The sequence below is a fragment of the Polypterus senegalus genome, chromosome 11 (genome assembly GCF_016835505.1).
Source record: "Polypterus senegalus isolate Bchr_013 chromosome 11, ASM1683550v1, whole genome shotgun sequence".
NCBI lineage: Eukaryota > Metazoa > Chordata > Cladistia > Polypteriformes > Polypteridae > Polypterus > Polypterus senegalus.
This window is the reverse complement of record NC_053164.1, coordinates 134318718-134390806: the sequence shown is the minus strand read 5'-3', so window position 1 is coordinate 134390806 and position 72089 is coordinate 134318718.

The window sequence follows — 72089 nt, the reverse complement described above, 5'->3', positions numbered from 1 at the left end:
AACAATCATCTTACGTTATTTTTAAAATGTTTGCTTTTCTTTTTCATAGCTTCTTTAACACACTACTTCTCCGCTGCGAAGCGCGGGTATTCTGCTAGTCTATACTAATAAAAGGCAAAGCCCTCACTCACTCACTCACTCACTCACTCACTCACTCACTCACTCACTGACTGACTGACTCACTGACTGACTCATCACTAATTCTCCAACTTCCCGTGTAGGTAGAAGGCTGAAATTTGGCAGGCTCATTCCTTACAGCTTACTTACAAAAGTTGGGCAGGTTTCATTTAAAAATTCTACGCGTAATGGTCATAACTGGAACCTATTTTTTCGTCCATTTACTATAATAGACTTCTGCTCAATGCCCGTGGGAGGCGGAGTTACGTAATTTACTGCCTGCCCATATAAGGCCGTCTGTCAGCGGCAATCCAATAGAAACACTGCCGCTAAATATTCATGGGTGAAAGACTGTGCTTATGCAGAGGAAGATGAGATGGTCAGGGCAGTGTTTGGCACAAACTCAGTGAAACTGTGAGAGAAACTTTTAAGTGCCGGGTCTTAGCTAACATTAAATACAGCCGTGGATATCACACGAGATGGCACCTGCACAGCTGGGAAACTTCGATGCATGTACACCGAGCGGCTCACGTGAACTGACGCAGTGCACAGACAAAAAGCAACAGTTCCAAACAGTGCTGAACAAAAACCGAATTACACAATTGAGAAGGAAGCAAAAAAATATAAAGCGTCTGATACATACAAGCATATTCATAAGTGCAGCTACTGTGGAAACAAAGCACACGGTGGAAAAAGTCAATGTCCCGCTAAAGGAAGACAGTGTAAAAAAAACTTGTGCATGCAGTGTGTCACGTCTCAGATAAAGAGGAAGACGAGCTGTGTATTGATGCAGTAAGAAACAAATCGATGAATGAATCCTGTTATCTTTACAACGATTGACAAACACGGAATGTAACTTGAACATAACACATCCTACAAATACGAACCTGATTGAAAGAAATAATGATAATCAAATCCTTGATGACAGCAACACTCATGACAATAACAACACAATTACATTGTCAATCATGTTACGTTATTTTTAAAATGTTCCCTTTTCTTTTTCATAACTTCTTTAACACACTACTTCTCCGCTGCGAAACGCGGTTATATATATATATATATATATATACCACGATCTACATACTCTCAAATAGACAAGCCACACGCCGTGGCGCAATGGTAGAGGCTTTGCCTCTAGCTCCGAGGTTCAATTCCCGAGAGGGGATGCACTGAGTATGTACGCGCGCTTGCCGATTCATTTTACTTTCGCATCCCCTTGGTTTGAAATGTATGAAAAAATATGCGGTTAACACAGAATCATGTTACCTTATTTTTAAAATGTTTCCTTAGCACAAACACAGCTGAGAAGCTTCGATGCATGTACTCCATAATGCTTTAAAAAAAAATAACGCATTTAATCACACTTTCAATTCCAAGCAAAGGGGAACTTTTGTCAATGCATGATTTCCTGGTACATCAATGACATTAATGCACACATCAGAGCTACAAAAATGTTAGAGTCGGAATAAAGCGCGTTCCTAAGACTGATCGGAGGCAAATTTCATTTCAAAAGACTACTCGACGGAAGCCTTGATAAAAGCATGGTTTTGTGCACACTGAAAAGCAAGCAAAATTAGATGCATTACAGAAAGCGGACTTTGTGGCTCTTACTGGGGATCATTGGACTTCCGTGACCGTTAGTAATTCTAATTACATCTAATTACAAAATGTTCAATGATCACACTGTTTTAGCCTAATGTACAAAATAATTTTGGCTAAGGTTACTCAGAGTTTAAAGATGAAGCTGGTCAAATTACCTTTTATGTTTCTGACTTATTTTTTTAAGAAGAAAAACTGCACTTTATGTTGAAATTTTGGTTATTATTATTTAAAGACAATACCATTCTGAAAATGTACTTAAAATACTTAAAATACCACTTTATTTTTAAGTCTGCCCAATTTTAGCCAGGGATGATATTTTTGTTTCTGTTTTGAATTGAAATGCAGTTCAAAAGAATTTTTTTTTCAGAAATTAAAAGAGCTTGAGTTTACAATATTCATGTCCATGTCTATTATTTGATTCTGTCGCCCACTAAAACCCTTTTAAATTAAAAAAAACATTTGCGATTTGGGGCAAATTTTCATGTGTGATTACATACGATTAATCAAGATTAATTATTACACAGCCTCTAATTAATTAGATTAATTTTTTTAATCGAGTCCCACCCCTAATATATATATGTAGATTTGTATATATATATATGTGTATATACAGTATATATGTATATATGTATATGTATATATATGTTTATATGTGTGTGTGTGTATATATATGTGTATATATGTCTATATTTGTATATGTGTATATATATGTATATATGTATGTATATGTATATATATATATATATGATGTGTATATATATGTTTATATGTGTGTGTGTGTATATATATATATATATATGCCAGCAACACTCATGACAATGACAACACAATTACATTGTCAATCATGTTACGTTATTATTAAAATGTTTCCTTTTCTTTTTCATTACTTCTTTAACACACTACTTCTCCGCTGCGAAGTGCGGGTATTTTGCTAGTATTGCATATTTTTTGTCTTTTTAAACGGAATCTAAAAGAGCAATCAGAGTAGGCAATGTCAGATTTATTAGAGAACTTACAAACAAAACAAAATTATTGGGTAGGACTTTTGTAGCCATAACCTAAACAACAACAGATCAGTAGATTTAAAAATGACAAGGAGTCTAAAAATTAACGGTGCTGCAATCTTGAAACTGAAAGGAAAGACTAAAAGGTAGTTTTAACTGACTGTTGAATTCAGCCCAGCAAAATAACAAGGAAGCTAAAATATACAATGAGATAAATAAGAATGAGTGAAAATATGCTTAACAAGTTGTAAACTCTGATACTAATGGTGGAGAAATATGAATTAACAAGCACAGTAACTACAAAAAAGATGAGCTCAAATACACCATTGAAAAGGTATCTTTTCATACACAAATATGAATACCAATAGAGCTTCTTGGTCAAACCAAGTGAGGCAGCTAAATACTATTATTTACAAAGGTAAATTAGAATTCTCTAAAAGCAGCATAATTCGATTTTGCAGTTCTTTATAATTATCGTGAATTATATTATTTTCCTAAACGAAAAGGTTGGATTCTCCCTTTTTTCATTTTCTGATCTGCTTTATCAAAATAACATTGTGCTCATACCTCTATTTAATCTGATTATGTCATACTAAAAAGTTTTCTTCACCATTACCTAACCCTAACCTTGCTTTGTCAGAAGTGAATGTTGATCTAAATGAACTGGGTTCTACTGAGCAGAAACAAAAACCACAGTGCTGGAAAGAGGATGTGTAATAAGTAAAAAAGCATTTGCTACATAATATTAATGTTAAAAACTTAGTGGTGGCTGGTTGCCTAAATAATTAGAATGATTAGAAATGTAATCATTATTTTAATCAATACATGATTTAATTTTACAAATTAATACAAGTATATACTTATATGAAAATAATTTAATGTAACTAATTGGTTAATTAAATGTTGTTTTAAGCCTAGGAAAGTGAGGCTTTTGCCTCATCTCAGAGGAGACATCAAGATAGTTGCTAAGGATAAAATGAAGTAAATGAGTAACAAACACCCCTCTAGAAATCGGGAATAAACTAATGGGAAAGACCAAACACCCCACCTATGAAGTGGTGTTAAAATCAATAGAAGAGTAGGCAGGTCACTCCTATTTGCAAGGTTATATTCAGATCAATGGGAGAGTTGAAAGGAATCAGAAAATACTGCATATTATGCATATTAAGATTCAGATGACTTGGTGTATTGGATAACATAATGTAAGCAAAAACCATAAAAGCAGATGCATTGTTTTATTGATTGCTCACGCCATGTATGGAGATATTTGTGCATACCTGTGTACATATAAAGAATTGTTCTATATTTTCATCTGGTCTCTGAGAGTGATTTCTTTAAAAATAGAGGAAATTTTCTTCCATAGCAATAGTCATAACATGTCTATGCGACTCCTTTTTTAAAAAATAGCATACTTTCCCATGCCTATTCATGAATACACATTGCAGCCTGCAAGATGTCAACTGTCAAAATGACTATGCAATAGTGACAAACTTGCTATGGAATAACAGAGTTGGGCACTCACCTCTAATTAAAAGTTCCCTGCCACAAGTTAATGTGGACGGATCTCTGGGTACATGTCTCTTTAAGAAGTAATGAAATGTATGGCAGGTTTATACCTAAAACCATTTGGGATATTTGAACAATGACCCAAGGACTTAAGTCACAACATAACTTTTCATATTTTCCACATGACATACCATGAATAAGGAACCGTGGGAAAACATGTGGACTATGATGTGCACAGTATGAAAGGAAGCTTTCATTTTCAGGGAATTGTTAACCTAAAAAACTGAATGGTAGCTTCACCCAAATTTGTTATTTCTATTCACCATACAGTACCAGAGAAAATAACATAGATAAGCACATGAAATGGGGCAGCAGAAAAGATCACACACCCATGCTGCATCTATATTGTGTTAAGAAACTCTACATTCTACAGTTTTGGACCATTGTCAGTATTTCTGAAGTTTGCACACTAATATTTTCAGAATGTGCTTGCCTGTATATAGATTAGTGAAAAAATCCTGTTTTGTTTTCATTAACTGATATCAGTGATAATGTCTACCTTTCTGACCTGGTTGCTTCATTTTCCCTTGATTTTTTCCATCTTTCAAACATTTGTTGTGGTAGTGATGGTGGATTCTTTATTACGCTAATGTCATTGGTACCTGTCAAAAGTAACTGGAGTCTTTTCAAGACCCCAAGTTGGTACAATGTGCCTTAAACATTTTACCCTTGAATTTATGACCTTCCTGTTTTACACAAAAAAACGTTTGTTGATGAAATTTGACTCTTTGTATTTCCACATGATTGTACTGAGCTAGTTCCCCAAGCTGGTTGTTAATCTTCTGTTTTCTCTCTGGTTTAGGATACTTGATTAAGGAATTTAAGGTTTGGACTTCATTCAACAGATGGCATCTCACTCCATCTTTCTCTTCTCCTAGTTTACTGAAGTTTTATGAATTAGAGATTTCTATTTTTGACTTTTATTAAATTTGAAAACTTTTCTGAAAACATATTTTCAGTTTGCCATTATGGGTTATTGAGTATAGATTGATGGAAAAAAACAGCAAATTTATCTATTTAAAAAAAACTACAACACAGTAAAAGTGTACAGAAAGTGAAGAGGATGCTTTGCCCTATAGCCCTTTAATTTAAGATATAATACCTTACAGTGATCAGCCAAGCTATAGTCTTTCAGTAAATGGGAGAAAAAAATGTTGTCTCTCTGAATGTGGAACATTACCAAAGTGGGAACAAATAAGAAAAGTATCTGCATGTTCTGTTCAAAACATAAGAAAATATAAGGAAGGAATAAACAGATGAATTCAACTTTACCAGTTTCCTAGACCTAGCTACACAGGTTTAAATCATTGTGGACGACTGAATTACCACCAAACTTCTCACTTTGGCACTGGCCTCTTTCTCCTTTTGCTCAATGTCTGTTCCAACGTCACGACACATTATGTCACTGGCCTGAAGTGGCTTTAAACCAGTGGTTGGACAGGAGGTACAGGCCTCTGGCCATTCCTCCCAGATCTTGTCCTTAAATGGGCAAAACTGACCCCATTTCTTCTGCTAGAGACATTGTACTGCCACCTATGAGTCATTTTGCTTCATTCCACTGAATCACTGTCTAGTTTCTTCTCTCTTTCACTCCAAAAGGATAGTTTGGAACACCCGTATCATTTGTTGCATTTCTTTCATTTTTTTTCTATCTGCATTTTGGGGTGATATGGCATATTTTCATTCAGCGTTTAGTTTTCTGCTTCTTATAATGGTGCTACTGCCAATTTCACCATATTTCTTAGGGTATCCTACCCCAGTGATCCCTGCCTTCAAACAATGGTCTGTACATGACCTCTTTTTTGATTGGTGTATTGGTAAGGAATGTTGTTCTATCTGGCTTTACCTTTGACAATCTCTTTTTTCCAGGACACCTGTTCTATTCTTATTTAAAAGAGGTGCTACTAAGCATGGTTGGTTCCTATTTAAATTGACAAAACTGTGGACAACTTCATAGTTACATATTTAAATGCTGGCCAAGCCTATATGCCAGTAATTATAGTTAAAATAAAAGACTTCATTGAATGTTAGGAAGTTTTGAGTTTTTACCAGATTTTAATCCAACAGAGCATTTAATGGACATGCTGAAAAAATATTTGGACCACTGTTTCTGGCTGCATCAACAAAATCCTAAACTAAATTTCTTTGTTATGGAAGAATGATGCTGCAACATCCCACAGAAATTGTTGATTCTGTTCCATTAAATCAAAGAAGCAGTTCTGGTGGATTACTGCCACGTTGCCTGATTTTGGGTTTCCACTTTTGACTATTTGCTAAATTTTTACTTGAACATATCCTTTTTATAGTATTCATATATTTTCTGTGAAGTAGTGTGTGATTTTGTTTTAATCTGGTAATAGCCTTTTTTATGCTTTCTCAAAACTATTATGAAACCATCTCATACATGATCATAATTCAAAGAAGTGTGCCATTATAGAAACTACCTAATATATCAATCAATATTTTTTTACAATATAAAGTGATTTATGTCATATGAAATACATGGCCCATTTACACTCATAGCTTGGTCTAGATGTTTAAATGCTTAAATGTTTAAACTCCCCATCAAGCTTTGCACTTTGCATTTCATCTCTGTTTTCAGAACACAGGCTGTTATTCATGCTATGCTGAAAGGATGACTGAAGATGCTGAAATAGCACAATTGCTGATATTGAAAATATGATCTATGCACAAAACCTATTGAAATGTAAAAGGTTTAAAAGCAATTAATATTTGTAAGCTGGAGAACAGCCCGAAGTAATAGACAATATCTGTGGCCAATGTACAGTACTTAGTAACAGAATATTTTTAGTCACACATATAAAGTGTTAATTAAACATGACAAGTTTGTTTAACAGGCAGCTTTAGTTTTCTCACTTCTGCATTCAGCGAATAGTTAGGTGTTATGCCATTTAGGCATCTTCTGTGTTGACACATCGCTGCTTGTGCATTTACTGCTTATAATAGTGTTATCAAACAACATAACAGATGCTGAAGCCATAAATTCTAACTGAGGACATGTGCCCTTGAGACAAGACCTAACACTGGAGGAGAAAATGTCATCTTTACCTCAGGTAAAGCACTATAGTATTTCTCTGGCTTCTGCTATCAGGATGCCCTAATAAATCCAATATGTCAACGTATAATATAACAATTCCTAAGCCACTATGAAGGCAATGAGTATATTCAGTACTTACATTTAGCAACTGGGTCATTTTTGGGTTGTTAAAATGTAAAAACACAGTCATATCTATCTATTGCCAACATAATATTATATCCAATGACTCCTTAATTAAACAATACACTGATGAACAATGAACTTTCGAGGTTCTTTAAAAAAGAAATCAATGGCTTTGTGAGACATACAATGACCACATGGTACATGGCTGGAAGGACAGTGGAAGGCATCCATACTTGTGGTGATTATCTAAACACTTCTGTAAAAAATTATGCAACATGAAGCAACATTTTGCCAATCAAACAATGTTTAACTGGTGAAATATACATATAATTTAGTGCTTCATGGAGGTACTTAGGCTCTAATGTGATGTAGACTGGAAAAAGGGGAACAGTAAATGGATCATTCCTGACCAAAACGCTTTTACCCCCTTTTAGAATGTATATTAATTCCCAGGGTTGTTGTGCAAACAATAACTTGAATGGGGAGAAGCCAATGGAGGCTTCTGGAACCTCTTGGTATGCAAATAACATGTGGGGGGGTGGGGTAGTAGCTGATCCCAGGTCCTCCCAATTTCAGTGACCTCCTTGCACAGCACCTGTGTGGGTGTCTGATTGAACTGATTTACTAAACCATCAGTTTAAGGGTGATATACTGAGGTTTTTAAGTGCTTAATCTTTTTAAGATAGCTTTTTAAGTAGCTTGGCAACCTCCCAGAATGTCTCTGAGGTGAAAGGAATCTCTTGGTCCGTTAAGACTTCTTTACAGATGCCGTTATCTGCAAAGACCCTTACCAGTTCCTGTGCAATGTTTTTTGGAATTTACTACTCTCAGGGGGATAGACTCTGGGTATTATGTAGGATAATCAACCATTACTAATATATATTTATGGCTGTGAGCTGAGGGTTCAAGGGGTCCTACAATATAAACCCTATGTGCTTAAATGGGATATTGATGAGAGGGATCGGGACAAGAGGATCGTAGTCCTTCCATGGAATCTGCTGCAGCTGATATTTTGGCCAGGAAGCACAAAAATGGCTGACCTCCTCATTAATCCTAACCAAAGGAATCAAAGCTTAATCTACTCAAGCATCTTCTCAGCTCCCAATTGGGCGCCTAGAAGGTGGGCATGTGCTAACTCACAAACTGTTGCCCGTAACTTCACAGGAATAGCAGCAATGACCTCACTTCACCCTCATGCTTGGCTACACGATACAACTCATTATTAAGCGCAAAGTACAGATGGTTATTGAGAAAAAGGCATATAGTCTTTCAAGATCTCACAACATGGTCCTACTTTGCCATCTGTCAGGTTTGGGTCCAACTCAGGATAGAACATCAATTGAAAAAGGTCTTTTCAGATATGAGTTCAATATGGAACTGGCTAAGATGTTGGAGCTGCCAGTTTTCAGCCCTCTGAACAGGAAGAGGCGGGTCCAAGTGGAAGGACACAAGAAGTTATATGAGTGATGTCAAAGCTTTCAATCATCTGGTCTTCAGAGGAAGAAAGAGAGAAAGGCATTAAAGCACAGCACCAACCCCTAGTGAGGTGGTATGCCTAGATAGATAGATAGATAGATAGATCTTTATTGTCATTGTCACTTTTACAAAGGATCAACAAAATTGAAGGTGCAGTCGACTCAGTGTGAGGCATAAGAGTTAAAAAGACAAGAAGAGAGAAAATAATAACAAACTGAATAGTAATAAAAGTACTTTACAGAATATACAATATAATTAATAATTACAGTCACTAGAACTCTTCAGCTGTCTGCAGTGCACACATGCATGATACATCATCTGTGGGTTAGATTGTGAGCTTCTTTAATGTACCACTCTCTTTCTTGTGCACACTGCTTTCCTTTATTGAGTCTGGGTTGTGATATAACTGTGCTAGATTGAGTATTTACAGTACATCAATCATTAGGACCTCAAATCAATTATCACCTCAATTATTTTTTATTAAAGTTAAATGTAAAGCATGGGCTCAAGTCTGCTTATCCTGCTTAAATTACACATTGGATAGGAAAATAATTTTGCGAGGTGAAGGTTCGACTTAAAAGAGTGTTGTCAGGTAGAAACTAGATACAAACCTTCTTGCTGAACAAAATGTTAATAATTGGAACTACTGCATTTTGTAAGATGATCAGATGTCTATTAGACAACAGGTTAAAATGATTTGATGTGAAGGAGCTACTTCTGTATTTAAGGCTTTTATATTTATCCAACCATCAATCTTCTTCTTTCGGCTGATCCTGTTAGGGGTTGCCACAGCGGATCATCTTCTTCCATATCTTTCTGAACTCTGCATCTTGTTCTGTTACACCCATCACCAGCATGTCTTGGCTCACCACATCCATAAACCTTCTCTTAGGTGCCGCAGTAAGTGGCAGCCATTCCAGCAGCTCAGTGTATGACTTTATCTTTTTACCTTTTTTTTTCTATTTTTCTCTATTTCTTTATTTCATTGATCTTTTTGTGAATTTCACCTTGGGATCTATCTATCTATCTATCTATCTATCTATCTATCTATCTATCTATCTATCTATCTATCTATCTATCTATCTATCCTCTTTTCCTCTTACCTGGCAGCTCTATCCTTAACATCCTTCTTTCAATATTCTCAACATCTCTCCTCTGCACATGTCCAAACCAACGCAATCTCGACTCTCTGACTTTGTCTCCCAACCGTCCAACTTGAGTTGACCCTCTAATGTACTCATTTCTAATCCTATCCATCCTCGTCACACCCAGTGCAAATCTTAGCTTCTTTAACTCTGCTACCTCCAGCTGTGTCTCCTGCTTTCTGGTCAGTTCCACCGTCTCCATCCCATATAACATAGCTGGTCTCACTACCGTCCTGTAGACCTTCCCTTTCACTCTTGCTGATAACCGTCTGTCTCTTCTCCACTCTTCTCCACCCATTCCACTCTCCTCGCTTGTGAATACATTTCCATCTTTATCCTTTATCACCCTAACTTGATGCACAACTTTCCCAGCTCGGTTCCTTTGTCTAGCCAATTGGTACAGGTCCTTTTCTCCCTCCTTAGTGTCCAACCTCTCATACAATTCATCATATGCCTTTTCTCTAGCCTCCGCCACCTCTCTTTTTACTTTGCACCTTGTCTCCTTGTACTCTTGTCTACTTTCTGCATCTCTCTGACTATCCCACTTCTTTGCCATCCTCTTCCTCTTTATACTCTCCTGTACTTCCCCATTCCACCACCAGGTTTCCTTTTCCTTCTGTCCAGATGTCACACCAAACACCTTTCTTGCTGTCACCCTTACTACATTGGCTGTAGTTGCCCAATTGTCTGGTAACTCTTCACTGCCACCCAGTGCCTGTTTCACCTTCTCCCTAAAATCAACCTTGCAGTCTTCCCTTTTCAACTTCCACAATTTGATCCTTGGCTCTAGCCTCACTCTCTTCCTCTTCTTGATCTCCAACGTCATCCTACAGAGCACCATCCTATGCTACTTAACTATACTTTCTCCTGCCACCACTTTGCAGTCTTCAATCTCCTTCATATTGACTCTTCTACATAGGATATAATCTACCTGTGGGCATCTTCCTCCACTCTTGAACGTCACCATATGTTCCTCCTTCTTCTTAAAATATGTATTCACCTCAGCCATGTCCATGCTTTTGGCAAATTCCATTATCATCTGACCTTCATTCCTCTCCTTGACACCATATCTACCCATCACCTCCTCATCTCCTCTGTTCCCTTCACTAACATGTCCATTGAAATCCACTCCAATCACCACTTTCTGTCCCTTGGGTACACTGTTCATCACTTCATCCAACTCACTCCAAAAATCTTCTTTCTCATCCATCGCACACCCAACTTGCACTAACAACATTCATCATCACACCTCCAATTTCCAGCTTCATAATCATTACTCTGTCTGACACTCTTTTCACTTCCAAAACACTCTTGACATACTGTTCCTTTAGAATAATCCCAACCCCATTTCTCCTCCCATCCGCACCATGATAGAACAATTTGAATCAACCTTCGATCCACCTGGCTTTACTCCCCTTCCATTTAGTCTCTTGCACGCATGATATATCAACCTTCCTTCTTTCCATCATATCTGTTAACTGTCTCCCCTTACTAGTCATACTGCCAACATTTAAAGTTCCTACCTTCAGTTCCACTCTCTTTACCTTCCTCCTCTCCTAATGCCTCTGGACACGTTTCCCACCTCTTCTTCTCCATCTTCGGGCAACAGTAGCCCAGTTTCTGCCAGCATCCTGTACTGGTGACGGTCGTTGTTAACCCGGGGCTTGACCGATGCAGTATGGAAATTTGTATTGTTGTCCGCATATTGATTTGCCAAAATTTTACAACGGATGCCCTTCCTGATGCAACCCTCCCCATTTATCTGGGCTTGGGACTGGCACAAAGAAACACACTGGTTTGTGCATCCCCTGTGGCTGGGTTATCTATTCATCCATCAATGCACTTTCTAAATACACTTTAATGCCCAGAGGGGACTGGGCGGTCTCATGGTCTGGAATCCCTACAGATTTTATTTTTTTCTCCAGCCGTCTGGAGTTTTTTTCTGTCCCCTGGCCATTGGACCTTACTCTTATTCGATGTTAATTAATGTTGATTTATTTTGTTTTCTTATTGTGTCTTTTATTTTTCTATTCTTTATTATGTAAAGCACTTTGAGCTACTGTTTGTATGAAAATGTGCTATATAAATAAATGTTGTTGTTGTTGTTTATTAAATTGCAGGGTCATGTGTGAGAGTTTCAGATGTAATACATTCATTATAAGGGAACACTCATGTTCTCTACATGTAGAATACAATTATTACTTTAGCTGAGTTTGTTTCAGTAGAAAAGGGTCATTTCTAAAATGCCCATACACGGGCATTAATTTAGTTTTAGTCTAGTTGCTTTAGTGCTATATGTCACCATGACAAAGGAATTCTTTTCTTATAGTTGTACTCAGTACATGAAGCATATAATAAATATATCTTTCACAACGTATACTTCAAAAAATTAAAAAAAAAAAGATATCTAATGCAGTAATGAATAAAATGTATATTATTCAACAGTTCTTTAGTACTGACTTTGATGTTACTTAAACAGAAGGTCTGGAAATGGAGCACAGAAGAAACTGTATAAATTATAGGTATAAATTAGAGTAGAACTATATACTCAATTATATTCAGCTTGTAATTTAAAATCATTTAGAAATGTCAACTTGTCATAATTTAGGGAAAATGGCAGATCTGTCCTTAGTTAGAGAGTAGAAAATATTAAAGGTCTAACTATTCCCAACAGTTATCTTAATTTTTCATAAAGGCCATGCTTTTTAGATGCTGTCTCGGTCTCTAATTGGCTTAGGAAATCATGCATAAAAATATACACTATATCTCTTGTACAAAATTTTGGTAATGGTTTAGATCCAACTTAATTTTGATCTTTTTTACATTTGTATTAAAGTTATATGAAGGTCCTCAGTAATCTGCTTAACACTAGAATTACCAGAGCCTACAAATAAATTCATAGATCCAGCCCACCTTAAATCCGTTTGCACCTCTCCGTCAGTGTCTTTTGTCCTGTAAATGTGCAGATAAAGACAAGCAGCAAGCAGCCTACTAATCCATCCCCCCACAGCCACAGAATGTGCACAAATCATGCCTTGATTGATTATCTGGGAGTGAAGTGCTGGAGTTTTTGAGTGGAAATAATAGGTCATTATTTGGAACACATGCATTTCATGTGTATTCCGTTTCTACAATAATCTGTGTAAATACATTGTTAAAATAGAAACGTTTTTCATATTTTAGTAGTAAATGACAAAATGTTGGCATAAACTATATAATGTGTGAAGTCTGAAGTCCAAAGATCAAATAAACACTTTCACAAAAGGTTCAACAATAAGACAACAGTTTTTGTGGTGTAGCGGTAAGATTTGCTGACTCATGATCAAGAGTCCCCGGCTCGATCCTGACTTCTTCCTATATTTGCCGTTTTCAGTAGTGAGCTGCTCTTATTGTTAATATTATACAGTACACATATACATTTGGTTTGTGTCTGTAACAGACGGTGTACATTTGTCATAGTACTTGTGAAAGTTACCTTTTTATTTTCACTTTTATTCTCTCAGTCACGATCACGGTACATACTAACGCCCCCCCAATGTCCCCCCTACGCCCCACCCAGGGATCTGATGCTGTTACTTTTTATTTGAAACTGGGAATAACTGTAGATGTTAGTGGTGTTTTGAGGCAATGGAACTGGACATTCTCTGATCTGGAGGGATAAAAGCTGACACACAAACGCTGGTGAATCTGCCTTCTTCGTATCTCACCGTCACTTGATTTTTTTTATTCAGTTTTATTGAGTGTTCCTGCTTACGCTGAATTAGTATGCACCTTATGGTCTATGATATCAAAGACATACTGAAAAAAAAAAACAGAGACATAGGTATATATGATTTTTGGAATTAGTCATTTTCTGACCTGTATAGTGCATTTCGGAAAACATTGTGGAACGGATGCAACATTGTTCATATTATTCATATTCATTCACATAACATATCCATCCATCCATTTTCCAACCCTCTGAATCCAAACACAGGGGCACGGGGGTCTGCTGGAGCCAATCCTAGCCAACACAGGGCACAAGGCAGGAACCAATCCCAGGCAGGGTGCCAACCCACCGCAGTTCGCATAACATATTGCGCTTGTAATCAGTGACCGCATGTTTTTTTTTCCCCGAGGCTTCACACATTATATAGTTTATGCCAACATTTTGTCATTTACTACTAAAATATGAAAAATGTTTCTGTTTTAATAATGTGTTTACACAGATGATTGTAGAAACGAAACACTCATGAAATGCATGTGTTCCAAATAACGATCTATTATTTCCACTCTAAAACTCCAGCACTTGACTCCAGGTAATCAATCAAGGCATGAGCTGGGAGAACATTGTGCATGTTCTGTAGCTGTGGGGGGATGGAATAGTAGGCTGTTTGCTGCTTGTCTTGATTGGCACATTTACCGGACAAAAGGCACTGACGGAGAGGTGCAAACGGATTTAAGGTGGGCCAGATCTACGAGTTTTTTCGTAGGCGCTGGTAATTCTAGTGTTAACACCAGAAACAGCATTTTAGTTGTAGTAGATTTTTATGTAAAATCAATATATGTTCCAATGAGTGAACTATTTGCAGTTGAGGAGATGCATAGGGAAGAAACAGCCAAACAATCTCTTTTTCTCATGTAGTGAATTTCCTTTTGAATAAGAAATACAGTGATCCCTCGCTATATCGCGCTTCGACTTTCGCGGCTTTACTCCATTAAGGGTTTTAAATGTAAGCATATCTAAATATATATCACAGATTTTTCACTGGTTCCCGGATTTCTGCGGACAATGGGTTTTTTAATTTATGGTACATCCTTCCTCAGTTTGTTTGCCAAGTTCATTTCATACAAGGGACGCTATTGGCGGATGGCTGAGAAGCTACCCAATCAGAGAACGTATTATGTATTAATTAAAACTCCTCAATGATATATGCCATGCTTCCTGCGCAGTGCTTCGCACACTTCAAAGCTCTAACAGCCCGTATTGATTTTTGATTGTTTGCTTTTCTCTGCCTCTCTCACTCTTTCTGACATTCTCTGCTCCTGACGGAGGGGGTGTGAGCAGAGGGGCTGTTTGCACAGAGGCTGTTTACTTAGAAGATATGGACGCTCCTCTAAAAAATGCTGAAAAGACTACCTTCACATTAATCCCTTCATTGCAGTGGCTTAATTGAGGTGCTTCGTTTACTCAAAAGCCCAACAGCCCTATTGATTTTTGTTTACTTTTCTCTCTCTCTCTGACATTCTCTGCTCCTGACGGCACTCCTTTAAAGAGGAAGATATGTTTGCAATATTGTCAGTGTTTTTCCTTCTTGGTGAATGGGTCACGATTGTCCATGATCAGAAGAGGCTGTGATCCACCTGAGATGCTGGGGTTGTGAATCAAGCAACATTATAACAGCAGTGAGGAGGAGGAAGGGTTTCATCCGGATTTGGCCATGGCCTGCCTGTAATGCTGCCCACGGGTTCAGAAATGCCCTTTCATAATTCTTCATATTTATTTAGGTAAAAAGAGATTTTAACAATGAAACAGAAATTGTAGAAATATTCTAGAATGCTATTCTATCCATCCATTTTATTTTTTTTTGGGAGACCTTTATTGAATTTATTAAAAGCATATAATATTCCATAAAATCAAGTCAAACAATCAATCCATTTTCTAATCCCACTTATGCTGAACAGGGAACCTGGAGCCTATCCCAGCAAGCACTGGGTTTAATGTAGTCCACCCAGAGGAGACCCAAATGGACATGCAGACTCCATACAGGGAGCACCCAGGCCATGAGCCACAGTCTACACATTGCAAGGTGTACATTGCACTTATCTTTCAAAAGCAAACAAACAAGTTTTAATGTATTACATAGTTTTTAATTAACTTTTCAAAGCCAAATCCTAATTAAAAAATAAGATATGTCATTGAAATTGATACATGTTCATTTAATAGTTTTTTTTCCCACAATTGTAGCTTTAAAAGATGTGCCAGTCTTACTTGTATGTTTCCCACTGCTGGAGCTTTTGAATGCTTTTGGAATCATGTAGCAAAGAATTAACTGAAGTGAAGACAAACTTGAAACTTAATATGATAATTTTGTAAACACAAATTCATTACTAAAAAGCATTTTTTATATACTGTATGGCCAGGCAAAAATGTACAATTGGGTGATCAATTAAGTGATATTTTTATGAGATACAGTGATCCCTCGCTATATCGCAATTCGACTTTCGCGGCTTCACTCCATTGCGGATTTTTTATGTAAGCATATCTAAACATACAGTATATCACGGATTTTTCGCTGGTTCGTGGATTTCTGCGGACAATGGGTTTTTTAATTTATGGTACATGCTTCCTCAGTTTGTTTGCCAAGTTCATTTCATACAAGGGACGCTATTGGCGGATGGCTGAGAAGCTACCCAATCAGAGAACGTATTATGTATTAATTAAAACTCCTCAATGATATATGCTATGCTTCCTGCGCAGTGCTTCGCACACTTCAAAGCTCTAACAGCCCGTATTGATTTTTGATTGTTTGCTTTTCTCTGCCTCTCTCACTCTTTCTGACATTCTCTGCTCCTGACGGAGGGGGTGTGAGCAGAGGGGCTGTTTGCACAGAGGCTGTTTACTTAGAAGATATGGACGCTCCTCTAAAAAATGCTGAAAAGACTACCTTCACATTAATCCCTTCATTGCAGTGGCTTAATTGAGGTGCTTCGTTTACTCAAAAGCCCAACAGCCCTATTGATTTTTGTTTACTTTTCTCTCTCTCTCTGACATTCTCTGCTCCTGACGGCACTCCTTTAAAGAGGAAGATATGTTTGCATTCTTTTAATTGTGAGAAAGAACTGTCATTTCTGTCTTGTCATGGAGCACAGTTTAAACTTTTGACTAAAGGGTGTTATTTCATGTCTAGAGTTTTTTCGTAGGCTGTGGTAATTCTAGTGTTAAAATATATAAAAATAACCATACAAACATATGGTTTCTACCTCGCGGATTTTCACCTATCGCGGGGGGTTCTGGAACGCAACCCCTGCGATCGAGGAGGAATTACTATAATAGCAGTAGGATACAGTAAATATACAAAGCAATAAACTGTCCAGTTGGATAATTACAAATAATTACACATGTTCCTTTACAACATCTGCATTGCTGAAGTTATTTTTGAGACAGTAGACAATAGTTACAATCATTACAGCAACCATAACTTCAGGTTAAGAAAAGCAAGTGCAAAAACCAATAGTTCAAGCATCAAAAATATGAAAACATTTAAAATATGGTGGAAGCTGTCTAAATAGGAAAGTTGATTTCCCACATTACATAGTACAGTGGAAGTGTGGACAAAACAGGAACCAAGACAGCAGACTAAACAAACATGTGGTCGGACAATCACACAGACAAAACTTAGACAGGGCTACAGTTGACTAGTTGTATTGCAGGCAACTGTTTTTTTTTGTCAACCAATCCAGAAACAAGGTGACTGCTATTTGGTTGTCATTGACAGTTATAAATGCAAACAGAAGCAAAGTTTTCTGGTTTGGGGCAGCTAAACAATTAATAAGATAGCCATCTCATTCGCTGCCAGGGCACTAGCAGTAGGATATTCACAGTTCAGCCATCCATCTAGGAGAGTATACAGAGATGTGAAAGATTTTTCCTTAAGTGTATATACAATTGCAATAGCTGCTCAGGAAAATGCTATTTTTTCCAAAGGAATAGCTACTTTCCCAACTGAAATAAAAAAAAAAAAATCAGCAGCAAGAAATGTGTGCCCACTAGTCAGATTTATAATGCAACAACAATGACAACATTAATAGCATCCATGTCAGTAGTATGAGAACGCCCACCCAAGGGTTTCATATTAACAGAATCTCAAAGCACAAACTGAAGAAATAAACGAAAAAAAACAGAAAGCAACAAAAAGTTCAAAACAAACTAAACAAATCAAAGTATAGGCATGTTACAAAAATGCACCTAATCTTTATCTTAAAAAATCGCACTGGAAAAATGAAGCAGGTTTCCACTTAAATAGCCACTGCATTTATATTTAGCAAGGGAATTTGCTTGCAGTTTCCTCCTACCCCGTTTCACTTTTTCACAGTACTTCAGCTCGGATAAAATGATTAAAAGTCGAATCCAGCAAAAGGGTGTCTATAGGTCTTTATATGAAGGTGAGTGCTAGTGACACATTAAGAGACTTAAACTTTATACATGAACTTATATAAATTAAAACATTTTGTTTAGGCTCATTCTCTAGACAAATTGTGATACATAAGAGTCATATATACATACAGTATATTCAATAAAACACAGTAGGAAAAAAAATCCTGAAGTAGTTGACTGTTGTGACTGCTGTCTGCTAGAAAATACATGTAATAATGATTATGTTAGTACAATTATTTGTATTAATAGCTAATTATAATTTAAATAAGTTTTTTTTTTTAGAAAAGTTTCAATGAAAATAATATAAAAGATATACAACCCCAGTCCAAATGTGCTTTACTAGTAAATACACACATGAATTTTATTAAAATAAACAATCAAACCATAGTTAAGATTCCATAATAGACATTAGTCAAGAAATATGATGAGTTAACTGTCAAAGACACTATTAAAAGAATAATTTACTGCATTGAATAATAATCTTTTTCTGTAACAGTTATAGACACTGTGCAGTGTTAGACAGTTTCAGACAACCAATAAATAAACCACTTTTAAGCTTGAAGCAGTATTTTCATGTTTGTGCCATTTGTGACTCATTAAAAGGCTTAATTTCCCAGGAAGGACTGTGGTTCACTTCTGCTTTGGCTTTAAATGTTTTTTTTTTTATTTATAGGATGTGTTAAATATTTTAAATAAAAAGTTGATACTTGAGTTTTGCTCACAGCTGATTTTGTGAATACTTCTAACTCAGCATTTCTGAGTACTTTGAACAGTAAATTATTTCTTAGTAACCACCATTATAATCATTAAACTTGCCACAACTGAATAGTTTATTAAAAAGAAGAAAAAAACATAACAAATTATCTATTTTTATTATAAAAGATATTATATTAATCAAATTAAAATAGTATGCATTAGTAGATCATGTAGATGAAAAAAACTGTTAAAAGCACTAACTATAAATAAAAATTCAAAATTTGTGACATACAATTGACATGGATTTTCTGATACAGAATATGATATTTGATATTGTTGACCTCCTGTAATAACCACATAGTTGTCTCTTTGCTGATAATTGATCTTAAAATGACCTGGATATGATTTATGACTGGTATCCAGTCCATAGATTTTTGCCTTGCTTTTCATAATGTAACTTCAAGAAACATAATAACACAGGAAATTATTTTTTCCCCAAGAACAGGCAGTATCATTTTTAGCTGGACGATTCTGTTGGGGCCATACCAGGATTTTCCCATATTTGTGCAGACTTCTCTAGCGTTAACATTAACTTACCCATCTAATATTATGTTTACCTGTTTTGCTTATGGCTAGCAAGATATGCAAGTTCACTCACCTTTCACGTCACAAACAATTTGATCAAACAATAAGAAGCTGGTACTTGGTTTGTTAAAATTGGCATCACGTATTTGCAGTAAATTTAATTTGTCAGATATCTGCCCAAGTCTGAATTCCATCCAGGCCCATCTACAGCACTTCTGATGACTCAAGTGTATCTTATATATTTAATCTTGTGTAGTGTTATTGGCAAATGTAACCAGCTTGTTAGTTACATGTTTATCAACCTGTCATACGCATACTGGGAGCACACAAGCAGTTACAAGGTGGTATGCGAGGGTGACACAAACATTAGAGTAATCTATACTAATAAAAGGCAAAGCCCTCACTCACTCACTCACTCACTCACTCACTCACTCACTCACTCACTCATCACTAATTCTCCAACTTCCCGTGTAGGTAGAAGGCTGAAATTTGGCAGGCTCATTCCTTACAGCTTACTTACAAAAGTTGGGCAGGTTTCATTTCGAAATTCTATGCCTAATGGTCATAACTGGAAGGTATTTTTCTCCATTAACTGTAATGGAGTTGAGCTGCAATGACGTGGGGGGGCGGAGTTTCGTGTGACATCATCACGCCTCCCACGTAATCACGTGAACTGACTGTCAACACAGTACGTAGAAAACCAGGAAGACCTCCAAAAAGTGCTTAAGAAAACATGCATTATATAATTGAGAAGGCAGCGAAACAATAAGAAGCGAGCGAGTGACATATAATACCATATTCATGAGTGCTGCTACCTCGGAAAGAAAGCAAGGTGTAAACCTAAACTTTAAATTAAGTTCATAGACAGGCTACGCTATTTCACATGCCCACAGGTAATGCGGGATACAAGTTTAATGAGAGGACGCAGGATATAAACGAGAGTTTTGATCACTTTGTAACTAAGTTAAAATTGTAGGTGAAGGGTGTGCTTATGCAAATTCCGAGAGACTGTGTTTGTGGGGGATTGACAGTTAAGGCGGGTGGGGGAGTGACGTCACCATCTCCCCTCCCATTCATCTGATTTCGTTCTGAGCTGCGCTCCGCGGCTAATGCCGTCTTCCGAAGCAACTTCGTCAGACTGCCACCAAATACTCACAGAAAAATCCACAAGTTAATACACACGCTCTCTAGAGTTTCTCCACACTGAATCCTCCAGGCACTACTTACAAAAGGTTACATTGACAATCGTGTTACGCTATTTTTAAAATCTTTCCTTTTCTTAGCACAAGCACAGCTGAGAAGCTTCATGCATGTGCTCCATAACGCTGCTAAAAATAATGCATTTAATCACACTTTGCATTACAAGCAAAGGGGAGCTTTGTCAATGCATGATTTCCTGGTACACCGATTACACTGATCAGCACATCCCGATTCATTTTACCCTCGCCACCTTAGTTTGAGAAGAAGTATGAAAAAATATGAGGTTAACACAGAAAAACAGATCACCAATTCAAGCTTCATGAATAATCGGTTCGCCATCAATAATTGTTTTGGTAAAGCCATCCTCCTTCCATTTTATAATTTTTCCGCCATTAGCCATGATTAAATGAACGGTAAATAAAGTAAGAGCAAAGCGAGCGTGACTTATTTAGGCAGGCATATATATGACAGCAACACTCATGACAATGTCAATCATGTTACGTTATTATTAAAATGTTTCCTTTTCTTTTCATTACTTCTTTAACACACTACTTCTCCGCTCGAGGCGGGTATTTTGCTATATATATAAAATATGAATTACCTCCAAAGAGCGCTGAGACTTTTGATATCATGAACGTGTGTACAAAAGGGGTCTCCTGCCCAGCAAAATTTGAGCAGCCAGCGCGCGTGCATAGCTGTGCCGGCCTTTGAGACGCTGACTGCGCTTCTGCCTTAAGTCAAAGTGAGCACTTTTAATTTTTTTCATCCTCCCCCTGCACTATAGCCCAGACAAGTGCAAACACAGGACCCCTTTTCTACACCACGGCAAAATAATATTAAGGCGATTCACACTTTCTTTTGAACGTATACGATTATGAGGTCCTAAACTCGGATTATGAATTCACGCACACGAGTGCAGGACTGACAGTGCCATCACAGCCGATTAATGGCGGGACGCCTCACCAGTCTACACAAGACTGACCGCGACTGTCCCCAAAAGGCGATCATAATGTCAGCGAACACATCTCTCTATACTATATAAAAGAAAAAGGCAACTTTCCTTTCTTTAATCCAATCCAAGCAATCCAAGCTGTGAGAAAACAGTAAAAAGGAGGCATGTCAGACGTCGTGGTACATTTTCTGATGCAGCTAGACGAAAATAACTTTGTGACGCTGCCACCAAATACACAAAACAATTACTTTGACAATCATGTTACATTATATTTAAAATGTTTCCTTTTCTTTTTCATAACTTCTTTAACACATGACATCGCTAAGTGCGCGGGTATTTTGCTATATATATATATCACAGCGACACTCATAACAGTGACAAAACAATTACATTAACAATCATGTTACGTTATTTTAAAAATTTTTCCTTTTCTTTTTCGTACCTTCTTTAACACACTACTTCTCCGCTGCGAAGCGCGGGTATTATGCTAGTAATGAATAATTGAGAAAAGTGCAAGGTAGCCAGGGCTTTGTATCAGAGGACTTCTTTAGCAATCTGAGAACATCAACAGGTTGTTTGTCCTTTATTGGACTGTTGCTTATATAGCAGTTGTACCATCCGCAGCTCTCCTTCAACCCCACTGCTCAGTCTCACACTGCTTCTTACTCTCTAACCCACCCTTTCTCTTGTTTTGTGGGATAACCTATATTTTAGCTTCATCTCCAAATCAAATGTCCTAATATTCTGAAAATACACTTTATAAAGAGCAGAATTAGTGCTGTGTTGATATAAAAAAGCATTCAAAAACCATGACACGACTACCACCATGTCCAACCATAGATGTCCATCCATCCATCTTCTAACCTGCTGAATCCGAATTCAGGGTCACGGGGGTCTGCTGGAGCCAATCCCAGCCAACACAGGAACCAATCCTGGGCAGGGTGCCAACCCACCGCAGGACACACACACATACCAAGGCCAATTTAGAATCGCCAATCCACCTAACCTGCATGTCTTTGGACTGTGGGAGGAAACCGGAGCGCCCAGAGGAAACCCACACAGACACGGGGAGAACATGCAAACTCCACAGAGGGAGGACCAGGGAAGCGAACCCAGGTCTCCTAACTGCGAGGCAGCAGCACTACCACTGCGCCACTGTGCTGCCCAACCATAGATGTGAGATTCTTAAAGTGGAATAGTATGTTACTTTTATGCATTCTAACAAAAACATGAATTTTTTCCATTGATTTGTCTGTTAAATACTTTAGGATCATCAAGGTGCATTTTGAAAAATTTGGCACTCATTTTTTTATTATTAAGAAATACTTACAGTTACAATACGCTGTCTTGTATCCAGTTTGTAACCGCAGGAGTCATTAACATTAACCTTAACTGAGGTGACAGATCAATATATATTTGTAAATATTGTTTTAGGGTGTTTTGTGATTTTCTAAAAAAAAAAAGAAATCATCCTGCTGTTACAGAGTATTTGGCAGGACAGTAAAACTCAATTAACAGCGCCTCCACAGATTTTATATTAAAGTAGTATACATTTGGCATATTGCATAAGATATCTACTGTATTTTGTGCTGGGCAAAAGTTTTTTTTTTCCAACAATGTTCACAGTCAGATTACAGGGGGTCCTCGGGTTACAATGTCTCAACATACATCGTTTCAAGTTTACAACGCTCACTCCCATAAAAACTTTAAAAAATTGAGACGTGAAAAGGAGTAAAGGTAAGGATTTTTTTAATACTCATTTTTTCTGTTACTAAAGTACAGTGTACAGTACAGTATATTTATGTCCTTTTCCTTTTTCTGTGGCTTAGTTGTGTTTTTATGTTCTGGATTATGATTTTGCAAATGTGTTAGGATAGGTAAGTGACTTAGGCTAGGGTGTGTTTCAACTTACACCAAAATTCGGGTTACATCACTGTTGTAGGAACGGAACTGTGTCGTAACCCGAGTACCCCCTGTATTTCATTTTTTATTGACCATATCAAAATTCCAGTGTCTGTAGCCATGTAAAATTCCAGAGACTTGCAGTATACAGTAAATGGATTTATACCCCCTTACAGACTCATAAGCATCAGGTTTATTTCCAAAATTTTCCTCAATTTTCTTTGAGCATGTCAGGAGTTATGCGAAGATTTTCAGCAATTTGTAGTCTTGGATCCTGCACTCTGATAGGTTCACTCTGACAATTTGGGCCAAAAATAGTGAATACAGTTGGATAAACCGGTTGGATTGATTGATACCCTAGGCATTTTGAATAGTTAACTGTCATTTACTTGTAATACAGTACTTTTCTTCATGACATAGTATGATGGGACAAGGAAGTATTAGTTTTATAGATAAAATTTCCAAAAAAAGTTGCTTTCAGATTAACAGTTTTTCAAGCAAATATTTAATATTTTACAAAATGAGCACCATACAAGGTAGTTGTATTTCACAGAGTGCCATGTAGTTCCAGCATACTGTTAGTTTCCTTACTTATTTTGATATACTGTTAGGCTATGGACAGAGAGAGATCCTTAATCAAAATTCTACCTAAACCTCCAAGTCCTACTCAAACAGAACTTTTACGTTTCAGACCTCCAATTGTGCTCTGGGCCGGCACCACCGTTAAGGCGAATTAGGCATTCACCTAAGGTGCAAATCATAAATGTGGTTTGGGGGGACCCAGGACCCAGCCAGCCAGGTTAGCTACTGAACAGTGAGATGGCACACTTGGCCTACGGTGTAAAATAACTTAGTACTGGCACTGATTTTGCTATAAATGTTTTTCTTCCCTATGTGCAAAATGTTATATTATTTAATTTCATAGGGTTCCCAAGCATCCTCATAAACCCGAAAAACCTTGAAATTAACAAAACAACAACCTTCCAGCCATTGATAAATACAGATACTTATTTTTCTATGTATTTCTGTTAACAAAGCAAAATTTTTGGGAATATTGCACTAAGTGACAATCATTGTCATCACAGGTGACAGAATACAGCACAAGCTGGAAAAGGGGTCTGTCTTTGTCCCCCGTGACTCCAAAACAGTCCCACTTCCTGTCATGTGGTGGTAGGGTTGTATTATTCAATACCAATTTGTAATTGACATGCTCATCAGACAAATTCTGATAAATTCTCACAGAAAATGTATTTCTTGTTCTTGGTGCATTATGATAAAAAAATCATGTATTACACTCCTCTTATTCAACAGTAGGATGTAGCCTAGTAATAGTGTTAGTAATATTCAATGATAACAAACTGTTGCCTGTGTATTTCAGTATTTGTCTATGAGATTTGTGAGGCAAAGCAACTTTAATCAAGAGAGGCTGACAGTTTTTTTGGTTTTCTATAGACGCTCTACAAAGTGTTCTGTTGTGAGATGATGCATAGTTCTTTATGAAAAGCAGATATATTCTTTTGTTACATATATACTGCATGTTGTTTGTGTGTTGTCATAAATATACCTTAGAAATTTGGAAAGTGTATTATCAGAAATATAAATGTTTTACCAACTTTAAAGTGGGAAAAGTGTTTGTATATTAGTTTTTGTAGTCAAGATTTACCAGTAGATACCTTAATTACAGACGTATTGGTCATTTGCCGAAATGAATCCAAATGCTAAAATCACAGTGATGTATTTCCCCAAAAAACTTTCTGAGTTAAAATCATACATTACCCACATTCATCTTGATTAAGATTAACCCTCTCCTACACTTAAATCATACTGGAGGAAAACTTTTCCTTGGCTTATGATTACTCCTCTGACATTATTTGGTTTAACACTACAGTAGACAGATCAATGCTACACCAAGTTTGATAACTGCCATAGTATTGCTATTCATCACTTAATCTTACCCAGCTGGAAAGAACCCCATTTCACCTTTGATAGCAAATGAGTAAATTAATTATTTTACTTATAGTTAAAACAATTACATTTTCCCTTCAAGGAACAGTCCAAAGTTTTTTTGAATGTTTCAAGAATTTATAAATATTGTATTAAGATTAACAAAAAAGCTTCTGTTTGACTTTGTGACATTTCTTTATATACAGCAGAGGGGAATAAAGTATGATGGCCATTTTTCCAGTATACCCCTATAGAGGAAGTGTGCTGGGATGTATTTAATTTTATTTGATACTGGAATTTCTAAAGAACATATTTATATGTGACATTAAGGCATTATTTGTTTATTTTGAGCATTTGTCTTTGGATGTTATGAGCTATTATTTTTTTTCATAATTGTTACATTATTATGTTTGCTTTGGTGATATTGTTTCAGTATCATTTTATGTACTTATTCTTCATAGGTACTGACATTTGTATGTTTCTTTTGTGGGTGCAATCATGTTGGTGCATTGTATGCTGGTCATTTCTTTTTTTTTTTTTTTTTTTATTTATTTATTAATTTTATTACAATCAATACATAGCAATCAAGTTTTTACAAAAAAAAAAAAAAAAAAAGAATTATGCTAAGAACAGATCGATCCCCACCCTTGAGAGAGAGAGCAAGCCAAACGGTGTAAAATTTAAGGCTTTTAAAAATACCTAAATCAACAAATTCTCTGTGCTTTATAAAATCATTTCAAAATATTACTGATTAGATCCTGCCATGTTTTGAAAAAAGTCTGCACAGATCCTCTAACTGAGTATTTGATTTTTCCAATTTTAAATAATATAACACATCAGTTTCCCACTGACTTAAAGAGGAGAGTTTGGGTTCTTCCAGTTTATCAGAATAAGTCTGCGTGCCAACAGTGTAGTGAATGCAATCACAGTTTGTTTGTCTTTCTCCACTTTAAGACCCTCTGGAAGAACCCCAAACACAGCTGTTAATGGGTTAGGAGGGTAATTAAAAATTTTTGTCCAGAATAATGTTAATTTGGAGCAGGCCCAGAACATGTGACCTAGTGAGGCTGGGGCTTGGTTGCAACGTTCGCAGGTTGGATCATGCCCTGGAAACATTTTGAGAGTTTTAGTCGAGACAGATGTGCTCGATATATAATTTTGAGTTGTATAATTGTATGCTTTGCATATGGAGCTTGAGTGAATTCTCTGCATTGCTACTTTCCACTCCTTTTCTGATATATTAATTGAGAGGTCATTTTCCCAGTGTCCTCTTGGATCTTTGAAAGGAAGGGATTGTAAAAGGATTTTATATATTGTAGAGATGGAGTCTAACTCCTTGAAATTGAGCAATAATTTTTCCAGCGTGGATGAGGGTGCAAGATGAGGAAAATCTGGAAGGTTCTGTTTAACAAAGTTCCTGATTTGAAGATAGTGAAAGAAATTTGTAGCTGGAATGTTAAATTTGGAACGTAATTGTTCATAGGATGCAAAGACGTTGTCTATATAAAGGTCTCTAAGCAAGTTAATTCCAAATTTTTCCAGATATTAAAACTGCATATGTTTGTGAGGGTTGAAAGAGGTGGTTCTTTTGCAGGGTGCCACAGAAAGAAGCTTCTCCGTCTTAAAATGCTTTCTACATTGGTTCCAGATTCTAAGTGAGTGGAGCACAATTGGGTTATTAGTGTATTGCCGATAACGTGTGTTTATTGGAGCACAAAGCAAGGAATACAAAGAAGTACTGCAGGATTTTACTTCTATTGCGGTCCATGCCTGTGTATGTTCTTCTATTTGTGTCCAGGTTCTTATCGACTGTATATTTGCGCCCAGTAATAAAACTGGAAGTTAGGTAGAGCCATGCCGCCTTCTGCCTTTTGTCTTTGTAGGGTCGCTCTTTTGATGCGTGGATGTTTAGAATTCCAAATAAATGAGGTTATTGTTGAATCTAATTGCTTAAAGAACGATTTATTAATGTATATTGGTATGTTTTGAAATAAAAAGGAGCTTAGGAAGAATATTCATCTTAACAGTGTTAATTCTTCCAGCTAGTGTGAGATGAAGGGTTGACCATCTATGCAAGTCTTGTTTAATTTTTTCCATACAGACGACAAATTTTGTTGATAAAGAGCTTTATGTTTACTTGTGATGTTTACCCGAGGTATTTAAACTGTTCTGCAATGATAAAAGGAAGGGTGTCTAATCTAATATTATATGCTTGCGAATTCACCGGAAAGAGTACACTTTTATTCAGATTAATTCTGAGACCAGAGAGCTTTTGAAATTCTGTGAGTGCTGCTAAGACTGCAGGCACAGAATTTTCTGGATCCGATATATACAGTACCATGTCATCTGCATATAATGAGATTTTCTGTTCCAGTCCTTCTCTGCTAATCCCCTTTATCTGATCAGTATTTCGACAATGTATTGCCAGTGGTTCAATGGCAATTGCAAACAGCAGTGGTGACAAAGGGCATCCTTGTCTTGTGCCACGTTCTAGTTTAAAGTAGTCTGAGCAAATGTTATTGATGCAAACTGAAGCTTCTGGGTTAGTATACAGTAATTTAATCCATGCACAAATGTTCGGGCCAAACCCAAACTTCTCCAAAATAGTAAAAAGGTATTTCCATTCAATCATGTCGAATGCTTTTTCTGCATCCAATGATAATAATATTTCTGGGGTGTTTGATTTAGTTGGTGAGTATATTACATTAAACAGGCGTCGAAGATTTGAAGATAAGTGTCGGCCCCTAATAAATCCAGTTTGGTCTTGTGATATTATTGAGGGGAGCACTTTCTCCATCCTTCTAGCTATGATTTTAGAGAGTATTTTAACGTCGTTATTCAGAAGTGAAATTGGTCTGTATGATGCACATTGTAATAAGTCCTTATTTTGTTTTGGAAAGACAGTGATTAGTGCTTGGCGAAAGGTTTGTGGAAGAGATTGGTTATCTCTGGCTTCTGTAAATGTTGCTAATAGGAGGGAGCTAGCTGAGCGGAGAATTTCTTGTAAAACTCTGCAGGGTAGCCATCAGGGCCTGCTGCTTTTCCACCTTGGAGTGACTTTATAGCATCCAGTAATTCTGATAATGACAGAGGTTTATCGAGCTCCTCCACACTAATAGCGTCAATTTGTGGTATCTGTAATTTATCCAGAAATGCATTAGATTGTATATTGTCTTCTTTAAACTCAGTAGTATATAGGGATTTATAGTAGTCTCTAAAAGTGCACATTATATTTTTGTGTTCGATGATTTTATCTCCATTCGTGTTAGTAATTACGAGATTGCGTTGCACTTCTTGCTTGTGAATTTGTTGCGCTAAAAGCTTATTAGCTTTCTCTCCATGTTCATAATAATGATGTCTGGATTTGTAAATTAGTTGTTCGGTTTCTTTAGTTGTCAAGAGGTTTAATTCTGAATGTAGAGCCTGCCTCCTCTTATGTAGAGTCTCGCTTGGTAGTCTGGCATGTTCTTCATCTATTTTAGTAATTTCGCTTTTATCTCTGCTACTTTCTTCGCTTCGGATTTATTTCTGTGGGAAAGATATGAGATAATCTGTCCTCTTAAGAAGGCCTTAAGAGTTTCCCAGAGTGTTCCTGCAGAGATCTCAGGGGATGTATTTGTCTCTAGAAAGAATTCAATTTGTTTGGATATAAATTCAGTACAATTCTCGTCAGCTAATAGAAGCGGATTGAGACGCCATCTGCGGGTGAGTGTATGGGGCTTAGTAATTTCAGCTCCAAGATCATCGGAGCATGGTCTGAAATAACAATAGCATCGTATTTACAAGATTTAATCTTAGGCAAGAAGTTATTATCTATAAAGAAGTAATCAATCCTTGAGTAGCAATGATGTACTGGTGAGTAGAAAGAATATGTTCTTGAATTTGGGTTTAAAACCTCCAGGGATCTGATAAGTTGTGATCAGTTATAAACTTTGTAATTATCTTTGCGGTGTTAGTTGCGTTCCCCTGTGGAGGAAGTCTTATCTAAAAGTGGATTTAGAACACAATTAAAGTCCCCAGCCATTATAAGTTTATGAGTGTTCAGATTGGGAATGGATGCAAATAAATTTTGTATAAATTCCTTATCATCAACATTAGGTGCATAAACATTTATCAAAATCATTTTACAGTTAGATAAGTCTCCCATGACCATCACATATCTCCCTTCAGGATCCAATACTACATCTGATGCTACAAATGGTACTGTTCTATGTATGAGAATTCCCACCCCTCTAGTTTTCTTTGTAAAACTAGAATGGAACATTTGGCCAGACCAGTCTTTTTGCAGCCGGAACTGATCCTTACTTAGTAAGTGGGTTTCCTGTAAAAATACTATTTTAGCATTTAGACCTGTTAGGTGAGAAAGTACTTTCTTTCTCTTTAATTGTGATTCAGGCCTTTAACATTCCAGCTTACGAAGTTAACTGTCCCATCATGGAGACACTGATTCTGAGTTTTTGGTGTCATATTATAGTCTTAACTGGAAGTGAAATAGTTTAGGTCTTAATTTCCTATTCCCCCAAGAGTTGTTGCCATGCAGCTTATTATTACGTTGATAGTTATAATTATAAAGATTGAGATGATAGATTAGATATAGATCAAGCCTGCTCTCTTTCTCTTCCCCTTAACCCCCACCCTCCCTTTTTGCCTCCCCAGGTGAGGCTAAAACCCACTTCATGCAGTCCCAGTCCTCTGACATACCCAGAGACAGAGCACGTCCAAAGCACATCAAGCCCCCATGCAGTGGCGCTTTAAGGTTAAAAGATAGAGATATCTGTTACCAATATAGTCTTTAAAAGAGGAAAAAGAAAGAAAAGAATTTTGCACTTAATATATATATATATATATACATATACATATATACATATATATATATATACATACATACATACATATAATCTTCATCAATTTTAGTGCATTAAGATGATATCCCCAGATAATAAACCCAGGTGATGGTGTTAAAGATGTGTCCAAAACAAGCATAACAAGTCTTAATGCAGTAATAGCAATAACAGCAAACCAAGGGTATGATATTGAACAGTCTCATTTAGGGTACACATGAAATAATTAGAAAAGAAAAAAAAAAAGAGGAGGAAAACGTAACTAAGCACAATAAAACATAAACATTTAGCCCTAGTAATACTAAGTAATGATAAGTAATAAGTAAGTAATAATAATATAAGAATATGAGAATATATGCTGATAAAAACCCGTATTTTAAAACAAATAGATCAGACAGTAGATTATTAATCCTAGCTTTATCATTTACCGCCATGACTCACAATTATGTATCAGAATAGTCCGGGATCAGCTTTCTTAACTCATTTTCTGCCTCCTCCTTGCTAGCGAAAACATAGAAATGACCCTGCCATTCCACTTTCAGTTTTGCGGATACAGGAGGCCGTATTTGACATTGGCTTGCCGTAGCAGCTGTTTAATATTATAGAAGGCGGCGTTTGATAGCTGTTGCTGGAGAGAAGTCAGGGAAGACGCGAATGTGGCAATCTTCATATATAATATCTTCCTTTTTTTTTCCTGAGGAGTTCCATCACCTCTAACTTAAATGATAATCGTTCAAAACGGACTATAAAAGATCTTGGTCGGGGTCTGACGGTGTTTGATCAGCGACGCTGTAAGCGCTGCTATCTCAGATTCTGCTTTAAAGTCGCCCCCGATTATTTTAGAAAAAAGTTCAGTTGCGAATTTCACCGGGTTTAAACTTTCTCGATTCTCCGGCAAGCCTTCAATTCTGACATTATACCTTCTATTCCCATCTTCTAAAGCAGCCAGTCTGTCTCCAAGTTTTTCTCCGAGTTTTTACATTCAACTGACATTTACTGCTCTTTCCTCGGCACTGGCAGCTAGATGTTCGCTATTTCGATCCGATTCGTGAATGTCTCACTAAGATGCTCCAATCGATCAGCAAGCGTGCTCAGTTTAGCGAGTTTTTCTCAATGCGCTCTTCAATTTTACCCAGCACCTGTCGAAGTTCAAGCTGTACCTCTTGACGAAGCCTTTCATTTGCCTGTTGGATTTCCTGTCGCAGACATTCATTGGCCTGTTTCATCTCCTGTTTCCATTCCTGTTTCAGTCTCTCATGTGCCTTTGCCGTTGCTTTCTCATTAGCCTTCTCGCTTTTCTTTATATCTTGCCTGAGCTCAGCGAGCAACACTTTCAGTTCAGATAGCTCAAATGTGCCTTCTTGTACCGTAGATGAAGCAGCAGACTCTGCTGAAGCGGTGTCCCGCTGCTCCAGTCCCGCGTGATTGCGTAACTGAAGCCGCGGACCTCCCGGCCTTTTCCAGTTTCAGGTAATCCTCTCCAATCGGCGAGCTATCCACATCTGCACTCACGATCGCACCTTCGCTCCCCTTTTCGCTCTCAGCAGGCGACGATGTAGCGGACCGTGGTCCCGAGGAGTCTGTACTTTCGCCCATCTGATCCAGGTCTGTCTCTGAGAGGCCGTATCTCGAACTAGGGCTTGCTGATCGCAGCTTGGATGTAGCTTTAGTCTTCGATTCTTTCGGACCCCCCTTCTTGTTGGCCATGTTTATATGTGTTTACATATACTGTAGCGGTCCCTCTCGGGTTGAATAAATACAGGATATCTCAGAATAATAAGCAAATAATATGAAAAATAGCACCACTGCTAGCGGAGCTCCACTTCAGACGTCCATCTCTCGCATCGGACGAGACCAAAGCTGGTCATTTCTAGGCATATGATACACACATGATGTGTAATGTTACGATGTTCATGCTTTAAAAAGACACTAATCAGCATCCAGACTTTTAGATGTCAAAGCAAATATTTCATAAAAGTCTTGTGTTTGATCAAATTAATTATTATACAATAATGCTGCAATCCAAAATGTTTCTTACTATAATTTAATCTACATGTTTTAGGTTTTTTTTATACAGTATGCTCTTCCAAGAAATTGTGAAATGTATTAAAAATACTGAGTGTCTTGTTAAAATAATTTGCTTCCATTTACATTGTACCCATTATAGATGCCCCAGAGGACAAGTGGGTGTCCTGCCCAGCATGGAGGCAAATTTCTTACCCAGCCAGGATGCCATGACGGATAAATGGAATAAATGGGGGAAATATCCAGTCAGGATGCCTTAAGATTCCCATCCTGATTGGGATGTCCAAAGACATCAGGACCAGCACGATAGCAATTCATCTCCCACCATTCTAGGTGGCAGTGTCCCTCATGTAGGGTCCCAGAATATCTGCAGGGCTGCATGGGTGGAATCTGGAAGTGCAGTCCTGTAGGGTTCTCTGGGAGACGGTAGAGGGCACTGCTGGGGGTATCTCTATGGCTTTCATGTGGCCTGGAAGTACTTCAAAGTGGCCATGTAATATCACCAGAAGTACTCCTGGGTTCACCTTAAAAGGAGCCTCCATCCATAGTTCTTGGTATCAGAATCAGGACGAAGTGGGCTACTCTCAACTGAAGGATGGAAGTAGGAAGATTCATTGGTTTATCGTTTTTATAATTGTATTTGTGGCTTGTTAGTGGAAGTAGAGTTGGACAGGTGCTTGGGAAGGGAACAAAAATCCTTTATTTTATCATATGAATGTGTGGTGATTTACTGTGTTTGTGGTTTGGGGCTTTCTGGTGCCCCCTTGTGTTTATACCATTTACATCTCTAGGCTTTAAAGAAGTTTATGTTATAATGGTATACTGTTATATTTACTTGGCGGTACTGTATGTTTAACTCCAGTTCAGTTTTTTATCATTATGTCTAGAATTAATTGAAATAATCCAAACATTTGTAAACGAGAATACAGCCCAGACTATCACTAGATGAATGTCCAAGACATCTATTATATATTATTATATATTACAAACATTATTTACCCAGTTATCAGAGGCAACTGTTATTTTCATATACACTGTAAAAAAAAATCATAATCATATGGTAAAAAGTATGGCAGCAATGAGTGCCAATAAAAAACCTTAAAATGACAATCATTTGCCATAAAAAACAAGCATACCCTTAAAATCATAGTAATTTCTATTACATCATTAAGTTGCTGTTAATTCTCAGCTACTCTTTGCAATCACAATTTAAATGTCTGTTAAAAAACATGTTTTTCACATATTAAAAAGTTTTGCATAATTCAAATCAGTATTACAATCCTAAATGAAAACAGATGTTTTGGAAAAATATTAGTCTATTAATATAGAATTTTAATACATCTACAGCGATGTTTCCCAACCCATATTTTCACATGCTAGTGTGCTTGTGACACACTGAAGCAGCATTCCTGATTTTCCTTTGGAATTATAGCCTAAAATATGTCTAAAAATAGCCCAAAATTAGCCCAATTAAAATAGACAGTAGTGTCATGTAATGTTATAAGTACATGGAATTCAAATTCAGAGTTGCTTAGTACCAGTGCATTTCCAAAAGAAAGATCTCTCATACAAAGAAGCTGCAGCTTTACAATGCAATTCTGCTCAATTATCAATTCTGATACTATTTACCTTTGTTGCAGTTCCAGACTTCATGCAAAAATCAGCTAAATATGAAAATATTATATACTTAAATCCGTCCATCCATCCATCCGTCCGTTATCCAACCCTCTATATCCTAGCTACAGGGTCACGGGGGGTCTGCTGGAGCCAATCCCAGCCAGCACAGGGCGCAAGGCAGGAAACAAACCCGGGGTAGGGCACCAGCCCACCGCAGTACTTAAATCCTTAAGATTTAAAACATGTTTACATTTTACTTTTTCAAGTAAAATGGAAGAATATTAAACAAAAATTATCATGTAATTTGTCAAAATGTTCAAGTGAGACATAGTAAACTAAAATCAATACAGAGTTTTCAAGAAAGTAAAGAGTTCAGGAAGTCCTTTAAAGTGGCTTTTTTAAAAAAAAGAAATAAAATCACTCATGTCAAATTTTTACATGTTGCACTAAACATTTATTTTAAATGCAAAAACAGGAGAATATTAAGCAAAAATCAATTTAAACAGAAACTAAAATGGTCACGACATTCTTTATTACAGGATTTTATGATGAAAATAAAATCACCCTCTTTATCATAACTGGCTAATATTTATCAGCTGTGAACAATGACAGCATTACTTTTGATGTCTGGAATGTCTTGCAGCATATTTCATTGCACTGCATAGATGCTGTCACCTATAGCATATTTTCAAACAATTGCTCCTTCATTCTGTTTTTTAATTTGTTTTTGATACGAGACATTTTTGAAAATACACCTTCCAGAACAGCTTTACTGAATGGCAGGGTTAAAAATGATAGGACAAAACTGTCAAGTTTATCAAAGTCCTTATCACCAGCTGCTCCAACGTTTAGCAACGTCAACCCAGAATTCCTCAACTTGAATGACTTCCATATTTATCCAGGATATGGCATTAAGTAATCGCCACGGCTGTTGTAGTTTTCCTAGATCTCCTGTGAAGAGTGACAAAAATTATAAACTTGACAGCTAAGGCTCTTTAAGATTAAGAACAATTGCTGGTGACAGAGATGAGAGTGGCTGTTTTTGCTGGATGTTTAAGGGCAGTCTTTGCTTTATTTCTTTTATTAACTCAAACAAATAATCACGGCATCTCAGTTTGATCTGATCTGCCAGTTTAGTGTCATTTTTACATTCTGCTAATTTTAACTGAAACCTAATCCCAACATCAATGGCTGAAACTGGCAAAACATTATTGCTACTTATGTTGTAACACAATAAATTTCACCATAATGAAAATTCATGTGGTTTCATTACACACTGGATCACAATTTGGTAATAGGACATTAAGTCAACAAGCAGTTTTCGTGCATTAAGGTTTTGACACTGAAAGAGCTTGTTTAATCTGTAAGACCTCATTGGCTGTAGAAATATACAAATATATTTTATTGACAGGGTCTGAATACTGTAGTTCAGCAGTATAACTTCTTTCAGTATCCTTTGAAATACAGAAATGTAACTTTAACTCCTCCTACTGGGAGAGAACTCTGTCAACACAGTAGCTTATTGCAAGCCATCTTGTATCACAAAGCTGCAAAATTTTGAGAGGAGTTTCCTCTACATTAATTGCTAAATAAAGAGCTTGATACTTGCTTTGACATACCATACTGTGTGAAAACCATGAGATCATGTACTGTACTCAACATTATGAGGTAAGACATTAATCGCTTTTGAAGCACATAGCTGCAAGGAATGTCACACACATTTAATATACACCACTTTTGGATAACCTCTTAAAATCATGTAAGTACAGAATAATGTTTCCTACACATTGTGTTGCATCCATCTTTTGCTAAGCCTATGCAATGTTTTACATTGAGCTTGTCAAAAAACTGAACAAATAAGTACCAATGCTATCAGCATCTCCAGCACGTAGTTTAACAATACAAGCAAATTTTGTGACAATGTGATCAAGATTTTTGCTAAAGTATTTTATGATAATGCAGAACTGTTTGTCTGAACTAATATCTGTATTTTCATAAAAAATTTAAGAATATGTCATTTTTCTAGTGCCTTCAAGCAACTCCTTTTGAACTACAGGTCCTAGAACTGATATAATTAGAGCTGCGTGTTTTTTTCTGTGCAGGGTAATATTTTTCGGAGACACATTACCAACTGTACTTCCTACTGTAGATAGTCAATTGTAATAATACTTGAATGGCAAGCAACATAAGCTGCTATCTTCAGTTCATATATCTTCACAGAATTATCAACTTGCAGTTTCTTTACTCCTGTTTCCAAAAGGCTTCTTGCAGAGGAAAATAGTGCAGCATATCTAATATGTTTCTCTGTCTTGCTATGAGGTCGCTATGGTGAGCTTGAAAATCACACTTACAGCATCTACATGCATGCAGCTTTTGCATCAACACCTGATACACTTTGTGAACATTGCCCCGGACACAGAGAGGCTGACACACTCAAGTCACCCAACACACGTTTATTCTTCATTATTCAATAGAACAGTCAATGCTCACAAGCCCCAATACCCCTCAGTCTAGGCCAATCCAATGCCTTCTCTCTCTCTTCTTCTCTTCTTCAAGCCACCTCCTGCCTCCTCCAGACCTTGTCCTATCTTCCACCCGACTCTTGTCCCTTCTGCAGGGAGGCGGCCCCTTTAAATAAGCACCCGGATGTGCACCAGGTGTGTTCCCGGCAATCTCCCACCGACACGCCCGTGTGGCGGAAATGCCAGCTGTCTCCCTGGAAGCACTCCGGGTGTCCCCGTTTTCTCTTCCCCCCAGCACTTCCTGGTGTGGTGGAAGTGCTGAGGTCTAGGGTCTTCCTGATATTGGGGTCCCCCTGGCGGTAACCCTGGGTCCCTACAGGTTCGAGCTTCCCAGCTCTTTACCCGAGGCTGCCAGGGCGGTCGCCCCCTCGAGGTCTGGAGGAGGCACAAGCCCTCCTCCTGTCTTCTCAGGCGTCCTGGCTGGGTACCACCTCCATCCCGGTATGACAGCTTCTAATCCAATCCTGTAACTCTTCTTCTTTTTCCCAGTCCTTGCTGTGCCTTTTTAAATACTTGCTCATTTGAATAATGGCATTTTCACAAATTCATAAATAGTTTTTCACTTCTTATATTCTATACAGAATTGTTTTCCTTCTTTCACAGTTAGTTGTGCCCTTAAGGTGTTTTATTACTCTAAAATCGTTTTCTTTCAAGTTCACTAACTTAGCTACACCTCTTGTCATCACATCAACTCGACCCAAGGGTTAGATGTCCGTGACATGCCTAATTAGGTTAAGGACCCAACTCCGCCACCCCCAGCGTCAAAGGCTGGGGTTTAGCTTTGTGGTTAGTGGTAGTGCAAACTGAACCACGCACAGTTGTAGCAATGGTATTTTTTTACATTAAAAAAATAGCCCAAAATACTGTAACTTTATTTTTAAATGAAGACCAAAAAATGCAACCCATGGAAACCCATTTTTTCCCACAGACACAGGTCAAAAAAAGCCCAATTGGGCAGGAAACACTGGCAGTACTGCATGAACTGGGAGGGGTGTGAGGTTTGGAGGCCTTCAAGGTCCTCCATGAATTTAGGACAAACTTCTCAGCTCCCGCACAATCACCAAAAGCCTTAGAGCACTAAATGAACAAAACAATATTGTCAGTGTTTTTCCTTCTTGGTGAATGGGTCACGATTGTCCATGATCAGAAGAGGCTGCAATCCACCTGAGATGCTGGGGTTGTGAATCAAGCAAGATTATAAGAGCAGTGAGGAGGAGGAAGGGTTTCATCTGGGTTTGGCCATGGCCTGCCTGTAATGCTGCCCACGGGTTCAGAAATGCCCTTTCATAATTCATATTTATTTAGGTAAAAAGAGATTTTAACAATGAAACAGAAATTGTAGAAATATTCTAGAATGCTATTCTATCCATCTATTTTATTTTTTTTTGGGGGGGGGGTACCTTTTATTGAATTTATTAAAAGCATATAATATTCCATAAAATCAAGTCAAACAATAAATCCATTTTCTAATCCCACTTATGCTGAACAGGGAACCTGGAGCCTATCCCAGCAAGCACTGGGTATAATGTAGTCCACCCAGAGGAGACCCAAATGGACATGCAGACTCCATACAGGGAGCACCCAGGCCATGAGCCACAGTCTACACATTGCAAGGTGTACATTGCACTTATCTTTCATGTTAAAGCAAACAAACAAGTTTTAATGTATTACATAGTGTTTTAATTAACTTTTCAAAGCCAAATACTAATTAAAAAATAAGATATGTCATTGAAATTGATACATGTTCATTTAATAGTTTTTTTCCCACAATTGTAGCTTTAAAAGATGTGCCAGTCTTACTTGTATGTTTCCCACTGCTGGAGCTTTTGAATGCTTTTGGAATCATGTAGCAAAGAATCAACTGAAGTGAAGACAAACTTGAAACTTAATATGATAATTTTGTAAACACAAATTCATTACTAAAAAGCATTTTTATATACTGTATGGCCAGGCAAAAATGTACAATTGGGTGATCAATTAAGTGATATTTTTATGAGATACAGTGATCCCTCGCTATATCGCAATTCGACCTTTGTGGCTTCATTCCATTGCCTATTTTATATGTAAGCATATCTAAACATATATCACGGATTTTTCGCTGGTTCGTGGATTTCTGCGGACAGTGGGTCTTTTAATTTATGGTACATGCTTCCTCAGTTGGTTTGTCCAGTTGATTTCATACAAGGGACGCTATTGGCGGATGGTTGAGAAGCTACCCAATCAGAGCACGTATTATGTATTAAATAAAACTCCTCAATGATATATGATATGCTTCTCACGCGGTGCTTCGCATACTTAAAAGGACGAATAGCACCTATTGATTTTTGATTGTTTGCTTTTCTTTCTCTCTCTCTCTCTCTGACATTCTCTGCTCCTGACGGAGGGGGTGTGAGCAGAGGGGCTGTTCGCACACTGGCCTAGAGGATACGGACGCTCCTCTAAAAAATGCTGAAAGACTACCTTCATATTGCTTCCTTTATTATGGCTGCTTTCTCGGGCGGTGCTTCACATGCTTAAAAGCCCGAACAGCCATATTGATTTTTGATTGTTTGCTTTTCTTTCTCTCTCTCTCTCTCTGACATCCTCTGCTCCTGATGCAAACTCCTTGATATGTTTGCATTCTTTTAATTATGAGACGGCTCTGTCATCTCTGTCATGTCATGGAGCACAGTTTAAACTTTTGAAAAAGAGGCAAATGTTTGTTTGCAGTCTTTTAAAGTCCCTGTCTCTACAGCCTCCTTTGTTTCTGTGCAAATCTGTGACCCAAACGTGACAAAATCAAAAATAACAATAAAAACGTATGGTTTTTACTTCGTGGATTTTCACCTTTCGCGGGGGCTTCTGGAACGCAACCCCCGCGATCGAGGAGGGATCACTGTATATACATTATTTTAGGATTTCAGTACTGATTTGAAGTAATTAAAACCTTTTACAGTTTTTCTCAATCGCTTGCACACTATTACCAAACCTATTAACTAAAAATCCCAAACTTTACCGTCATCTACCAAAATAGAAACTAATTTCCTGAAACTATAAACACTATTGCCTTATTTTGCAACATAATTCAGATTCATTTAACTTTTTATGCAAAATTCTATTCTCAAATCCCTTCACGTATCTTTGGCTTCACTATGTGCTCATTTAGAAAGCACTGGCTTCAATATCATTAACTCAAGTCAGCACAATTAGAACACATTTAGCACACAATTCCCCACATGCAAACACTATGAGTCAAATTTGTTTACACACCAGTCATAACATTAGGATAGATAGATAAAAGGGCAATGGGTCAGTTTACTTGTTTTAGAACAATTGATCAACCGTCACAGGAAGAAAGACAAAGAGGAAGAGGACACAGGAGTGGAGATGTAAGACAATTTAGAACAAGACAAAGGAGACAGACAAATGGTTTCAAATGAGATTCGTGCCACTCTTGTTGACCATGTACTTGTGCATGGGATGTCGATGGCAGAAGCTGGTCAAAGAGTGTAATCAAACCTGAGCCACTTCAGAGTAGCTTCTTTAATAAAAACCTTCAGAGATAATACAGTTTTTGCCTGTTGCTTGAACACGTTTTGCAAAACTTGGCTCATCATGTCAAAACTCTACACACAAGTAAATAAGAAACAACACTGGGAAATAAACCATTCACATCTATGTCAAATTGAAACTCTGCTATCAAAACCTAACAATCCTTTGTCAAAATGTCATAATGTTACCCACTTGCATCATATGAATACACTTTCAAATCAGCATCAACACACTAGTCTACTTTATATAAAACACTGCAGGCTTTTGTTTGCACTGTTTTTGTTCAGTTCCACAGAAGGCACATTTTCACAACACCCAAAAAATGAAATACTAAATACTGTACATTATAGTCGTGTACTTTACAGTACAGTAAATTCAGTTAAAGCAAAAATAAAACAAACAATACACTACTGTAAACACAGAAAAACACAATTGTGCGTAAGTGGCCTTATGGATCCTGCCATCTGTTGGGGTCTGGCCACAGTATCTCATCAACATTATAAGCAATGTCTTCTCTCTCTAAGCATCGTGGAAAATATCCCCTTGTGTGCTGAATCCATCCATGGATTGACCTTCCATTACCTACAGAAGAGGCATGCTGGCATGTGGTTGGCGGTCATATACGCGCCATCTCCAAGCGAAAAAATACTCTTCTATAGGGTTGAGAAATGGCGAGTAAGGGGGCAAATATACAACTTCAAATTGATCATGGCTGGTGAACCAGTTCCGGACGATAGCAGCCCAATGGAAACCGATATTATCCCAGACAACAACAAACCTGGGCTGCTCTGGTCTGTCCTGTACAACTGCATCATGAAGTGCATCTAGAAATGTGATTATGTGTTGCGCATTATAGGGACCCAGTTTTGGAATGATGGTGCAGTAGCCCTCGGAGGCTTATGGGGGCACACAATGTGATATTTCCCCCGCGTTGCCCCGGGACGTGCACAATCGCCCTTTGGCCAAGTATATTAGGTCCCAGTCATCTACTTTTGCTAAGGTTGAATCCAGCCTCGTCAATGTAAATAAATTCATGAGGTTGAGCAGCTCCATCCATGTCCAAGATTCTCTGCAACAAAAAATACATATTGTGGATGGCATTACTCAAAACACACAACTACACTACTACATATACAGAACCACCCCACCACACAGGTATCTATCTAATATATCTATGTGGCACTGATCTAATGGTACATATTCAGCAGTTACTGGACTGCATCCATTTTGTATTATCAATGTAAAGGACTGTAACACTTACCTGTACATGTTCATGTCAAAGTCTTTTGACCCTGACACTGTTCCTCTCAAATGGGACCCTGTACAGTTGCTTCATGGTCATGTTGTGCTTTACCAAGATGCGTCTGATAGTGGTAATGCTTACTTGATTTATGTTGTTGAATACCTGTCTATCTTCAAGAATTTGTTGCTGTAGCTGGTGAAGACAGATTGCATTGTTTGCTCTGACTAGGTTCACAATGGCAAGTTCCTGCTGTTGGGTGAACAGGCGTTGGCATCCACCCCTAGCAGGTGTTCTAGCCATTCTATAGAAAAATGCAACCACAAATTGTTATTGGTTTGCTTCTTTTTTACAGTACTTTATATACTGTACTTTACTGTGTACTGAAACATCTCAACATGTTATCATCGTATGTTTCACAAAACTACCACTTTTGTTCGAAAAGGAGCATTAGCCACCCTGATATACAGTACATGTGATATGGCAATGTGATATGGTACAGTACTGTAAATAATCTAGATACAGTCTGAGTAAAGAAGAGAGTTGAAGACATACCTGTTTTCTAGTCAGAATGTCCTTATTATGTCCTGTGGTGGGTTGGCACCCTGCCCAGGATTGGTTCCTGCCTTGTGCCCTGTGTTGGCTGGGATTGGCTCCAGCAGACCCCCGTGACCCTGTGTTCAGACTCAGCGGGTTAGAAAATGGATGGATGGATGTCCTTATTATGGATGAAACTGTGAAACAGATTAGATTAGGGTGGACTCTCTGCCCAGCTTCCGTCATAGTCAGTCGATGGTTTATGACATGGTCCACCAAAGTTGCTCTTATGTCATCAGGAATAATGGTCCTTGACCATAATTGGCCAATGGGCCATTGTGAATATCCCTGGCCAGCGAGGGGGGAATGTGACAATGTGTGCCATCATCAGCCACTGAGGGGACCTTGCTTCTATTGGCTTTCCTCAATTTTCTCCAAGATCACATATACCAACTCAACCAGGAGGATCCAGCACAATTCGAGCAGCCATGATCTGTTGTAATTTGGGACAATGTCAGTATTCACCGTTTTTTTGAGGATTGCCAGGGATGAATAAATCATGAAAGGGGTTTTTCCCCCACTGCCTGGCCAGGGTGCATATTGCATGTGATTTTGATGAGATGAGAGATTTTGATTTGATAAGACCAGAGATGGGATGTTCAGGCTGAGTTGAATTTTCTTTTTCTTTCCAATTCCTTATGTATTGTGTTGTACAATATTTTAGAAAATGTCTTCATTTGTTGTTTATATAGTGTTCATTATGTAAAAAATAGTTGGGGGTAAGGGAACCATAAGTAGCATTCATGTTACTCATTGCAGTAACAGGTTTTTACAGTAGTGTTTTGAATTGATCATAGAATGTTATAAGGCTATGTCGTGTTTCTGAGGGCTTTTGTGTGATGTCTGAAGGTAAAGTTTGGTTTTGATATAAGATGACATGGTCTTGAGTAGAGAGTTTGGTTTTGACCTGTAAGTCTGGCTTTTGGGGAGTTGAGTGTACAATTATGAAATTGTGTTTTAGTAAATGGGGCTTATTTTCAAGAAATCTGTCCAAGCAATCAAGAAAAACTGTTTTTAACAGATATTTACCTTGAAAATACAAGGAGAATCAATGAATTAATAGTATTTTGCCACTTAATGATGTAATAGAAATTACTGTGATTTTAGTTGAATTTTATTTAATTAGCAGCCGAAAGAAGAAGATTTTAAATACAGCAAATTGTCATTTAAAGGTTTTTGGTTGGAACCCATTGCTGCTGTACTGTTTATTACATTTATACAATTTTAACAGTGTATTATATTGGAATAGTTTTTGTAATACTACTTGAATTCCCAAATAAAACTAAATTTGCAGATGTAAAATTGATATGATTTCCTTTAAAAAAAGATTGTATCTTTGTATTTTATATTGATGGACAAAATCTGTTAAATATCAAAGAAAATGTTAAATTGCAGGTCCTATACTTTTTAATACAAAAAGGAAGCAATTATTTGGAATAGCATCAAAATACTGTAAAATATGATTTTTTGGTAAAAATGTGTTTTAACAGCCTCATCAAATGTCATACTTATTGTTAAAACATCGGGAAAAAATTCAATAAATATAAATTAACTGGGGGTTCCCCCCGCTCACTTCGCTCACCAACCCCCCCAGCGTCTCTGCCACTCACGTTGTGAAGAGGATGACTGAATGCACCCCAAGGAGATGCGTATGCTCCTCTGTAAACCCCTTTTAAACAGTGATACAATGGGAAACAAATACAGTTTTTTTTTACCTTCTCTTTGCTCGATCAGCTGCTGGCTTGCTGCTGCTGCCATGCCACGTGACCTGCATCTCGCACAGTGTTTCGAACATTTAAAAGCCTGTACAGCAGCTGTCCTACTCTTTGTCTTTTATTTCCAGGCCTGGGCGTATTTAGATATCTTGGCACTCTTGGTTAAGTCTCGTCTCGCAGGACGTGAGTTCTTAATATTTTTTGTTTATAATTTAAAAATGGAATAAGAATCTGAAAATCTAACAACATCACATTAAAGTTTGATAAATTCTGAAAAGAATGATACCAAACATATATATGTAGGGTTTAAAATAAGACTGATTTAAAGTGTGACAAAAAAGTGACATAAAAAGTTGCACAAAATCATTGTACTTAAGCTTAGGATTTTATATATAGAGAGTAGATGAAAACATAACCAAAATGTGCTGCAATGCTTGGCCATCTAAAAAGAAATCAACTAATTTAACTGAATCTAAAAAATCAATACCAAAAGTAATGTTGTGGATTCAAAATGAATCATCTGACCATGTGAAGGGCCTTATAGTTTTTCTGATTGCTTACACACAATTTCTGAAACAATAGCACATTTTTGCAACATTCTACACATATACCCTGAAAACACTAGCACAAGGTGAAAAAGACCACAAAACTCTTTCTGTAAGAAAGCACACACTTACTGTAATTCAAAACCTATGCCTTGTTCAGCTCAAGTTGAAGCCAAGCTCGTCAACATAGATGTACTCGTGATGCATTCTGGCAGCCTCTAGCTCCATGATTCTCTGAAACAGACAAGGCAAGAGCATTACCGAACATAACAGTCAATACTGTATGGTGTAACAATGTACTGTTACTGTATACAGTAACTATAATAACAATGACAAAAAAAGATAGGAAAGGCTCACCTGCACACACTTATAACACAGTTCTTTTACTCTACCAGAGTTCCTCTCAAATGGCACTCTGTACAGCTGCTTCGTTCTGATCTGATAATGTTGAAAGAGACAGAACGATGCTGACAAACTGACCCATCTATTACTGATGGTGGTGGTGTCTGAAAGAATATGATTTTGAAATTCTCTCAACTGAATGATGTTGTTTGACAAGACCATATTCACAATGTGCTCCTCCTGCTGTGAGTTAAAGAGACGGTTTTCATCTTTCAATTTTGCATAACCATGATGTAAATTGTTAGAGTGTAAGATGTTTTACAACATGAAATGGAATGTTGTACATTTACTATAATTTTTATGTCTAGACAATATCCATTTTAGATCTACCATAGATGTGGTAATACTACTGTATGCAGTGATGTAAAAAAGTATCATAGCACCATGAAGTCTGTAGGTTACTTACCTGTTTTCATTTCTAAATGTTCGGATGACACCATCAACTATGAAGCAACTAAGGTTTGGCTGGACTCTTTGCCCAGCCTCCCTCATACTCAAACTATCCTGACCATATGATCAACCAGAGTGGCATGTATTTCATTAGTTATGGACCTACTTAGTCTTAGTCTTACCCTCACACCTCTTCCTATCTGAGCAATATTTACCTCCATTGTTGTTCAAAGTAAGATAATAAACCTACTGCTCATGCTGTTCTATCTAAGTGTAGAAATTAGATGTGCATTCTCACACCTCAGAATCGAGTGTAGCCAGTTAATCAATGAGTTTTGCGTTTCGATTGGCTGTGTTTTCCAATGAACACACAGCATGGTTTTGATTTGTAAACGGTGTGTAGTGTAGAGAACCGTGTGTAATATTTTGCAAAATGTGTGTTTTGAAATTCCTAACTGAGAGCTAAGCAGGGAATGAGCATATTGTTTTAGAGTCTTGGTAAAGAGATTTGGTACATGAGGTAATTATTTCTGTGATCGTGCCTCAGGTTCCACTTTTTGTGAATAAGCAATCAGAAAAAAACGTAACTTCCTGTATTTTTTTAATGTTCCGTTAAACTGCTTGTTCTTCTTTCATTCACAACTTAAAGTTATTTTTATTGACTGGAATTTCATACATATCTATACTAGTAAAAGGCAAAGCCCTCACTGACTGACTCACTCACTCACTGACTCACTGACTCATCACTAATTCTCCAACTTCCCATGTAGGTAGAAGGCTGAAATTTGGCAGGCTCATTCCTTACAGCTTACTTACAAAAGTTAGGCAGGTTTCATTTCGAAATTCTACGCGTAACGGTCATAACTGTAACCTACTTATGTTCATATTTACGGCCATAGCCTGTAGCTCGGTCGTCGTGTGAGGCGGAGTTACATCCCTCATCGTCACGCCTCCCACGTATTTGAGAGCCTGCCCATATAAGGCCGTCCGTCAGCAGTAATCCAATAGACACGCTGCCACTAAATATTTGCGGGTGAAGGACTGTGCTTATGCAAACGAAGATGAGATGGTCAGGGATAGACTAGTGTTTGGCACAAACTCAGCGAAAGTGCAAGAGAAACTTTTAAGTGCCGGGTAACTAACATTAAATAAAGCCGTGGACATCGCAAAATCACACAAGATTGCACAAGCGCAGCTGATAACCTTCGATGCATGTACTCCGAGCGGCTCACGTGAACTGACTATGAACGCAGTACGCAGAGAACGAGCAAGAGCTGCAAAGAGCGCTGAACAAAAAAACGCATTATACAATTGAGAAGGCAGCAAAAGAATATGAAGTGAATGACGCAACCAAGCATATTCATAAGTGCAGCTACTGCGGAAACAAAGCACGGTGTAAACCTTAAGTTTAAATTAAGTTCATAGACACGCTGCCGCTGGCGTTTGTCATGCCTATGACGAATACAATATTTGCAAGATACAAGTTTAATGAGAAGACACAGGGTATAAACGAGACTTTTGATCAGTTTGTAACGGAGTTAAAATTGCAGTAACAGAGTTAAAATTGCTGGTGAAGGACTGTGCTTATGCAAACAAATAGGAAAGCAAGATGTAAAGCTTCAGTTTAAATTAAGTTCATAGACACGCTGCCGCTGGCATTTGTCATGCCTAAGACGAATACAATATTCGCAAGATACAAGTTTACTGAGAGGACGCAGGGCATAAACGAGACTTTTGATCACTTTGTAATGGAGTTAAAATTGCTGGTGAAGGACTGTGCTTATGCAAACGAAGATCAGGGATCGAATAGTGTTTGGCACAAATTCAGCGAAAGTGCGAGAGAAACTTTTAAGTGCCGAGTCTGAGCTAACATTAAATAAAGCCGTGGACATCGCAAGATCGCACGAGATAGCACAACCACAGCTGAGAACCTTCGATGCATGTACTCCGAGCGGCTCACGTGAACTGACTGTGAACGCAGTACGCAGAGAACAAGCAAGAGCTCCAAAGAGTGCTGAACAAAAAACACATTACACAATTGAGAAGGCAGCAAAAGAATATGAAGTGTGTGACGCATACAAGCATATTCATAAGTGCAAGTACTGCGGAAACAAAGCAGACGGTGGAAAAAGTCGATGTCCAGCTAAAAACAGTGTAAAAAATGTGCTAAATTGAACCACTTCGCTAAAGTTTGCAGGACTGGGAAAGGTAAACCTGTGCATGCAGTGTGTGATGTCTCAGATAAAGAGGAAGACGAGCTGCTTATTGATGCAGTAAGGAACAACCCTCTGAATCTGAACAAGCCTTTGTAGACATATCAATAGGAAAGCAAGGTGTAAAGCTTAAGTTTAAATTAAGTTCATAGACACGCTGCCGCTAAATATACGCAAGCAAATCCACAACTTAATACCGGGAATGCCTGTTAAACATGATGAAACCTGTTATCTTTACAACAGTTGCCAAACTCGGAATATAACTTGAACACAACACATCCTCCAAATACGAACCTGATTGACAGAAATAATGATAATCAAATCCTTGATGACAGCAACACTCATAACAGTCGCAAAACAATTACATTGACAATCATGTTACGTTATATTCAAAATGTTTTCTTTTCTTTTTCATAACTTCTTTCACTACTTCTCCGCTGCGAAGCGAGGGTATTTCGCTAGTTTGTAATAAACTTGAAACAGTGTTTGTTTTCTTCTTATTCTGTATCTTAATCAGTATGTAATTAAGAGTTGCTATTAAGTGCTGCCCCTTTGTTTTAGATGGCCGAGTTATATATAATATTATGTATATAATATCTATACTAATAAAAGGCAAAGCCCTCACTCACTCACTCACTCACTGACTCACTCACTCACTCACTCACTGACTCATCACTAATTCTCCAACTTCCCGTGTGGGTGGAAGGCTGAAATTTGGCAGGTTCATTCCTTACAGCTTCCTTACAAAAGTTGGGCAGGTTTTATATCGAAATTCTACGCGTAATGGTCATAACTGGAAGCAGTTTTTCTCCATTTACTGTAATGGAGATGAGCTTCAACGCCGTGGGGGCGGAGTTTCGTGTGACATCATCACGCCTCCCACGTAATCACGCAGTACATAGAAAACCAGGAAGACCTCAAAAAAGCGCTCAAGAAAACATGCATTATATAATTGAGAAGGCAGCGAAACAATAAGAAGCGGCGAGTGACATATACAACCATATTCATGAGTTCTGCTACTTCGGAAACAAAGCACGATGTAAACCTACACTTTAAATTAAGTTCATAGACAGGCTGCCGCTGGCGTTTGTAATTTAGTGCCTGCCCATATAAGGCCGTCCGTCAGTGGCAATCCAATAGCAAACTGCCACGGGTAAATATTCACGGGTGAAGGACTGTGCTTATGGAGAGGAAGATGAGATGGTCAGGGTGGTGTTTGACACAAACTCAGCGAAACTGCGAGAGAAAGTTTTAAGTGCCAGGACTAAGGTAACATTAAATACAGCCATGGACATAGCACGAGATGGCACCAGCACAGCTGGGAACCTTCGATGCAAGTACACCGAGTGGCTCACGTGAACTGGCGAGTGCACAGATAAAAGCAACAGTTCCAAAGAGCTGAAAAAAACCGAATTACACAATTGAAAAGGCAGCAAAAAATATGAAGCGTCTGATAAGCATATTCATAAATGCAGCTACTGTGGAAACAAAGCACACGTTGGAAAAAGTCAATGTCCCGCTAAAGGAAGACAGTGTAAAAAAACCCGTGCATGCAGTGTGTCAGGTCTCAGATAAAGAAGAAGACGAGTTGTTTATTGATGCAGTAAGAAACGAATCGATGAATGAAACCTGTCATCTTTACAACGATTGACAAACACGGAATGTAACTTGAATACAACACATCCTACAAATACGAACCTGATTGAAAGAAATAATGATAATCAAATCCTTGATGACAGCAACACTCAGTAACACTCACAAAACAAATACTGTATATTGACAGTCATGTTACGTTATTTTTAAAATGTTCCCTTTTCTTTTTCTACCTTTTTAACACACTACTTCTCGCTGCGATACGCTGGGTATATATATATGTATATATATATATCCCGCTCTACATACTCGAATAATGGATACTTTATTCGCCATCAATGATTGTTTTGGTAAAGCCATACTCAGTGTATTCATTAGATGAACGGTAAAAAAGTAAGAGCGAGGGGAGGATGACTCATTGAGGCATGCAGGCTGTAGTGCGCATCAACTCTATCTGAATTGCGCGATCACATTTGAAAAAATATATCTTTTTTTAAGTTCTATTTAGTCCATATGTGTCAAACATCCGGCCCGGCGTGTAATTATATCCGGCCCTCGAGATCATTTTATATACTGTATTATTGTTATTAAAGCCCGGGTATATGAAGCGTTGGTAACACAATAAACTACAGATCCCATAATGCAGCGCTTCGCGAAGCTAGAGTTATTGCGCACTGAGTTTGCACGGCGCTTTGGTGACTTTGAAGAACAAAAGTCCGTCTACATGCGGCTCGAACCTTGTGCATGTTTGGTAGCACATATCTGTGTGAGAAGCTCTTCTCAGTGATAAAGACTAACAAAACAGCACACAGGAGTCGCCTCACTGATGAGCATCTGCAATCCATCCTGAGAATCTCAACAACACAGAACCTCACAGCAAACAGAAACGAACCTGTGGCCAAAAAAAGATGCCAGGCGTCCAGCTCTAAAATGACATATGAGCAAAGACAACTGAATGATTTGATTTGTTATTGCACGTAAGAGCGGGAGTCAACCGTTTTAACAAATTGCAGCGTATTGCACTGATACAAAATAGCTGTGTGTGTATATATGTAGATATGTATGTATATGTATATATATGTGTGTATATATGTGTGTGTATGTATGTATATGTGTGTATATATGTAGATATATATGTATGTATATATGTGTATATGTATAGATATGTATATATATATATGTTTATGTGTGTGTGTAAATATATATATATATATATATATATATATGACAACAACACTCATCACTTACAACAGTGACAAAACAATTACATTGACAATCAGGTTACGTTATTTTTAAAAATTTTCCTTTTCTTTTTCGTACCTTCTTTAACACACTACTTCTCCGCTGCGAAGCGCGGGTATTCTGCTAGTATAATATATAATGTATATTATATTATATAATATAATAAATAAATTCAACCCTATCCTTACTATAGTGTTCTATCAGATTTATCTCAGGCATTTATAGCTAAGGCAGCATTTCTCTAGCTCATTGAGCATGGTTTAATGCTTACTATTCTTTATATATGACTCCAGAGAAGACCAGAGAACTAATATCTAGCTGTTGGTTTAGAAGCTCTCTGAACTGTTGTTCAGTTGTTCGTTTTCTCAAATTTTCTGAAAATCAACCATCATGTGTCTTGACTGCCTTCAACTTGTCTCCTATTGGGACTTACACTTGTCAGCCAATAAGGTTAATATAAATTATAAGTGACATTTCACCATAAAGTTGTTATCTAACACATACCAAACACATAAATGGGAATCTCTAGAAAAAATAGCATATCTGCTGCTATTTCCAATAAGTCTTGCCATGTCATCCTGAAAACTGTCACTCACCAAATCCAATAGATGGATGACCTAATGGCCATACTAAGACATAAACTCACGATGTCTTTGACAGACTATTAACCCAGCTTGTGTCACATTTCAATCAGAAACTAATTATGAAGTGCTAGGATCTAAGGTCATCATGTAGCTAGTCACTCAGCAGCAATAGTTATTTTGAAGGGAGCATTACTTTCTGAGGATTTTTAGATGTTTCATAAAGAAGCTATTAAATATTTTACTCTAAACCATACTATTGTTTTTCAAAGATTAATACAAAGTTCATACAATGGAAAATGTAATTCTTCATAATAGATTATCAAAACATATATGTATATTGTAGTGTGCGGCCGGGGCCGTTGCCAGCCAGGACGCCTCCACGCTGATAGGACCAGGGGAGCAAGTGTGGCCAGTATGTTACCTCCTTCGGGACACTAGATGGCAACCCCCCTGGGTTGCAGCGGTGCCTTGGATTCCTGCAGGGCTTCATGGGAGATGGAGTTTGGTGCAGCCCTGTTGGGATCTGCAGGCGCCGCCAAGGGGTGCTGCAGCTGGAGTGGCTGAGCCCTTATGGGCAGTCCTTCTGCCACACCTAGAAGTGCTGCCGAAAAATGAAGTCATCCAGCACCTGGAGCACTTCTGGGTGTATTATAAAAGAAGCCAGCAGCCACTACTCTGGAGGCCAGAGTCGGGAGGAGAAGGACAAAGCTTACAGAGGAAGAGTGGAGGAAGAATGAGACATAAAAGTATTGCATGGAGTTGAGCTTGTGGGGACTGTGTTGTGCCTGTGGGAACAGAGAAGGCGTTGTCCACAGGCGAAGTAATAGAAATTAAACATTTATTTGTTTTATCAGTGTGCCTCCCATGTCTGTCTGTGTCAGGTTGGCACTCATAATGCACCGTTTTGTCACAATATATATATTATGGTATTTGGCCGGCTTGTCATCCTGGCCAATACCCCCAGGCCGCCAGACGGAGCCCTCCCTGCAGTATGGTGGTGCCCCGAAGACCAGCAGGGAGTCATGGACTTTGTACTTTTTATCCTCAGCCCTGCTGGGTACCACAGGGGCCGCATGAGGGAGAAGCATGGAAGACTGAAGACTTCTTTGTGCCCTATAACCCGGAAGTGCATCAAAGGAGGAGCGACGTGCTGCCGGGGTGAAGAAGAAGGACTTGTACCTGACCCTGGGAACACTTCCGGGTCAGGGAGAATAAAAGGACTATGGTGTGGTGTAGCGGGTCCACAGCTCATTGTGCAAAGGCCATTCGTTTTAAATAAATGATCGTGGCTTAGTGAGGGGACGTTGGGCCATAGTGGGCCGTGGGACGATCCGTAGGGTGTGGGCGTTTCTCGCCTAGTGCACAGGTGAGGAACTGCCCACATTCATGATTGTCCAGCGGCTAATGCTGCAGCTGCTGTGGCCCTCGTCATTTTAAAAAGAAGCGCGAGTCGGTTTTAGAGAGGGGAAGAAAGAAACGTTCGGAGAGAGAGAATCGATCGGAGAGAAAAAGGAAAGGAGAGGACGGAGGTTATCGGGAGCAGTAGAGGAAGCAGGTCGGTGAGAGAGAGAGCCGCGAAGAGCGAGCGGACGGGCGAGCGAATGACGCTTCGTGGGCAGCTGCGAGGAAGCTGGGTGTTAGGCCGACACCCAGGTGTTTGTGTAGATGTCGCTCCCGCTGAGCGATCTGGTAGCGGGAGTGACAAGGTGAAAGTGACGAGCCGCAGAAGGCCGCGGAAAGGCAGCGGAAGTCGGGAGGCTTGGTGGTGGAGTCCCCAATATGAGCGACCTGGCTATTGGGGTAATCAAGTCTCGGGGACTGGGATGAGTGCCATACCGGAGCCAGGGATCGGGAGGTCTCCAGTCTCGCGTGTGATGTAGGAGGGCAGCTGCAGAGAGCGTCTTGCCTGCTGCCTAAGCCCAAACGGGATAAGCAGGTGAGACGCTAACAGAAAACGCTAATAAACGATGCACCGGATTTGTTCTTGTTTTTAAGACTGCTTCCTAGAGAAGATTTTAACCTCTCGTTTTAAAGGATTGTTTTTTCTATTGTTGTTTTATCCTCCACGTTCTTTTAATGGATTATTTATTTATTGAAGATCTGCACTATTTCTTGGAACACTGTTTTGTTTTGTTGACTGCTTTTAATAAAAGCACTATTGCACTTTTTGTATACCACCCCTTGCTCAATTGTTTATTTGCCTCCATTGACTAGCTCACTTGGTTACATTATCGACGGTGTTGGGTTCAAGGGTTCCCAACAGCAAAGGGAGTGTGGAGCCAGAACCCACATCGTCACATTTGGTGGCAGCGGTGGGATATCCCCAGCGGTGGGATGAGCTAGCAGTGGAGGCCAGAAGAGGAGACAGAGCAGCAAGTGGGATTGGTAACTGACTTTTGGAAGGACCCACGTACCCAAGCCGGAGGAGGACATTTTTAAGGGACTGAGCTTTTTAAGTACATTTATTTATTGCTGTCGTTTGTATTTGTCTTTTAAAGTTCTTATTCTTTTAATGTCCTGTTTTTATGAAGGGGGCTTGGGTTGGTTTGTTTTAGTGGGATTGTTTTAGTGCTTTTATTGGTTTTAGTGCAGTGTAGAGTGGCCGAGCTGTGGACCTGAGCTCCAGTTGCATTGGGTTGGCAGTGGTGTGGAGCCTTCCCATGCAACTGGAGTTTTATGGGGGGTGGAATGTGGTGTAGCGGGTCCACAGCTCATTGTGCAAAGGCCATTCGTTTTAAATAAATGATCGTGGCTTAGTGAGGGGACGTTGGGCCATAGTGGGCCGTGGGACGATCCGTAGGGTGTGGGCGTTTCTCGCCTAGTGCACAGGTGAGGAACTGCCCACATTCATGATTGTCCCGCGGCTAATGCTGCAGCTGCTGTGGCCCTCGTCATTTTAAAAAGAAGCGCGAGTCGGTTTTAGAGAGGGGAAGAAAGAAACGTTCGGAGAGAGAATCGATCGGAGAGAAAAAGGAAAGGAGAGGACGGAGGTTATCGGGAGCAGTAGAGGAAGCAGGTCGGTGAGAGAGAGAGCCGCGAAGAGCGAGCGGACGGGCGAGCGAATGAGCGCTCGTGGGCAGCTGCGAGGAAGCTGGGTGTTAGGCCGACACCCAGGTGTTTGTGTAGATGTCGCTCCCGCTGAGCGATCTGGTAGCGGGAGTGACAAGGTGAAAGTGACGAGCCGCAGAAGGCCGCGGAAAGGCAGCGGAAGTCGGGAGGCTTGGTGGTGGAGTCCCCAATATGAGCGACCTGGCTATTGGGGTAATCAAGTCTCGGGGACTGGGATGAGTGCCATACCGGAGCCAGGGATCGGGAGGTCTCCAGTCTCGCGTGTGATGTAGGAGGGCAGCTGCAGAGAGCGTCTTGCCTGCTGCCTAAGCCCAAACGGGATAAGCAGGTGAGACGCTAACAGAAAACGCTAATAAACGATGCACCGGATTTGTTCTTGTTTTTAAGACTGCTTCCTAGAGAAGATTTTAACCTCTCGTTTTAAAGGATTGTTTTTTCTATTGTTGTTTTATCCTCCACGTTCTTTTAATGGATTATTTATTTATTGAAGATCTGCACTATTTCTTGGAACACTGTTTTGTTTTGTTGACTGCTTTTAATAAAAGCACTATTGCACTTTTTGTATACCACCCCTTGCTCAATTGTTTATTTGCCTCCATTGACTAGCTCACTTGGTTACATTATCGACGGTGTTGGGTTCAAGGGTTCCCAACAGCAAAGGGAGTGTGGAGCCAGAACCCACATCGTCACATATGGGAGCTCCCAGACGGCGAGCTGAGCTGGGTGGAAGGGTGGCAACGCGTCTTGGAGTTGGAGGATTGTTTATTGTATTTATTATTGTTGATTTTTGAGTATAGTGGAGGAGAGGGTGCTTTATGCACTGTGGCGATTTAATAAAGTCATCGTGCGGACTTTTACCTGGTGTCTGGCGTCCTGGACAGGGGTTCAAGCGAGCGAGAAAGCCCTAATCTGTCACAATATATATATATATATATGTGAAATAAATGTACTGAAAAATAAGTGCACAGTTTTTCAGTCTTCTCTAAATTCTTCAGCCTTCCCTAAATCTTTCTGAATGAATGAACATAATTTGTCTGCCTGAAAGCATAAACTTAGTATTCTCTATCACAATATTGCATCTAAACCTGCAGAAAGAGTGTAATCTGTATATATCTAAAAATGTCTGTCTGTATGTCTGTCCACTTTTCATCAGAGAACTACTTAAGGGATTTAGATCGGGTTTTTTTCTATAATTTGCTTGAACATTCCGGTTGATTTTGCAATCCCTTTCACTGTGCTAAGTATCATAGTTCACTTGCGATGCCGATTTATTTGCACGAGTCTGAAAGACACACAGTTAGCCGTTTCCTCCTCACTCACGCACGCATCAGCTCTGGGGCTTATCTTACATCTGCTTAGCTAGCAAACGAGAGAACTACTTAACGGATTTAGATCTGTTTTTTGTCTAGAATTTGATTGAACATGCCAGTTGTTTTTGCGACTTCTCTCATCGTGCTCAGAATCATAGTTCGCTTGCAGGAGAGATATATTTGAGCTAACAGAGGCTGAGGGCAGAGGGGAGGGGGAAGTGTGACGTCAGGAGTAGGCAGACAGATAGGGCGCTCCTCACTATCCTGTTTCACTTCTACGCGGGTGGAGCTGCGGGGGACAGCTAGTAATTATAATAGGGGAGTCTTTAACTAGTCAGGTAGATGTGAAGATTTGCTCCAGTGATGAGTTTTGTAGGATGTGTTGCCTTCTTGGTGCACAGCAGGTAGACTTCCCTAGGCATGTTGATGACCTGTTTTTCCAGAGATGCTGTGGATCTGATTATCGCCTATTCCTTACACTCATGGTGTATTTCTCCTTTCTATTAATATTCTGTTTTAAGATTCATACTACCCCTATTGCTTTTAGTTTTTTTAGTGTGATGTAATAGAAAACTGCTTGTTTTAATTAAAATATAATTGCTGCTTATTTATTGTCCCTTGTTGGTTCAAATCCTGACCCAAATCTTTTTAATTCATCAGTCTGAATGCTCTTCCTGTGCCCACAATTTTCTCTGGATATTCTGGTGTCCTCTCATATCCCAAAGACCTGCCGGGTAGGATAAAAGATTACTTCTAAATGGCTCTGAACAAGTGGTGGCAGCGTCTGTCTTTTATGAATCAACCCTTGAATCCAGGGCTCCAGGAATATGTTGCACATCCTCTAAAATGTGTATTTTACAAGAATTGTGAAGAAAATTAATGTTATAAATAATTTCACTTAATTTTAAGTGTAAATAACACAGTATTAATTCACATTATGAAAATGAATACTGTACCTAAATGTAATTCTGTACCTAAATCTAGTTGAACCAAATTCCTTAGGGATTTGGGATCTATGAAAAAATGAATGTGGGTGAATCATTCATTTTGGCAATAATTTAAAAAATGACAGTTTGCGAAGGTGTAGTGGTAGACTAGGGTAGTTGTACTATTTGATTTTCCTCACAGTATTCACTGTATTCCTTCAGAACACTTCAGGCTGCTGGATGGATCAGCCAAAGCGTTTTGTCCTGAATAAACCAAAACTAATGATGCCTTTCAATTAATAAAAGGCACTTTTGTTAAAGCTGGGTTACTATTGTTCCTTTTATCATTTTATTTGTGTATGGGGATCTCAGAATACCAGAACTTTTATAATTGATACTAATACCAGTAAAATTTTGATACTTAAATGATACTTGATACCTATTCAATGCCATGACAAAAACAGAAATACCATTCAACAGCATTTTTATTAAAGGTTATCTCCAGTAATCAATTTATCAATATTGTGGCATTTTGTATTAAAGGATATAAATATGGACTGCATAAATGCTAACAGCAACAACAACTTTAGAATTCGGGCATATCCTTCAAGTAATTAGACAACTATCATTTAAGTAAACTAGTAGTGTACTTTACAAACAAAAAAATATAATTCAAGGCTTGAATTTTAATGTGTTATAGATTTTGGGATTCCCCCAGTGTATCATCATGGACTACCTGATTTATCTTATCACTAGCTATGCAGCCCCTGACTGATTAAAATCAAAGTAATCAAAAAAGCCTCAGTGGTAACACTTGCAGTGTGCCGTACAATGCATATGTCTCTGTTATGTACCATTTGGTATAAGATTCATAAAAGCAGTGTCACTTTTTGTGAGCTGTTGAAATGAAAAATGAAATGCATTTTATAAAAATGTTTGTGGTGTGCAATCTTTAGGAGTAATAGAGACATACTAACCACAAGGACACAGAGACACATAGTCACTTATTTTAGTGGATGTGCATATATTACATTTATCATCTGACATTTCCTGTCCAGTGACTGAAAAAAGCTGCCTATCATCAATACTAAAAATAAAAAAAGTATTACAGTGTATACTGTTGCATTAGTAAATTCCATGATAATTCAGGATATATAAAATTAAACAAACAAACTGTAAAGCTGTTTTTCTAACATGTTTTTAAAATTTCGTTTCTCAGATTAGGTTTTTAACATTTGTTTTTGTGAGATTTTTATTTGTTTCATTAGCTGTGTTGGGCTGGCGAGTGAAAAGACAGAGTGCCTCTCAAAATAGTTGGGGTGTGAACAGGGCAAACCATGTTTAATTCAGAAAAAACAAAAATCAAAAATGAACTTAACACATGCACAGTGGCACTACTAGGATAACCCAGGCATTGGCCTTTTATCACCCTCTACTAGCGTACTCTGATATTATAGGCCTGGAGTCATTCTTGACAGTTGGGCTTTCAGGCCCAAATGAGGTACCACCTTCCAGGGAGATTTCCCCTTTATAGCCAGACAAGAACGGATTGGGATTCTCTGGCCCTCAAGAGGTGGTTTCTCTGCACTGTGAGGGATAAAAGGAAACAAGACTTTCAGTGATAGTGCCGCCTGTCATTCTGGGGTGGTACCAAACACTTTAGTTGAGCCTGGAAGGTGACCCTTTGATGCATTATTAAAAATCTATATTTAAAAAATAAGTCAAATTAATTCAGATTTCAAATATGATGAACTCCTAGTGCTTTAACACTAGAATTACCAGAGCCTACGAGAAAACTCATAAATCTGGCCCACCTTAAATCCATTCGCACCTCTCTGTCAGTGTCTTTTGTCCTGTAAATGTGCCGATTAAGACAAGCAGCCGGCTAGTTCATCCCCCCACCATCGCAGAAAGTTCACAACATTCTCCCAGCTCATGCCTTGTTTGATTATCTGGGAGTGAGTGAACTGCTGGAGTTTTAGAGTGGAAATAATACAGTAGATTGTTATTTGGAACACATGTATTTCATGTGTGTTCCGTTTCTACAGTAATCTATGTGAACACATTGTTAAAAAAGAAACTTTTTCATAGTTTAGTAATAAATGTTACAAAATGTAGGCATAAACTATAGAATGTGTGAAGCCTGAAGTCCAAAGATCAAATAAACACTTTCACAGAAGGTTCAAGGTTAAGACAACGGTTTCCATGGCGTAGCAGTAAGATTTGCTGACTTGTAATCATGGGGCCACCGGTTTGATCCCTGCTGTCTCCTATATTTGCCGTTGTCAGTAGTGAGCTGCTCTTATTGTTAATATTATACAGCACACACATATATTTGGTTTGCGTTTTTAACAGACCGTGTACATTTATAGTACTGTATTTGTAAAAGTTACCTTTTTCTTCACTTTTATTCTTTCAGTCATGATCACCATACATACACCGCCCCAGGGATCTGATGCTGTTAGTTTTTATTTGAAACTGGGAATAACTGTGGATGTGAGTAGTGTTTTGAGGCAATGAAACTGGACATTGTCTGTTCTGGAAGGATAAAAGCTGACACACAAACGCTGGTGAATCTACCTTCTTCGTATCTCACCACATAAATCTATTGCTGAACTGACTTCATAATGAGGTAAAAGTAGCAATAACAAAAGCCTCCGTATGTGGGTGTAAGCCTCAGATATGGACTCTGGCCTTGGGTCTGCTCACAAACTTGGGTAATAATGTGGCAGACAAGTTGCATCTGTTGCTGGGTGGGTGGGGTAAGGTAGAGCTGGGTGTAGGGCAAAATAGACAAAGCGGCTGTGGGCATGTGGCACCATGGCATGGCAGAGTGGCCACTGAAAAAGCCAACAGACCAGTAAAGGGCTGATTCTACTCCTCTATCTCCTCGTGCCCCTGGATTGTTACTATATGTAGTTTTTATTCACCTGTTTCACATGTACTGCATTGCTTTCCGAAGTAAAATGTTCATTTGCAGTCATTCATCTGTGTGGTACTGACTTTAACCTGGTACTACAAATACTGTAATAAAGCCAGTGCTGTTTTTGGAATTGTGGTATCAACTTGGTCCCGGGTTTTGTGACATGCCTACTTCTGTATATTACATTCAGATGAATAAAGTCAATAGGTTTGTACATGTTATTTTCAGAAATACAAATAAGTTGTGACAATATACTTCTGTAAAACAATTCTGTGTAATATCATTTAAAGAATTCAAAAGAAGTAGCAGACAAGAAGTCTTTATAATACAAAACAATACAACTTATTTATTGTATAACATAGCAAGCACTAAGAACAATTCTTAGTTAAAATACAAGTATAGAGTATATTAATTAGTAAATACAGAACTGGTATGTATATAAAAGCAGGATTATTAAAACACACAAAGAACAAGGTAGACACATAAATGGAAACCATAAATATCAGTCCATTAATTAATTGATGAACTGTGGCCAGTTGATAATGGTGAAAATTAAAATCATAAAAGAGAAAGTCAAAAATAGAGTCATATTCCTGAAGACCTCGGCCAACTGACCACCTACCCATTCATAAAGAAATCACACTCTATGTCTGCACAATATTTTTCATTTATTTTATTATAGTTCATATTTAAGAATCATTAAAAAATGTTCATTTGTTTTACTTTTTCTAATAACACAGAAACCATTTGATTTGGCTGGCAGGCCATTCAAGCAGACTGAGGCTGAACTTCTGTCACAGCCATTGCAATAATTTGTCTACATGGAAGCAATGCTTGTCTGCAAACACACTGACTGAAAAGCCATTATCAGAAGAAGACTTCAGAACATATAACACATGGGAGACAAATAGCTTTTATCAGCCCAGGGACTCAGTCTTAAATCAGTGGTGTTATTTCATTATGGCACATGTACTCCTAAAGTAACACCCTTGAATAAAGTTTTTGCTCATCTTCCTTAAACTTTCAAGCCCCCCGCTGCCATTCATGAGATATTTTTCCTCATGTTGCACAAATTTATTACAACGATTCATTCACAGCAATCTGAAAATGACAAGATGTGTGATACATACAGAAGGCTTTGGAGCATTAAAGGTTGACAAGTTAGAAGAACCACAATAAGGTTTTTATTCTTTAAAGTGGTTGATATTTTTTTTCAGACAAATCATTGAAAAAATTAATTTGATGTGAGAGATATACTGCATTCTAGCTACTTAATACTATCCAAAGGTAGCTGTTATCTATATAAAGTGTGAATATACAAGTATAGATTAGGTCCACAGAACCTTGGATTATAGTAAAGAGGGTTCAGGGCCGAGCAGGAACCTGAACTGATTGTTAGTTATGAAAGTGTATTTACATATTTACTGCAGAACAGACAGGCACGAGATTATCTGCTCAAGTGTGTTTTCTTAAAGAACTACAAAAAATTGCTGAATACTTGATTCCACAATGACCATAGTCTCTAACAAAAATATGCCAGATGTCAACAAATCAAATATGCAATTTTATATCAATGTGTTGCCTTCATAATACAAATATTAAAAGTCTATTTTGTTGTTACTTTTACCAGTTTGGAGAACATGTAAATTCCACACAGTCATTAACCAGGTAGCATGGTGGCCCAGAGGTTAGTGCTGCTGCCTGATGACAGAGACTTGCAGATTATGTTAATGGGTGAATCCTCACTGGCTTTGTGTAATTGTCTGCATGAGTGGGGTCTGACAACTAATGGCCTTTCTAGAGCTCAATCCTCCCTTATACCAGCTATTACCAGAGTAAACTCCACTGCCTTCTTCTTCTTCTTTTGCTTCTGTAGCGTAGCTATTTCCATTTTTATATGGTTTACTATTTTTTTGACCAGACATCTTCAATTGTTTTCTGTGTGATATTAATGACCATATGTCTTTCCTTACGCCAACCCACCCCTCCACTGCCTATGACCCAGCCTTGAGAATGTCTATGTTATACTGTATGTGCGGCAAAATGATGTAGACAAGTAAAGAAGTTATTTGATGGTGTGGAAGAATATAGGCTCAATTTTTATTGTATGTAGTGTATGTGTATATACTGTATATGTCTGTATGAAATTTGTATTATTTTCTGTTAGCTTTCAGTTTTATCACTAGCAAAATGTACTGTGTTGTTTAACAATAAGTAATGAACAATATAGAGTGTCCATTCTAGAGTGTTAACTGGGATTTCAGGACTTTGATATTAAAGTTTTTGATCAGCATTACAGTAATACTAATAAAGACTTCATTTTGTTAACTAAAACATTGTTGTTTATTTTTCATCCACAATGGCCAATTTCCAAAGCTGCTTTATCAAATTTATGTTGGTAAAAGGCCAGGGTATAAAGCAAAACAAATGCCCACACTGCATATTTGAAAAGTTTGTCTTAAACTGAACCAACTAACCCCAAATTCATCCAAAGGAAAAATCATTTATTCTTGTCTTGTATTCCCTGCTTCAAGGAAAGTGTTTGCTTATAAACTCCGGTGAACGTGCCTTAACTGCATGTTTTCCATTAGATGTTCCAGAATTCCAAGTTTGCAATTTCCAGCATAAGACGGATGTTAGAGCCTGTATCTGCACCAGCATCTGTCCTGGTTTCAGTGCCTGTCTGAGTTTTGTAGTCACCTGATGTCTGATGGTCTGAGTCTTAAATTTCAGCAAATTCTGGTCTTCAGAGCAGCTCAAATGTTTATGGAGTTACCTGATGCTGGAAACAAGACTCATTGTATTTCTAAAATTGAATAACAGCAACAAAACTGTTAATGTATACAGTGTAATTTCACCCAGAAGTTTAGGTATGAATGATAAAAGATAAATTATAATTGAAAGAAAGTCTCTAAGATTTATAGTGGCAAAGTTTGGAGTCCCATGTAAACATATATGCTATGGTCAGCCAACTACAGCCTGCACAGATGCTGAAGAAAATAAACTTCCAGTGGTTTCATCGACAAAAGAAGGCACAGACACAGCTTGGCATTTTGTAGTAATTAAAAGTTATTCATTAATATCTAGAAATGATGTCACATTCTTGAATATTTGATGCTGTGTTTGTCATCTTGGTTGTAGGTTCAATTATCCTTTTCAACAATGATGGTGACTAGAAAGTATTTTTACTAGGTGAATGTGACACAGAATGCCATTACAAGATATAGGAAAAAGCGACTAGTAGTTGGAAATGTTAAATATGAATAATTAGAACTGTCAAATAGTTGTACTATAAGGAAATATTGAATGAGCGGCCGTGAATAAATGTAAAGCTTAAAATATGCAATGATGCAGAATTAATTTTAAAATTGATGGGCTATAAATATATCACAAACATACCATTTTAACAAAGTTTCATCTCAGCAGTTTTTGAAATGTTCAGCAGTGCTAGCCCAACATATCTTTTTTGTTAAAACAAAAGAGATTTTTGAAGCAAAAGAGTAAGCAGCTTTTTCACTAGTTCTTTTATGTTTTACTCTCATTCAAGACACCATCAGCCAGCACAAATAGTTTATTGCAAAACTAGAACTTCTAAAGAACAAGGACCAAGTGGTGAATTTAGGTTTCCAGTAGAGTGTAGTTGCATTTTGCTCTACCAGCAACATCACTTAAAAATGCACCAATTCAAAGGTGTCATTCGCAACATGTCCATTACAAGATGTCACTCTCATGACACCTGCTGTATGCATGGAGTTTATTTGAATTAAACTTTGACTTATGGTCACACATTTACCCAACTGATTTTATATACAAGAATAAATATATCAGGGTTACTCTTCTTTAACCTTTTAATGTTTACCCCCCAAAAAAGAGTCAAAATACGCTGAATTTCTTAAAAAATAAAAAATGTTATTACGTATAACAGAAAAATCTAAATACTGAAATGTCAACAAAAGTACATTGGGAAAGGTATGACGAGCATTCTCTATAATACTGATGCAGATTTAGTATACATCATTTGTGTACATGTTTTGAAACAGTCACCAATTCACAGCTCAAGTTACAATCAAGACAGTAGAAGTGTGTTTCTTTGCACTCTTTTATAATATTTTTTCTGTTGCTTGTGCATGAGAAGATAGAATTGCAGTGCTTGATCCACACGATTGACATACCCCTTGTATTGTTTTAGGTTACCACAACGCAAAGCTTAGCAATTTCCAAATTTCCCCTGACATGAAAGATAGTTGCTGCATTGTGGATAGTTTTAGGGGGCTAATGTCTTTCCTGTCCCTCTACTTGATTGATGCCATTTTGCCTTTTCATTTACTTGCACCATGGTGAACCTTCAGTGGACCAACTTCACTGGATATTACGCAGCTTGATCATGCAGTGCTGTGCACATTTCACTATCAGTGTCAATGTTTCATGATCAATTTACATTTGTGTGATTCAACTAAGAGTTCAGTTTTAAGTTGTTCTAAAACTGGCTTTACAGTTTTTCATTTTCACGCCATTTTGCTTTTGGGTTGAAGGCTCTGCCCCACTCATAATTATTGATAAGTTACCCTAGAGTAGCAAAACGCAAAGAAATATTTTATTTTTTGCAGCATGATGTTATTTCATCCACTAGATGGCAGAAGAATACTATCCCAAGAACTAGATGGGAAAAACATCCATCCATTGTCCATCCCACTATATCCTAACACAGGGTTATGAGGGTCTGCTGGAGCCAATCCCAGCCAGCACAGGGCACAAGGCAGGAACAAACCCTGGACAGGGTTTATTTTTTAATTTATTTTTTATTAAACAATACTCAAGGACAATACAACCCATCTAAGATATGTTCTATTTATGACACAAGATGGTAATATAGTTTGTTACTTTAATTGTACTTAATAGAAAACCTTTTCAAAACACTAAAAAAACCTAGATTTTTACAAGGCCAAGGTGTTCAGAAACGTTAACTCAAAGAGATTAAAAGGCTTTTGGTATAAATCAGATATTGGAAGTCTCTTATGTGTGCACTGAGAAAACTAACCTAAAATGTTAGTAATTCATACCATTCCCATATTTGTATGTTAACCTCCTTGGCAACAACCTCAAGAGCGACTCTGCATCAGAAGTCTATGAAAATATAGTTATTTTCTGAGTAAGATGCTGAGTACGTGAATTGATTTGCTTTAGAGTGTTTATCCCAAGGGCAAAAAAGTGGCGCAGTGGTAGCGCTGCTGCCTCGCAGTAAAGAGACCTAGGTTTGCTTTCTGGGTCCTCCCTGCATGGAGTTTGCATGTTCTCCCCATGTCTGTGTGGGTTTCCTCCGGGTGCTCCGGTTTCCTCCCACAGTCCAAAGACATGCATGTTAGGTGCATTGGCGATTCTAAATTGTCCATAGTGTGTGCTTGGCGTGTGTGTGTGCATGTGCCCTGCAGTGGGCTGGGGCCCTTCTGATGCAGAGTCGCTCTTGAGGTTGTTGCCAAGGAGGTTAACATACAAATATGGGAATGGTATGAATTACTAACATTTTAGGTTAGTTTTCTCAGTGCACACATAAGAGACTTCCAATATCTGATTTATACCAAAAGCATTTTAATCTCTTTGAGTTAACGTTTCTGAACACCTTGGCCTTGTAAAATATAGGTTTTTTTAGTATTTTGAAAAGGTTTTCTATTAAGTACAATTAAAGTAACAAACTATATTACCAACATGTGTCATAAATAGAACATATCTTAGATGGGTTGTATTGTCCTTGAGTATTTTTTAATAAAAAATATAGTTTAAGAGTTAGTTATCATAATTCATAAATCACTGCTGTACAGTCACAATGTGGATGAATTTATGAACAAATCTGCTAAGTTCCAAAGCTGTAGGACTTATGGCTTTTGTTCCCTAGTTACTTTTAAAAACAAAATAGAAGAACCTAACAAGATTTTTTTTATTCTTTACTTAATTTAGACATAAGTGCACATCTGTTATGTAGTCAAAAGTAAATAAGAGAAGGGAGTTGATTTCTCTGATATCTTCAGAATCGCCACCCAAGTATATTCCTGAGGTTGCGTCCAGTGCTTTGTCCTTGTGTATACCAAGAAGTATTGGCCTAAGTATACACCCAACAAGCCAGTTTTTGTTGGCATTCAATTTGTCACAAACATTCAGGATGTTTTTTTGTGAAACAATATACAATGGAGACAGTTGATATTTTATTAGGTTTATTAGGAATCTTAACAGTTCATAATTAAAGGACATTCAGATTTGTTTGGGGAAATAACAACACCAGTGTGGTCAAACCCTGTCACAGAATTGCTGTCCACTCTCTTGCCTTTTCTTGGTTTTGGTTATTTAATTCTACTCCTGTATTCATGGGGTGGATTCAAAAAGCAGATATTCTACTCTATTACTGTTTCTGTTCCTCTGAAAGAAAAGAGTTCACATCCTTTTAGAAATTGTTCAGAAAGCTCATAACAAATTTTAAAAACTGACATGAAGTGCTGTGAAGTAGAAAGAAAGCATTAATCTTTGTTTACTAACAGTCTTATAATACCTGTTTTAACTTAACCTGTATAGTCTATTGGTAGTTGTATTTGTTAATGTATACACCTGAAGGATAAAGAAACCAATTTCCTTTCAGAGGCAAAAGCTACCATTTAAAATCGCATGCACTTAATTGTAATAATAATAATAATACATTTCATTTATATAGTGCCTTTCCCATGCTCAAGGCACTTCACAGAGTTTAAGAAAGAATGGCAGGGTATACAGTATATATATATATATATATATATATATATATATATATATATATATATATATATATATATACTGTATGGACCTATTAAAATGCCCACTCTTATCATTGATTTTCCATAATTATCTACAAATTTTAAAATGAACATGCCTGTCATCTTTGCTACATGTAAAATGTTATGCCTAATTGAATGTGTTTAGCTGCAGCACAATACCACTTCCTTCTTCAGTCAATGTTGGCAAAATGTCATGGAAATTAAGTAAAATTATTTCAGATTACCTTTAAAGCTTTAGCTATATTTAAACTGGTAATCAATTAACTAAATAGCTGATAATGATGTGCCTTTGTGGGAATCAAAGTTTCCATAGTAGTGGATACTGCAGTACAAATGTTAAAATATGTTGCACTGGAGAGACAAGCTTCAAAAAGGGAATGGTTTTGCTGGTGGTGGCCACAGACAATTGCTCTCTCCTTATCCTTCCTGGCTGATTCTTCTCTAGTTTTGCATTTTGCTAGTGTCCTTGTCACTACTGGTAGCTAAGGCTGTACCTGCAGCCAAATTCAGATTGCACTGGTAGTCCAGCTCCTCTAAAATAGCACATCACATGCCATCACAAGTAGAACCACATTCTGAAGATAATGGAGCAGTTACCACAAGACAGGCTGTTACATGAGGAGTGCTGAACATGGACATAGAAGGGCATCATCCCAGCAGCAGGACTGGTATCTACTCCTTTGAGTGAGGAGGAACAAGTTCAAAATAACTTTCAGATGGCTACTGGTGTGCATGTATCTGAACAAAATGTCAGAAACAGACTCCATGAGAGTGGAAAGAGGGCCCAACATCCTTTAGTCAGACCTGTGCTCACAGCAGCGCCACCATTGCTGGTCTATTCTCTTCACAGATGAGAGCAGTTCACACTGAGCATATGTGAAAGACATGAAAAATGTTGGAGATGTCATGGTGAGCATCATGCATTCTGCAACATCATGCAGCATGACTAGTTTGGCAGTGGGTCAGTTATGGTCTGGGGAGACATATTCTTGAATGTTTGCAAAGAGCTCAGCATGCTAGGCAATGGTACCTGGACTGCTGTTAGTTACTGGGGTGAAATCCTCAGAGCCACTGTCAAACCTTATGCTGGTGCAGTCTGCACTGGGTTTCACCTGCTGCAGGACAATGTCTGGCCTAATGTGGCAGAGTGTGTAGGCAGTTCCTGGATAACAAAGGCATGTGGTTTAAATTGTTGGCATTGATTTTCAGTGTGATGTTAAATCCAGTCCTTAATGGGTTGGAAATTTTGGTTTCCATTGACCGTTCTCATTTTGTTCTCAGTGAGTTACACAGTATTACTCAGTGAAGAATTTCCTCTCAGATATTTCGTTCATTGAGATCCAACATGTGATTTGAGTGTTCCCTTAATTTTGGAGCAGCGTATTATGCATTTTCATAATTTCATTACTACAGTATTTAGAATTTAAATTAATTAAAATGTCTTACATTTGGACTGTACATGACCCTATAATATACTGACTTCCAAAATGTCAATTAAAGAAACCTATGAAAAGTAGGGGGTGCCACTGAGCCCCAAACCCTAGACGCTAGAGATGCAACACATCTCTGGGTTCGGTAACTTTTTTTTTTATTCCTCACAGCTGTAATGATACAGTAAACAGCCACTAATGGTGACTTAAGTGCACTCTCTACTTCTCTCCTCTAGTGAGTGTCATTTTAAGCTGGACCTAGGAGTACTTCTGGTAGCATGTTGTGTCTTGTTTGAAGCACTTCTGGGTCATATGGAAATTTGGGGTGTTCCTCCTCTGGCAGTGCTCTTTATAGTCACCCAAAGGCTTTGCTTCTGGACTCCAATTCTCATGCAGCCCTTCAGGTGTTCAAACTAGGACTACTTGTGAGGAACACTACCACCTATTATTTGTGGGGATGAACTGCACCTGGTCTCCAGTTCTCACCAGTCCATTCTTTCATCCAGCATCCCAGCCGATACAAGAATTATAAGGCGTCCTGGCCGGTTAGAGTCTACAGTCTACTCAGCCTTGCATTAAGGCTTCCCAGCCAGGGCAAGAAATCCTTCTCTATCCTGACCTGGTGGCTTGTCTGTCCTCCCGGGCAGTTAAAAATCCTATACTACAGATGTAAGTGATCTTTGATGACGCAGCAAAAACGTTACATGCACAAAAACAAGCCTTTAAAGGCATTTATATTGCAAAAAAACCTTTTGATACAGTTAACAATGGCTCAGTAGTGGAAAAGGAAAGGTTACTGCACTCTCTCTGATTTGCTATTGATGTAAGTAGAAATAGTTGTCATTAAATAATCAGTGAGAAACACAATACCCTATTTTTTATGACCATTATCCTCTGCACTCCACAACCCAAAATACATAACACAGAGCTGCAATATCCATGTTCATAGCAGTAACCCTGTCATTATCTCTTGATTTTGGACAAGACAGAAATAAGTGAGGACCTTGTTGGACTTTTAGTTGTGAAATAGAACCAGATGTTGATCAAGATCTTTATTTTTTAATTACACAGTACAGAATTGTGCAAAATTAGTGTTACTTCATTTTTATTTACAAAAAATATTTTTTGTTTGCTACTGGGAATTTTAGAGCAGCTCTTTTTTTACACAGATTTCATATATGAAATCGAATTAAGCTAGCATGTCAGGTTTTTGAAATACACATCATTGATGTTTTGACACTTTTGAATATCAATATAATATATCAACACAATATCTGGAATTTGTACTATGTTCCACCAAAATTGTTTTCATGTGTTTATTCTGAAAACAAACGAGAAGATGATACCAGAGACACGTTAAAGCATATTTATGTCAATTTACCTCAATATAAAAGTGAGGTCAGCATGCCCAAAAATTTTGGAGGCTTGTGCTGCACATCAGTCTCACTTTGCAAGAACCAACATTAGTCACCCATCATGCTCATAGTGGACTTTCCCCGACATCAGTATTCCATCACCTTTATATCTTGATGAAATCTTTCCCTATACTCCTCGCTGACATCGCCCAGATTTGGCGGAAAAATGTCGAGATGAGAATGTAAAACATGCATCTTCACTGACCTTCTGGATCCCATAAGCTGATACGCTTTCAGCAGGTTCTCCACAAGCTCAGCATTATTCTCTGCTCTGTGACTGCCAAGAAAATTCTGGACAACCCGCACAAATGCTTCCCATGCTGCTGATTCAGTGGGCTTCAGTCTCCTTTTGAACTAATCGTCAAGCATCAACTTACGGATTTCAGGAAAAACAAAAACACCTTCCTTAATTTTGGCTTCACTTTTCTCGAGACCAAACTTGTTTCTTAAATGCCGAAAAGCATCGCCGTTTCTGTCCATCACCTTGACAAATTTTTCAACGTATTGGTGAGTCTAACGAACAAAATGTCTTGAAATGCAATGTTATGTTTAACAGTAAAACCTCTGCCTACTGCACCGTCATGTCTGAGTTGTGTCATTATGCTTTAGAGTTATGTAAGACCTGGTAATCAGTAACAAATATTTTTTCTGCTAGTTAAAAATTAATAATTTTTAAATAAAATTAATAATGCCAAGGTAAACAACTCACAGCTGTTAGTAACGTGTGGTGAATTCTTTTATCTCAATGGTATGCATAGTGGAATTACCAGTATTTATCAAAATGATTATCCGCCTTTACTGTCCAGTCACCCTAGTTGTCCAAGAACTGGAACATCATAACTAAAAAAAGTAACATACTGGATGAAAACGGTTTTCAAATTTGGAGTCAGCAAGTGAAACCTGTTAAAGTAAAGGTGAAAGACTCCCAGTAGCAAAATGGTTGTTAACCAGTGATAATCAGAAAGCTACCCTTTGTAAATAGAAAGTTCTTTATTTTGTGTTCACAGTTAATAGAGCCTTTTTGGATAAAATAAAACAATTCAGAAATAAATAAATGCTGATTAATAGTTATACTTTTCAAAAAAGATTGGTAATAAATCTATCTATACTAATAAAAGGCAAAGCCCTTACTGACTGACTGACTCACTCACTTACTCATCACTAATTCTCCAACTTCCCGTGTAGGTAGAAGGCTGAAATTTGGCAGGCTTATTCCTTTACAGCTTACTTACAAAAGTTAAACAGGTTTAATTTCGAAATTCTACACGTAACGGTCATAACGGTCAACAATGTCAACCATGTTGAACTTTCTTATTCATGGCCCCATCTTCATGAAATTTGGTAGGCGGCTTCCCTGCGCTAACCAAAACCAATATACGTACATATTGAACTTTCTAACGTCACTAATTTTCCAACTTCCCATGTAGGTAGAAGGCTGAAATTTGGTACTTATTTTGGTGGTATGATGCCACTGTCGGCCACCATATTGAACTTTTCAACGGTCTTTATTACTTATGGGCCCACCTTCAAGAAATTTGGTATGCGGGTTTCTAACGCTAACTGAATCCTACTTACGTACATATATACGTCCATAGCCTGCAGCTCGGTCACCGTGTGAGGCAGCGTTGGGTCCCCCATCCCAACGCCTCCCCGTTGCTGGCTGCCTGCCTATATAAGGCCGTCCGTCGCTCCAGTCTCTACATTCCCTTCCTTGCTTCGCCATGGGATTCACGTCTCCCTGCTGATAACTACAGCCTTTTTATTTAATCCACGGCTTCTCCGCTGTTTTATTGTTCATTTATTATGATTATACTTATTGTGTAGGTATTTTAGACTTAATTTACATTGTTCAGGTACCCATTTCCTTTATCAATCCAACCGTACCCCCATTAACATGTCTATCGAGGTGATCACCATCGATCAAAGAACTGTCACTTACCGAGTGGTTTCCATGCCCGGAGATGGTACCTACCTTTTCCATTCTCTTTGTTACATGTTGCACGGCCATATCAGGCTCACTCTTGATATCCGGAGGAACATTGTGTCTTATGCATTGAATGACTGGGACAGGTTCAAGGTGTGGACTGATGACGGTACAGGAGATAATTATACTACACAGGAGCACTATAAGAGTGAAATGCTTAAGCCCTTCACCTATGCATCTGCATGTGAGTTGATGGCTGCCGCTGAATTGTTCGGTTGTCGCTTTCAAGTGTACCGAAATGACCAAATATTTTACACCTTTCGACAACCGCCAATGCCTCTTAAACATCTTAGATTCACAGGTGACGATTTCAGTAGTGGACACTTTGATGTTTATGAATGTTTAAACTCTCAAAAGCTGGATGTGAAGTTATCGATGAAACCGGTTGCATACTTACAACGCTTGACAGATGCCGAATGTCTCTTCAACACAAGTCCTACAAATACTGTCGTAATTGAAACAAACCATGAAACTCAAACCGATTATGACAGCAGCAATCCAAGCTGTGAGATTTGAAACAAGATTACTGTTCACATGGCCAACTGTACGTTGCATGCTTAAGAGTAAGCTCAGCGCACAGCTTGGTCATATTACAACCGGAGGGCCGAACTCACAATGTGGTATACAAAAAGATCCTTAACAAATAATTATTGGTATATTTTCCCTCAGTTTAAAAAGGTTTAATTTTCTTCTTAATAAAAATTTTAAGGCAGTACTTGCCGCTCAAGCCTGAGTATTTTGCTAGTATATATATAAAAGTCAATGTATGTGTGTGTGTATGTATGTACTGTATGTTCCAGCATCACTTCCGAATGGCTGGATCGATTTTCATGAAACTTGGTGCACATATTTCTCATTGGTCGACTAAAAATACTGTAGGGTGAAATCTACCCTAACCTTTCCCCTTCTGGGTAGGGTGGGGGTGTTCTGGTGGTCTTGTATGCATGTTATCATCCAGTTGACACTCGGAACGACTACCAGAGGGCAAACTGGAGATGACTGCCAGCATTCTTTATGTTTGAGCGCCACCGTGCGCCTGTTGCTTTTGAAATTAAATAGTTTTGGCCGGTTCTGAGCGTCAGCTGGATGATAACATACATACAAGACTGCAGGACAAGCACATTAGTGAGTCTTCATTGTTTGTTCATTTATTTTTATTTTTAAAGTTGTGGGGTTTTTTTTAATTATATTTTTCTCAAACAATAAAAAAAAAACACTTTGTTTTCTTCCCGGGCAATGTTGGGTATTTCAGCTGGTTTTACATACCTTTTATGGATAGTTCTCTGAGGTAGAAGAATATGCTACTGTCTTCGAATTTTAAGACTGTCCTTTAAGAAAAAGGAAGAAAAAAGAAAAAGGAAGAGGATTTTTTTGTTGTGTTCAATCAATGTCCATGCCAATCAATATTAATTTATTGGTCAAACTTTCTAATGTTCTTCAATTGTTTCTTTTGTTTTTGTTGCCATACTAGATAATTGTATTATTCATTTTATCAAAAATATCTGTGATTTTGGCAACTGTGGTACAAGCTCAGTTTTCCATAACATACCATTCAACTCCTTTGTATTAAGCTTGTGAAATAGTTCATAAAGGGCATAATGCTCAGATAAGTCAGTGACAGGATAATCATCAGAATCAGAGTCACAATCTTCACTCTTCTTCAATAGC